Raw genomic sequence first — 72,089 nt, forward strand, 5'->3', positions numbered from 1 at the left:
GTATTTCCCCTTTTGAGACTTAACAAAATCTTAGATACAGTTCTATTTCTATACAACTTTCAAAATTCAAATTCATTAAGCTAATCAACTTTTAAAATTTAATTTCATGTTTTCTCCACTAAACTAATTTTTAAGTACTAGTTTAAGATTTTCCTCCACAGGAGTATACAATTAGTGATAACATATACCAAATACGATTACGAACCTTCCATTGCCTAGCTTTCTCATGCTCAATGATGTCGGCGATCTCTGGATCGATATCCTCAAGTGGCGCATTCAGCTGCTTTATCCACTGATAACCAAATAACCATGAGCAAACATGAAAAGCACAACATATTTATTGAAGACACAGATTGTTACTGCATTTGAAACTTATAAAAATCAAAGATCCACAACAACAAAAAAGCGCATTTGAAAATGAAAAGGCGGATATGTATTATGATTCGATTTACTAACAGTAACACGCGGATCCTCCCTTTCACGAATTGCTTGATTAGGCAGAGACGACTGTTGTTGACAAAAATAAAAAAAAAAAATAAGCAAAATGAATATCGCAGCTTTGGAAATCAATAACAAAATATTAATGGATGACTATACTCTACCATGTAATAGAGGGAAGAGCCATTGGAAAAAGGACGAGGAAGCTTAATGGAGGAACCACAAGAGAGTTTACGAAGAGCCATAGCCATAGCCATTGCCATTTTTTTTACTCTGTAATTTGGCCCTTTCCGCTCTACGAGAGATGCGAGCTTTTTCGTTTTGGTTTTTGGGTTGGTGTGTTAGGACCCTGGCCGGGGGATTTTTTTTTGGGGGGGGGGGGGGGGGGGTTATGTGGGTGGTTGAAGATCGTGACACTGCTTAGTGGTTTGGTGAGTTTGCTTTGCTTTTTGAACAAAGGTGTCACTTCAATTTTTTGTTGTAATAATAACAATAAAGTTAGTAAAAAATTAATTTTTTCTAAATATAGGAATCTTTTCTATTAAATAAAATAAAAACTGAGAGATGGAACAGAGTTGTTCTGAGGAAACGTCAGCAGTTAATCATCTCAAGGTGCATGGAAGTTGGTGAACTGATCCGATCGTCATTGGAAATTATATTTAAAGAAAATAAAAAAGAAAGGCGAGCCTTCATATATTTCTTTTTCTTTTTCTGCTATATATTTTTTAAAGGCAAACAAAGAAAAGAAAAACTTCAAGTTGTGTTCACTCTAATAAAAACAATTCTAAATTTTTTATTTCTATTATTATGATGGATTTACCTCTTTCGTATTAGACCAAGGCAGTCCTATTGAGTATACAAATAAATAAAGTAGAAATACAAAGCTAAAGTTGTGGATATCCACTCTCTGGCCTCTGCCAAACGAAGGATTAATAAAGAGCAAGTTCCACATTTAGCTGTTCGATTAAAATAATTATATTCTCTAGTCAATAAATATACATTATGTATTAATTGTACACGATATATGTATTTATCAGCTATTATTTTTTAGAGTGGCTATACAGTGTAGTTTTTTCATAATAAAACTATAAATTACTCCGGTGAGCTTCAAGGGAAAATGACATTATATAGCCGCTCTCAAGATAATAGTCAAATATATATATATATATATATATATATATATATATATATATATATATATATATATATTTTTCTGCAGGTTATATATAAAAATATATAAATTTTATACACTTTTATCGTTACAAAATGTAAATATTTTCGGCCGCAAGCTAAAAGTAATATTTGCCCGATATTCAAATCATTCAATTTGGGCCCAATGATTATCCTCGTATTCGAGGCCCAGAGTTTGGTTTGTCTTGTTTGCGGGGTAGCCCAATAGTTTTTTTGGACCTCATATACGGCTCGTAAGAGTTGGCCTGCAGAAAAGTGTAGAAGTAATAGAAATAGAGTGCAGTTTCCTTTTTGTTCTTTTTATTTCTGCGAAAGTCAAACTAAAATTCTGTAAAATGTAATACTACACCAAAACATAATCCTCGTTTGGTTTCATTGGAAATCAAGTTATTTCTTGCAGATTGTTATTTAGCTTTGAGCATCACCAAATTCTCTCCAAAATCATAATATGATTATTAATCTTGTATTTATCCATTCTTTTTATTTCTTTCTAATTTTGGGAGTAGGGTGGTTCGATGAGTAGAGGCCATGAGAGAAAGGTCTTTGATTGGATTCAAATTCTGTATCTAATTTCATACGGATATAAAAGTTCCAATCACTATATTTTAATTACAACCCTCATATATTTTAACTCGGTCGATATACAGCTTGAATTCTGTTCATAACACTAAAGAAGGATAAAATAAACCAAACCACCTACAATGGAATTTGCATCAGCCTCTTCTTCTCAAGAAAATTTTATTTTGTGTCTCACATGCCAGTTCATACTTATATGAGGCTCTCTTATTACTTGACAATTGGATTCATGGGTCCTTTTTAAGATGCTTAAACTAAGGACCAAAATAAGTAATATAATAATAATAATAATAATAATAATAATAACAATAATGGTAATAAAATATTTGCAAATGAGAAGTTTAACGTCTACAGCAGGTTGCTTTTTTTCCCCTCGATCGGCACTTGAAATCAATTCACTTGTGTTGAAGCAAAAGAATAGCAAAATAAACTTTTTACTCAAGGAACGATTTGAACTTTGAGCAGTATTGAGGTAAGACTTTAATGTTTTAGAGTTGTATTTAATCAACTACGTAATTTTTAAGTGTACACTAAATTTGGAGAATGACAATACTTTTTATATATTTATTATTATTTATGTGTAAATAAACTTTCTCAGTCAAATAGACTCTAAACTAGTCACATTCCAAAGAAAAAATAAAAGGAACCTGCTGTAAACATTTAGCTTCTCATTCCATAAATTTATTATTATTATTATTATTATTATTATTACTTATTCTGATCTTTAGTTTAAGTATCTTAAATAGGAAAAATATGGACTTTTAAGTTGCCTTCTTTAGTTTTATCTATTAAAGTAAGCAAATGGAACCCATAAGTTTACTCGTCAAGTAGTAAGAGATCTTCACATAAGTATGACATGTCACATGAGACACAAAATAAAATTTCTCGATTTGAAGTTAAATAAATTGTTCTAGTCTTCGAGATGTAGGGCCGATTGAAGGCTATTATCTCCCAAGTCGTGCAGTAACAACCACTTCAATTCAATGTGAACCAAATTGTGGTGCAGGAAGAGAAAACAAAAGACACTATTTTCATTTTCCAAGTAGTTGCGAAATCATTATCGTTTTAGTAGTCCATATTGGTTACTTGTGGTTAAGATTTCTTCATATATATATTTATTTTTTCAAAAAAGATGTCATTTTAATCATTCTAGGAATCATCTTTCTCAAAAACACTTTGCTCATAAATGCATCATCGAATTGTCTACTTATTGGGTGCAAAAAAAAAAAGAAAAAGAACTTGATGAAATGGTTTTTATGACACATGAAATTTTCCGCCAAACGTTAACCGTATTCACACTCTTACAACTTTCAACATCAATATATTGCATTGAGTACGAATACATCAAGTATGATACGATTTGCTGTCTCTTGAAATTAGTATTTGTTTACCCGTAAAACGGTACAGTTGAATTTATACGTAATTTCTAGATAAGTAAATTAATTTAATCCTGAAATAAATAAATAATTGAGGAATTACGCAATACTTAGCCTTAAGATATAGACGAAACAGCGAAGAAACAATTCCGGGAACAAGGTTTCTGAACACAACAACAAAAGAATCGAGAAATAAGATAATAAGATTAGATTGTGCTTTGTATAAAATATAGTGTAAGTTTGCTAGAAAATTCGTGTCATTTACAATGACAACTGAGCTCACTATTTATAACTATGAAGAAGGTCCTAGGGTCGTGCCCTTCTTTAATGTCAATTATAAGGGGCATTGATGAAGATATAACGGTGAACATAAATATCAAATTCCTTATAACGGGTATCTGCTCTTAATGTTATGAATATTCTCTATTGAATGCTGCCGGGAGAAGAGCATTTATCATATCTTTATGAGCATTAATCTTCCCGGTGATAAATGAAACAGTTGTCTTCAGTCTTCAGTCATCCCCCTCTCTTGGGTTCCACGTGTCCCTTTCTCGGACGACCACGTGTCATAACATATTTTACTCAATACAGATAGTCTCCCTGCTTTCCGGTGACATAATTTTGTGTTACCGAAAAGTTGGTAGAAACATTCTTTTGGCGAAAATTACTATAATTCCCTCTAAAGGCTTCTGACGATTGATTAGACGCATGTCTCTCCGCATTTAATGCCCCGAACACGCGTCTTCCCATGATTCAGCACATCTTTTGCCGATTATCGAGGTAATCCTGGACATGAATTTAGCCGCCAAAACTTTTAATTATACGTATCAATTTCTACCCTTATACTTCATAACTTTTCAAACTTCATTCATCTAACTTGCATATTGTTTCTTCGTCTTTTTTCTAATTCTCTTCAAACGAAAGACCCTTTATTTCCTACAATGGCTTCTTCCTCAAAATGTCTGGTTCCTCAAAAAGCAAAAATAAATATGAGGACTTTGCTCCTCCAACAGTGAACTTCAACATCCCTAGAAGTCTTATTACCACAAAAGACTTCGAAGAGAAATTCCCTATTGCTAATTATCGTACATGGACCGTTAGCAGGTATCCTTCTTCCATACGTCCTTCGAATCTTACTGTGAAGGAAGACTGTCGCTGCCATGACTTAGAAATTATCACTCCTGATCTATAGGAGCGAGTCACCCTTTCCAAGGAGGGTCTTACATATGTTTACATGTATCCCTTTACTTTGGGTGCATTTTCTTGAGCGGAGAGCTTGACTCCGTAATTGCGAAGTTTTGCCTCCGTTATAAGATGTTTTAGGCACAAGTAAGTCCTTCTGTGTGGAGGACGGTTGCTTTCCTTTGGCGTTTGTGCCAGAAAACTGGAGAGGAGCTAACCTTAGCTCACATGATGAATCTTTATTCTCCCAAAATCTTCTGCGGGGGAATGATAAACCTCTGCAAGTGTGGCCGCCATGCTTTATTGTCTAGCATGGATGATGATAACGACCGTAAGTGGATGGAATGGTTCGTGGCAATTGCCACCGACGATATCATTCCGGCAACGGCTTTATCCTTTCCGGCCGCTTAGAACTGCACTCGTAAGCTCTTTGTTTAATATTTCCTTTTACTAAAAAAAAATTAATGGTTGTATTGATCCGCCATACTTCTTTTATTTTAGCAACTCGATGGGTCCCACCGGTGATTGAAGGTTTGGACCGGTGGGTACAAAAACTCTTGGACGTTACGGCACCCGAGACTCGCTTGTGGAAAGAACTGGCCCCTAAATACAGGTGGAAGGCCAAGAATCATGGTAATTCAAACTCATTTTGTTTCAATTTTTCATGAAAAGAACTTGATTGATCTCTTCTAACCTGTCTATGAAATTAGGTCTACCTGTAGGCTCTGCTACTGTTCTCGAGGAGGATGTCTTGGCTGATCCTGCTGATACAGCGAGGCTGCTTCAGGAGGCGCTTACTCGAACAAGTGGCTCTGGGCCTACTTCGAGAGCAAATGCTTCTTTTCGGAGTCCCCGATTGGAAGACAAACAACCAAAGAGAAGACGCTCCTCTGTAGTAGGGGAAAAGAATAAGAGGGCGAGGAATGATGCCCCCGAGTCATCTCCGGTAGAGATGGTGATTGGCCCTCCTTCCGGGCCGATCATAGACATCGTGATAATCGATGATGATGAAGAAGCTAGTGATGAGGGAGCTTCTCTACATAGAAGATGACGATCCTCATCATCTCAACAGGATGCTCAACCTGTTGAGAGAGTTAACCAACCGAGGACGATGCCTTGGCACTTTGGGATGAACTTGATTTAGTAGATAATGTCAACCCCCATTTTCGGGCCCCAATTGTTGTGTCCAGTACTGCGGAGCTGAGTACCGGACCCTTGCCGTCTTTGGTTGGCGAGCATCCAACAACTAACACTGCATTTGTCGCAGCTGCTTCTCACTCTTCAACTCCATCAGCTACATCTCCAACTTCACCAACACCAGCAACTTCTACATCACTTCTATCTTCATCCATTCTTCTACCAGCAATTGCTACACCACCTCCGCCGGCCGCGTCTGACCACGAAGAAGGTGTTCCTCTTCCACAGTCCCCAGTTCATGGAAATTTGGGGCAAAATTATGCTGCCCCTTCTGAAGATCCACAAAGGAAAAGGAACGTTACTCTTTAGGTCTCTACCGGATGTAACTTGCTATCCAGGCCGATGAGGCTTACTAATTATCTGATGCCTTTGGCTTCAGAGAAAGACTGGGAAAAGATTCAAGCACTCTCGGAAGAGAGTTTGTTGAACAATGTTATGCATAACGCCGCAGCGGTATGTTCCTTTCTTCCTTTATTACCTCTTCTATTTTTGGGTGTGAACATCTCCTGAATTTTTCCCTTATTACTTTGTAGGCCAACTTTCTTGCTTTCGAGGGCCTTCAGAGGTTGATACGTGAAAAATAGGAGATTATCTCCGCACGGGATCAGCTTTTGGCAGAGCAAGAGCAACATGTTGCTCACCTTTCGGAACTGGAAGCCAAAGTCGCTGAGGTTGTTGTATTGGAAGCTCGTTTGCGATAGAGTGAACAAGAAGTAGTAACCCTTAGCCAAGAAATTGGCCCTATGAGGGTTAGATTTGACGAAGCCAGGGCCAAATGGGTTGAAGTCCATAACGTCGTTCTTACTACAACCGAACGTGAGGCTGCCTCATTTGAAAGAGTGATTAACTTAGAGGTAGCCTTAAACTCCAAAATTGAAGAGTTTGCTGCTGTGAGAGCGAAATACGCCTAGCTAGAAGAGAAGTACATAAAAACTATCGAGCATAATAGGCTCTTTAGTTCAACTGTCCGCGACCTTGATGTCAGCCTCAAATCTGCTAGGTCCGCCCGGGAAAACCTTTCTACCGAGGTAACCCAACTCAAAGAAGAACTCAAGCGTCGAGCGACTTCCCTCGTTATTGAAAACAACTTACGCCATGTACAACATGAGGAGAAAAACCTTGGAAGAGACCAGAGATGGTGTCATTGATTTTGATGCTAAAATTTCTAAGGCCCGCGATCTTGAGTTAGCTGCTAAAAGTGGACTCCCATCGAGGCCCGATGCACCTGGTCCTTCTGGTTTTGGTTTCGAGTTTTCGGGAACTGAAGAAGAATTAGAGGATGATGATGTCGAAGGCCAAACTGGTGAAAATATTGAGCCATCAGTGGATCCGTCTACTTCTTCCAGGGGCGCGGACACTTCTCTTCCTCCTGGTTCCGGAGACAATGCAGTTTAGCTTTTCTTTTCTTTTTCCAGTTCTCGTATCTATGCCATTTTGTCATATTTTTGTAAATAAAAACATCTTTTGCTCAAGTATTATTTGAGTCTTCTCATCATTAGAATATTCATTCAAGCCTTTAATCTTCGCATTTTCTTTAAGAATTTTGTGCAGACTTTTTTACGTCTTATTATGTGAAACTTTTGGGTGTATTCTCCCCGAAAGTATTTTTGGCTCCAGGCATCAGCCCGTTTTCGTGAGGGCTTTGATAAGTATTTGCACAAGTTTACTTTTTGAGTCCTTTTCCTATGCAGCTTCGGGTGTTTTTTCCCCGATGGTATTTTTTAATTCTAGGCATAAATGCTTCCGAAACCAACCCTTTAACGTAAGAGTTTTTATAAGAGAGGGCCCTCTTATGTTTACGATGCTCTTGAAGAGGATGTCTCTTGTTCATTACGATACTACCATTTGAAGTACTTGTTTAACTTTCATATGACAAAGGTAATTCATCGTTCAGACAAGAAAGAAGATAAAAATAAAAGGATTTCATTGTATTCCTTCTATTTTAAAAAAAATACATGAGCATTTGCTATGCTGAAAAGAAATTGCCATTACTTGTAGCTAACTTGTAAATTTGTTTCTACGGGGCTGTTCGCGCAGTTCCCGATCCCGATGATGTAATTATATTTCCAGTTTTTCATTTTCGGTCGACGTGACAATCATTGTTGTCGTATCCTCATATCATTCCCCCCCAGTGTTCGAATGCGAATTGGAGCACTCGAAGTCTTGTATCTTCGAAGATTCCACTAATGCATTTCTAGATAATACTTAACTTGGTAATACACTTTACTTCCCCTTAGGAATTTATGCTATCGAGCGAAGGACTATCTAACAACCCTCTAGTGGTTTGTGCTCGTGAGCGATCAGGTAAACTTTGCTTAATAGCAAACTTAACTTCCCGGTGGGAATTTGCTATAGAGCAAAAGATTATCTAACCATCCCCAATTAGATTGTGTGCATTGCTATTAAAGGTCTTATTGCTGCTGCCTTTGTAGTATGCTTTATGTTGCTGCCACATTAAAACCTTACCAGAAAAACCCAATTGGGACAAAAACTGAACGAAGAAAAAAAGAGTGCAGCACATATTTTCTGATCGGATAATGTTTATCAGCAATAATAACTTTTGAGGTGTGCCACGTTCCAATTGCTGGGCAACTTCTCTCTATTTCCGTTTTCCAACTCGTATGAATCTTTTTCGGTGTTAGCTGAAACCCGGTAGGGGCTTTCCCACATTGGACCTAGCTTCCCCGCGTTGAGCTCCTGGGTATTGTAAGTTACTTTCCTTAGTACCAAGTCACCTACTATGAAATAACGGAGGTTGGTTCTTTGATTATAATACCGCTCCATTCTTTGCTTTTGAGCTACCATTCTTAATATTTCAATTTTCTGCGTTCGTCGAGTAGTTCCAAGTTGAAAAGCATTTCTTCGTTGTTCGATTCTTCTTCTGCCTGGAAGTATCTCAAGGTCGGTTCCCCTACTTCCACCAGGATTAAAGCTTCTACACCGTACACGAGGAAAAAAGGGTTTTCCCTTGTGCTCGACTTGGTAGTAGTTCGGAATGCCCATAGAACTCCGGGTAATTCCTCGGGCCAATTTCCTTTAGTCGCTTCCAACCTTTTCTTGAGGCTTTGAATAATTACTTTGTTCGTCGACTCCACTTGACCATTTGCGCTCGGATGATAAGGGGAAGATGTGATCCTCTTTATTTTCAAATCTTGGATTAACTTTGTAACTTTTGCGCCAATAAATTATAGCACATTGTTGCATGCTATCTCTTTTGGTATTCTGAACCTGCAAATTATATTTTTCCACAAGAAATCCACCACTTCGCGTTCTCTGATTTTCTGATAAGGACGTACTTTCACCCACTTAGAAAAATAGTTAGTTAAAAATTAAAAGAAATCTTACCTTTCCGGGAGCCGGTGGTAATGGTTCGACGATGTCCATTCCCCATTTCATGAATGACCACAAAGTTAAGACCGAATGTAAGGGTTCTGCCGGTTGATGTACCAGTGGCGCGTAACGTTAACACTTATCACATTTCCGCACGAAGTCCTTGGCATCTTGTTCTATGTGGGGTCAGTAATATCCTGCCCTTGCCAACTTCAACACCAAGGAATCTGCACCTGAGTGGTTGTCGCATATCCCTTTGTGAACCTCTCTCATGACATATTTAGCTTCGGACGCTCCTAAGCATCGGGCCTTGAAAAGATTTTCTATAAATTGGTCTCCCTTGAAGCTATATCGCGCTGCTTTGGCACGCAGCGCCCGGGATATTTTGGGGTCTTCAGGTAGCTTCCCATGTTCGAGATAATCGATAATTTCATTCCTCAAATCCCATATTAGACTAGTTGAATTTTCCTCGTAGTAACCATATGTATCCAGGACTAAGTTCATCAGTGGTACTATCGACCTGGACTCCGATCCCTTTATTTATGTTGATGATCTTAGGTTTTCCAATGCACCTGCTTCTGTGTTTTCTTCCCTTGGGATATGAGTAATTGACCACTCTCAGAATTGCGCCAGCAGAGTTTGAACCTTTACCACGTATTGTTGCATGATCTCCTCTTTGGTCTCGAAGATCCCATAGACCTGATTTACCACCATCTATAAGTCGCATTTGATTTCGATAACCTCGGAGTCAAGTCCCCAGGCCAACTCAAGTCCTGTAATCAAAGCTTCGTACTCTGCTTCATTGTTAGTTAAATAGACCGTCCTGATGGCTTGCCTCAGGATTTCCCCCGAAGACGTGATTAAGACTATACCGAGCTCGGACCCTTTCACATTGGAAGATCCGCCCGTAAATAAGTTCCAAACCCCTGATGTCGAATCTGACATCATCATTGCTTCCTTGATTGCCTGATGCAATAATCCTGAACTGAAATCGGTCATGAAGTCAGCCAAGACTTGCGACTTAATTGCAGTCCTCGGCTTATATTCTATGTCGAACTCACTCATTTCAACGGCCCATTTGGCCAATATACCCGAGAGATCATGTTTATAGAGGATGTCCCAAAAAGGGAAAGTAGACACCACGACTATCGGGTGGCATTGGAAATAGGGCCTCAACTTTCGAGCGGCGGCTACGAGAGCTAAGGACAATTTTTCCAAATGTACGAGTTTCTGCTACCGTTAAAACTTTACTAACATAATAAATGGGAGATTGTGTACCTTCGTCTTCTCGGACAAAAACCGCACTTACCGCAACTTCCGAGACCACGAGGTAAACCAGCAACGTTTCCCATTCTTCTGGTTTGAGCAATGGAGGGCTTGACAAGTACTTCTTTAAATCCTCAAAGCCTGCTGGTACTCCGGGTCCATTTGAAATTATTTTTCTTTTTGAGCAGTGCGAAAAATGATGACACTTTTCTGACGATTGGGAAATAAATCTGCTCAAAGCTGCCAATCTCCCCGTAAGCCTTTGGACTTACTTCACGCTTGTCAGTTGGTCCGGGATATCCTCTATGGCCTTGATCTTATCGGGGTTTACTTCAATCCCCCTTTTTGATATCAGAAATCCTAGAAATTTACCAGAGCTGACCCCCGAACGCGCATTTCTCGGGATTAAGCTTCACATTATACTTCCTTAGGATGTCGAAAGTCTCTTGCAGATGTTTAAGATGATCACCTGCATTTGAAGACTTAACGAGCATATCGTTTATATAAAATTCCATAGTTTTTCCTATTTGACTTTCAAACATCTTGTTCACGAGCCGTTGATAAGTGGCTCCTGTGTTTTTCAACCCGAAGGGCATCACATTATAACAATATATACCGAAATTTATTATAAAAGAAGTTTTTTCCTGATCTTCTGGGTTCATCTTAATTATGTTGTACCCGGAATAAGCATAGAGGAAACTCATTAACTCGTGCCCGACCATGGCATCAATTATTTGCTTGATATTTGGCAGTGGGAACGAGTCTTTCGGGCACGCCTTATTAATATCTTTATAATCTACGCACATGCGAAACTTATTGTTCTTTTTAGAAATTACTACTACATTAGCTAGCCAGTCTGGATATCTTACCTCTCGGATAGAACCGATATTAAATAAGCGGGTTACCTCTTCTTTGACGAATTTATTCCTGGCTTCGGCGATCGGGCGCTTCTTTTGTCTTACCGGAGGTATGTTAGGATCCAAGCTTAACTTGTGTATGGCTATCTCTGTCGGGATACCTGTCATATCCTCATGCGACCATGCAAACCAATCAATGTTATATTTAAGGAATTTAATGAAGTCGAACCTGAGTTCCAGGTGTAGTCCTATCCCCAGGTGGAATTTCTTTTCTAGGAATTCCTTGAACAATGCCACTTGCTCCAGCTCTTCCGTTGTGGAATCGTCGCATCGGTCTCTTCTGGAACTTAAAAATATCTCGGCACCTGATTATCTTTTGACGCTTGGCTAACTTCATCTAGTTCAGGAGTAGGTGAAGGGTTTTGTAATTGCTATGCCACGTGTTTCTTTCCTTTGCATTTGGAGACCGAAATTACATTCATCTCCCTTGCCGCCGGTTGGTCAAGCCTTATCTGTTTAATTCCCTCGGGTGTTGGAAACTTCAGCAATTGATGGTATGTTAATGGTACAACTTTCATCTCGTGCAACTATGGCCATCCCAGAATGATGTTGTATCTCATATCACCATCTACCACTTCGAAAAGAGTTGTTTACATTACTCCTTCAACATTTGTGAGTAATAAAATTTCTCCCTGAGTTGTTTCACTTGCGAGGTTGAATCCGGCGAGGAGCTTTGTGGACGGAATAATGCTTCCGGTGAGTTTAGATTTCTCCAATACTCTCCATTATATGATATTAGCCGACCACCCTGGATCCATTAAAACACGTTTAATCTTAAAATCTAGCACATTTAAAGAAATTACCAATGTGTCATTGTGTGGTAGCAGTAATCTGTCTGCGTCTTCCTCCGTAAAAGTGATATCATCTTCGCGTAGCCTTTTGCTATGCGTTATTGATACTTTCGTCTTCTTTACTGCTGAAAAGGTGACCCCATTAATACCGTACCCTCCGAAGATCATGTTGATTGTTTGACGCGGGGGATCTTCTCCCGCTTTCAAGGGTTCCGCATTGTGTCGGTTACGACCATAATTGTTCTTAGCTCGGTTACTCAAGAATTCTCTGAGGTGACCATTCTTTAGTAATATTGCCACTTCTTCCCGGAGATGTCGATAGTCCCCTATCCGATGACCATTCGTCCTGTGGTATTCACACCACAAGTTGGGATCCCTCTGGTTAGAATAAAATTTCATTGGTCTTGGGAACCGTGCTTCTTTGATGTTTCTCATGGCCGATACCAATTCCACTATATTGATGTTGAAGTTGTATTCTGATAATTTGGGGTAGGAAGGATCCCGCGATCCTGCCACTTCTTTATCCTGCAGTGATCGATTATTCCGACCTCGATCGGTCCTCCTATCAATTGTGAACTTGTCCGCTATCCAGAAACCTCTGCTGCGGCCTTCGGTTCGTTCATAAGGCAAAAGCTGGCCCCTCGAAGTCCGCCTGTCCGCGTCTTAATCATCCTTTAATTTTTCCTTATTCTTTTCTCGTCCTTTGGTCGATGATAGAAAACCAACCTGATCATCTTCGATCCTTATTTTTGATTCATACCGGTTGTGGACATCCGCCCAGGTTGTTGCTTGAAACTCGAGTAGGCTCTCTTTCAATTTTTGGGAAGCGTCTGAACTCCACGGATTCAATCCTTTGGTGAACGCCTCAGCCACCCATTCATACGGGATGACCAGGAGCAACATTCTCTCCTTCTGGAATCGGGTAACGAACTTTCATATCAGCTCGGACTCTCCCTGTACTATCCTGAATATGTTGGCCTTTCGGGCCTGTACTTTCTTGCCCCGGCATGAGCCTTGATAAAAGAATCTGCAAGCATTTCGAATGAATTTATGAAATGCTCGGGTAACAGCGAATACCACGTCAAGGCCCCCCTCATGAGGGTTTCTCCAAATTCCTTCAGCAGCACAGATTCAATTTCGTGAGGAGCTAAATCATTCTCCTTTATCGCTGTTGTGTAGGTGATAATATACTTCTGGGGGTCTGAAGTTCCGTCATACTTTGGCATTTCATGCATTTTGAACCGCTTCGGGATTAACTCTGGTGCCACACTTGGTTTGTACGATAATTGAGTATACTTCTTCGAGTCCGGGCCTTTCAGCAATGGTGGCGCGCCTGGGACCTGGTCCATGCAGGCGTTTACTTTTCTCATGAACTGTAAAAGTTCATTCTTGAAAGAATCATTCTTGTTGTTGAGACCGGATCCGTTCCCTCTGCCCCATCGGGGCCAATTTCACCCCTAGGAGTGTTGTTGTCGATCCTCCGTATTGTTTGATTCGTGGGAATCCCGGGAGGGATCAAATCTCGTCTGTTTGCATTATTTGAAGCTCCCGACATCGCTTGCTTCAACTCTGTCATAACTTTATCCTGTCGCGTGAGGTGGCCTAGAAAGATCGCTTGTTGCTCTTGCAAGACCCTTACCGCGTCGAGACATGCTCCTTATCAGCGTCATCGGGAGTGGTCGAATATGTCAAGGATACTGCCTGTCATGCACTGGTGTAGCATTACTCCCTTCGTTATGGGTGTCACTGATTGAGTCCTCGGAATGAGGCTGATCCCCTTGAATCTCAGGGTTGTGCATATCGTTAACAGTGTTATCTGCCATTTCTTATAATTTTTCTAAGACAAAAACGATCAAAACACGTTAGTAAAAAAGGGCAAGGATCAATTCAATTGCATGGCTATCTAGGCCCCATGGTGGGTGCCAAACTGTTTACCCGTAAAACGATATAGTTGAATTTATACGTGATTTATAGATAAGTGAATTAATTTTATCCTGAAATAAATAAATAATTGAAGAATTACGCAATACTTAGCCTTAAGATATAGAAACAGCAGAAGCAACAATTCTGGGAACAAGGTTTCTGGGCACAACAACAAAAGAATCGAGAAATAAGACGATAAGATTGGATTGAGCTTTGTATAAAATATAGTGTAAGTTTGCCAGAAAATTCTTGTCCTTTACAATGACAATTGAGCTCACTATTTATAGCTATGACGAAGGTCCTAGGGCCGTGCCTTTCTTTAATGTCAATTATGAGGGGCATTGATGAAGATGTAACGGTGAACATAAATGTCAAATTCCTTGTAACGGGTAACTGCTCTTAATGCTATGAATATTCTCTATCGAATGCTACCGGAAGAAGGGCATTTACCACATCTTTATGAGCATTATTCTTCTCGGTGACAAACAAAACAGTTGTCTTCAGTCATCCCCGTCTTGGGTTCTACGTGTCCCTTTCTCGGACGACCACATGTCATAACATATTTTACCCAATACAGTATTATTATGTCCTAAAAGAATTATAATATTGTTAGTCAACATCATTGATTATTCAACTAAGGAAATTCACGATAAGATGATAAATTGACGACACAAGAATACGTGTGTAGCAAATTGCAATGAAAACAATTCACTAGTCAAAAGTTCATTTTTAAGCTGTAAAAGCTAGTGCGAATTTGCATATAATTGATTATGACGTACGTTACTCGATAGGCCTTATTCTCCTTTTAATTATGTGGGGAAAAAACATGAGAAGCTAGTCGGGGTAATGTGAAAAGAATTTACTCACACTCAATGGTATACTTAATTAATAAGCACATGATAGCATTTTTTCATATGCATCGTTACGGCTAATTAATCTGCAATGTCACCTCAATCTACCACTTTATTATAGTAAATTAATGTTATTTAATGTAAACATCGGGTTCAGACAAATTTTTTCTTAGGCAATAAGTGGATGATGGAAGTCTCAAATTATCTCTAACTGAGCAATGTGCGTATAAACGATGGAGCAGTAGGGTTTGAAAGGAAAATGTGGAAAATTGGAAACGAATAAAGTTGGATTAATTGGCAGAATTGAATAATGTTAGAATTATTGTATTAGCAGTCTATTGAAACTAGAAAGTTAAGTTTTGCATAACAATTCGAAGAAAATTAGCGTGTTAAGATTTTTTCTTCTAACAGCGTTTAGATAAACCTATGGAGAAAGCCGTTTTTAGAGAAAATTATAGTATTATTTTGTAAGAATCTGCTTTGAGCTCTTTCTGGTTTTCTAAAGCATTTTAATTTTGATTTTCATATAACAAAATCAAATTTATGACTTAAACAATAAAAAAACTACTCCTATGCATGGTGTTTGCACAAGTCTCAGTAACTTATTTAAATGATATATTGAGGTAAAACAACATAGTAGTATTACATAAGCTATATAGTATTAATAAATTCACACAAAAATAAGTATGTCATGTATTTCTTGATTTAATATAATCAATAACCTCGAGAAAATTATTTCTAAAAGAATATCCACTTTAAAATAGTTTTACTCTATGAAACAATTAATTTTATCGGGTTTAATTTTCAAGATATAAATTTCTCTTATTGATGAATGCTTGTCATTATTTTTGAAAAGTAATCTCATTGTATATTAAAGTTAAACTATTTTCTTGTGGTGGGATGTATATGCTTCTTCCACCTTTAACCAGATGTATCAGGTTCGAGCTATGTGTTTGGAAAAAATTCTATTAGGGAGTACTTTCCCCTTAAATGAAACTAACGCAGCACAAATCAAATATAATCGGACTCCAATGCGAATATCGAACATCGAGTGAGTAAACCCAATCAATAAAAAAGTTAAACTATTTTCTAAATTAGACTAGTTCTTCTTGAATCTGGACGTTGTGTCTTAGAATATTTCACCTAAAGATTTGATAAGGGAAAATAGGGAGTAGACATCGAATTTTAAGGGCAAACCCAAGTCAGATTACAACAATTTGCAGGTTTCATAGGTCAAACAAATAGATTCTGAAAACACACATCTCAAGGGAAACACAACAGTCAAAGAAGATTGAGCTCGTGTCAAAATGTGTACCCGTGAAAACCAGATCAAGTTATAAATAACTGGGGGCTTTTTTCTCCATATATAGCTGTAATTGCATTCAGATATTTACGTTTCATTGCCCAGATTCCTGAACCTTAATGTCAGAGAGATAAATATTCCAATGACGTACGTGATACATTGGACGTTCATTTGGTCAAGAAACGGGACAAAAGAAAAGACGTTGGCCTCTTTTGGGAATTGACATAACACAAGTTGGCTCCAATCATTCATTCTAATTCTATTACTCCCTCCATCCAAATTATCATTTTAAAATGTACTTTTATTATTATATCGACATGAGAAGCATTGTAATATACACTACTAGTTTTTCAATATATATAAATTTTATTTGAAAAATATTGATAGCTGATATTATCCAATTTAGCTGAATATTAATCACATTAACTCTCGAAAAATAAAATTTGACAGATAATTTGGGACAAAGAGTAATTTATTATTTCGGCATCAATTAAGCAATTGATAGCAGTTCCGCGATTAAACACAACTACATAGTAATTGAAGCTCCCCAACTCTAAAATCCATATCATTAGGTTTTGTTGGAGTATGTGCATATCAATTCCGTGATTTATTACTAATTACCTATTACTAAAGCTTAAATTTTATAATCATCAACCCATGTTCTACAATTTTATTATGGCACTAACTTATTAATTATTTTATGGAAGGGATTCTACAGTTATAAAAGTGGTGCTTTTCCTTGTGTTTAGGTATGGGAAAGTATTATTGTGTGCATGGAAAAAGTGTGGTTGGTGTTGTAAAAAAGAGAGTTGTGAGAAAGAAATTTACTTCAAAAGATAGTTTTATTTTTGTTGAAGGAAGGTGTTTTTTGAGGTGGAGTTTTGGACTCTAACAACTAGCCCAAAGTTTATTTTGAGTCACACGACGTTGTCGCGGTGTTATATCTTGGAGATCACAAATCAAGAGTGTTACTGCTGGACCGGTAAAGATTCTATTGTAATAAGCTTAAATCTTCTTGAAAAAAGCGAGATATTCGTGTTTCAGCATGAAGAGCATTTATTTTAATTTTCTTTATTTTTTCCCCAACTATACTTGCATTTTTGCCAAAGATTTAGAATTTTAAGGTTTGAGTATTCAGTTTTCTTTAACATAGAGTGAAGAATTAAAAAGAAAAATAGCAGTGGCAACCTAAAAGAAAAAGTCAGCAAGTGATGAAATGGATAAACTAAACAGATAATATATTCCACATATTTTGTCGGAGGAACTGTTCATTTGATATTGAGATATAAACCAGTAACAGTAGTATAATGGATGTACGCAAGTGGTTGATGAACAAAAGGCTTAGATTAACTAATAATTACATTGCAAAATTTGGCATTTTCAAGAACATTGCCATCTTACACGAAGCCAAACAATTATGTGAAAGCCAATATTACACGGTATACTTACCAAATGCTACATCGATAATATACTTAGGAGGTTTGTGATTTCTGTAATAAATTCTCGATGTTTTAATTCATGACTGAAAATCATAAGTATTGGATTTTTAAAAAATATCTACTATCTTTTGTCAAATTATAAGTCCTGCATAATAGCCACAAAAAGCTAATAATAGTCACAATATTCACAAAAAGCTCCTTGGAGGTACTTGAATATAAAAACTCACATGAATTGAGGTTCAAATGACAATCGGATTTTGTGAGAAATTATTATATTGCAAACCCTGCAATGAATTTTACAGGTCGAGAGGTGAATTAACACTTTCAAATTTAAGTAAAATGTGGAGGATTGTCAAAGAATTCAATTCTTACATTCAATTCTTACCTTCTTTTAAGTTACTACTCGGCACTTCCTTCTTATCCCCGGCCATTTTTCTTTTCTTTAATCTAATCTTTAGTATTTGTCTTTAATAAGAAAATAATTCTTTTTGTTGTTTGTTTTAGTATTGGGGTCTAATTAAATTCGGATTCGCTCCGGAAAGTTTCACATGGAAGATAATATTGGGATCTTAAGCTTGTGTAGCTTAAAGAGGGTGAATGAGAAATGGAAAGAAAATGAAATATTTGCGTTTCCCTTGGCAAAGGGACATTATCCCATATCGGAGGAAGAAAAGGTTTTTGATGGGTATATATATAATTGCTCTTCTTCTAGCTCTTAAAGAGTTAAGAAAAAGGCAAGCCTCGTGCCATCGTCGTCGTCGCTCGCTCGGCTTCGGTCAACGATTGATTGATTAATCTTTTTGGATTAATTAAATAATTAACAAAAAATTCAATCCGGAATAACCCATGACCCGCGACCCGGTTCGGTCAGGCCCGTTTTCTTTCCCGAATTATTTTAAATACATTTTCCCGCAATATTATTCCAACACAAAACAACCATGGTTGTTTCTGAAAGGTTGCAAACCTTTTCAGAAACAATGCCACCAATTCTATAAATAGAGTTTGAATCCCAAAATCTTTCCTTACGAAATTTTCTGAGCTTCTTCTTCTTCTTCTGCACAATATTTTCTAGTGTGTTTGACGACCATTGAGTGGTTCGCAGTTCATCAGAGTTTTTGGTACCAATACACTGGTGAGTTAAATCGTTCTATCCTGGGAGGATATATTCCAGCACCTCGGGTACTTGAGGGGAATAATTTTCTTAAAGACACACTGTATATTTAGTGGGCTCGATTTATTCCTATTCTGTTTTTTTATTTTTCAGAATCTATTTCGTTAAATAAGTATTACTAACTTTCTCTTTTATTTTTTCAGAAAGTTTAATTGTTTATTACAGCAATACAGAGTTATAACATTCTTAAGGAATTTTTTTTTTTATATTCTGTATTTTGTTTGTGGAGATTAAAACCTGTGTGGTTTTTTACTCCTTCTGAATTTTACTATTCTGATTTGAAGATATAAAAATTTTATTAGAGTATTGAAATTCGTAAAACGATTTGAAGAACATAAAAACTTCATCGTTTTTCTGTGAAACAGTATATAAAAACTTCGGTTTTATTTATTATACATATTGTTTTTATTAATAACAGTATTGTTTACTGTTCTGATTTTTCCATTAATTGAACTCTTCTATTGTTTACAGTGAGAAATGGCAATTGATAACGAAAATTCTTCTGCGACTATTGCGGCAACAACGATAGCCTCGTCAAGCCGGACAGCTGTTCCACCGGCAGAGAAATCGGGAAAATTTTTCGGAGCCAACTTCAAAGGATGGCAGCAAAGGGTGTTCTTCTGGCTTACCACACTTGGTATACAGAAATTCACTAGTGAAGAACCTCCAGTGCTTGCTGCAGACATGCCGGACAACAAAAAATTCATGATTGTTGAGGCGTAGTAGCAAACAGATTTTCTTTGCAAAGGCTATATCTTAAGCACTTTAGAGGATGACTTGTACAATGTGTACAATGCGATGAATACTTTGAAAGAATTATGGGACGCACTTGAGAAGAAGTACAAGACTGAAGATGCATACTTGAAGAAGTTCGTGGTTGCCAAGTTTCTAGACTATAAAATGATAGACAGTAAAACTGTTGGAACCCAAGTTCAGGAGTTTCAACTTATTTTTCATGACCTTATTGCTGAAGGTATGGTCGTGAATGAAGCGTTTCAAGTGGTTACAATGATTGAAAAATTGCCTCCTTCGTGGAGAGATTTCAAGAACTATCTTAAGCACAAGCGCAAAGAAATGAAGTTGGAAGATCTTGTGATTCGTCTCAAGATTGAGGAAGATAACAAAACAGCCGAGAAGAAGTCTCGTGGAGATTCAACGATCATGTGAGCTAATATCGTTGAGGAGACTGCTCAAAAAAGTAAGAAGAGAAAGAGGTCTTCTAGACAGACTAAGGAGCAGAACAAAAAGAAATTCAAGGGCAGCTGCTACAATTGTGAAAAAACCGGTCACAAAGTCCCTGATTGTCGTCTCCCGAAAAAGTATAAGAAGAAGGGACAGGCCAACATAGTGGAGAAGAATGATGACATTGATGATCTGTGTGCAATGCTTTCAGAATGCAACCTAGTTGGAAATCCGAAGGAGTGGTGGATTGACTCTGGAGCCACTCGACATGTTTGTGCTGTCAAGGAAGCATTTGCGACTTACTCTACTGCTGGTCCCGAAGAAGAGCTTTCCATGGGAAATACTGCAACAGCCAAGATTGAAGGTTATGGGAAGATATTCCTGAAGATGACTTCCGGCAAGGTGTTAACGCTCAACAACGTTCTTCATGTTCCTACTATTAGGAAGAATTTAGTTTCTACTTCTTTGCTTGTTAAGAACGGATTCAAATGTGTATTTGTTTCTGATAAAGTTGTTGTAAGCAAGAATGAAATATATGTTGGAAAGGGCTACCTCACAGAGGGCCTCTTCAAACTAAATGTAATGGTTGTTGACAGTATGAATAAAATTGCAGCTTCTTTTTATTTATTGGAGTCAAATGATTTATGGCATATTCGTTTAGGACATGCCAATTACAAAACCTTGCGGAGGTTAATTAATTTAGAAGTGTTGCCTAAATTCGAGTGTAATAAATCAAAATGTCAAATATGTATTGAGTCTAAGTTTGTAAAACATCCTTATAAGTCTATTGAAAGGAATTCAAATCCTTTAGACTTAATTCATACTGACATTTGTGATATGAAGTCGACACCATCTCGGGGTGGGAAAAAGTATTTTATTACTTTTATTGACGACTGCACTCGATATTGTTATGTTTATTTGCTTAATAGTAAGGATGAAGCAATTGAAGCATTTAAGCAATACAAGAATGAAGTGGAGAATCAATTGAATAAAAAGATCAAAATGATTAGAAGTGATAGGGGTGGAGAATATGAATTTCCATTTGCAGAAATATGTTCGGAATATGGAATTATCCATCAAACTACTGCACCTTACATACCTCAATCCAATGGAATTGCGGAAAGAAAAAACCGGACATTAAAGGAAATAATGCATTCTTTATTAATAAGTTCCGGATTACCGCAGAGTTTGTGGGGCGAAGCTATCCTTACAGCTAACCGAATACTCAACAGAGTACCCCACAGCAAAATACAATCTATTCCATATGAAAAATGAAAAGGAAGAAAACCTAACTTGAAATATTTCAAAGTGTGGAGGTGTCTAGAAAATGTACAAGTTCCTTTACCTAAAAAGGTTAAAATCGGACAAAAAAACTGTTGATTGCGTTTTCATTGGATATGCTACAAATAGTAAAGCATGTCGGTTTTTAGTTCATAAATCCGATAATCCCGAAATTCACATTAATACGGTAATGGAATCAGATAATGCTGAATTCTTTGAAAGCATCTATCCGTATAAAACTGAATGAGTCGTTAAGTGAAAGACCTAAACGACCTCGGGAAGAACCAAAGGAAAATACTCCAAGTATAGAAGATCCAAGGCGTAGCAAACGTCAAAGAACATCTACTTCCTTTGGACCAGATTTTGTGACATTCTTGCTTGAAAATGAGCCTCAAACTTTTAAAGCAGCTATGTCATCTTCTTATTCAGCGTTTTGGAAAGAGGCAGTCAATAGTGAGATTCAATCAATTTTGGATAACCATACATGGGAATTGGTAGATCTTCCTCCAGGAAATAAACCTTTAGGTTCGAAATGGATCTTGAAACGGGAAGTGAAAGCTGATGACACTATTGACAAATATAAAGCAAGACTTGTTGTCAAAGGTTATAGACAAAAGGAAGGCCTTGATTACTTTGACACTTACTAGCCAGTAATGAGGATAACATCTATTAGGGTGTTAGTGGCACTAGCGGCCGTGTATGGTCTTGAAATCCATCAAATGGATGTTAAAACAACTCTCTTAAATGGAGAATTAGAGGAAGAGATTTACATGGACAATCTGAGGGTTTGTGGTAACTGGTAAAGAAACGAAAGTGTGCAAACTTGTTAAGTCGCTTTATGGACTTAAACAAGCACCCAAATAATGGCATGCCAAATTTGACCAAACAATGTTGGCAGGGTTTAAAATCAACGAGTGCGACAAATGTGTTTACATTAAAAACACTCCAGGTCATGAAGTCATTGTTTGTTTATATGTTGATGACATGTTGATAATGAGCAAAAACATGGCAGATATAAATGCTACTAAGTACATGTTGGCTAGCAAATTCGATATGAAAGATTTAGGAGTTGCTGATGTGATCTTAGGAATCAGAATTCACAAGACTCCACAAGGTCTAGCATTATCACAGTCTCACTACATTGAAAAGGTACTTGACAAGTTCAAGTATTTGGATTTCAAAATTGCCAAGACTCCAATTGACGTGAGTTATGCAGTTCAAAAGAATGAAGGTGAAAGTGACTCATAATTGGATTATGCAAAAGTATTGAGAAGTTTGATGTATATCATGAATTGTACACGACCAGATATAGCATGTGCTATTAGTAAACTGAGTCGGTTTACAAGTAATCCCAATCACATACATTGGATGGCAATGAAACGAGTTTTGGGGTATCTCAAACATACCCAAAATTACGCTTTGCATTATAACAAATATCCCTCCGTGATCGAGGGATATAGTGATGCAAATTAGATCACTGGATCATCTGAAGTTAAATCCATGAGTGGATATATTTTCACAATTGGGGGTGGAGCAGTGTCTTGAAAATCATCTAAACAAACGTGCATCGCCCGTTCTACAATGAAATCTGAATTCATAGCTTTAGATAAGGTCGGTGAAGAAGCTGAATGGCTCTGGAATTTCTTGAAAGATATCCCATTTTGGCCCAAACCTTTGGCACCTATTTGTATACATTATGATAGTCAAGCGCCAATAGGCAGTGCAGGGAGCGTTATGTATAACAGAAAATCTCTTCATATACGACGGAGACACAATACCATTAGACAACTACTCTCTAGTGGTGTTATCACAATTGACTACATAAAGTCAAGAGATAACGTGTCAGATCCACTTACAAAAGGCCTATCTAGAGAGGCAGTTGAAAGATCATCAAAGGGAATGGGGTTAAGGTCTAAGACAAGTCATCATGACGGTAACTCTACCTAGCATACTGGAGATCCCACGAGCTAGGTTCAAAGAGATCAAACAAAGTTATGAATGACGGTTCAACATTGTCAAATAACTCAACCCATTCTCGTGATGAAGACAATGTTCAGAAATCGAGGTAAAGCATTAAGGCTTTTTGATGAGTCAACAAAGCTTAAAGGTTTTTTTAATAATTTGCTAAGTCTGGCAGGATATGACCAGATAGTGTGTCTATAGGATTACACGTTTAGAAATCACCTATGTGAGTGTGAAGTGTAAGCCACTTTAAGGAGAATGAAAGTAAAGGCCCATTCTCTAAGCACTCATGAAACCAGGCGGTGTTCATGACTGAAACGAACACAATCGTGAGAACCATAGATGGTTAAGGATTGATTGTGTGACTTATGTTGTCTAGGTATACAACAAAGCTCGACGGTTCAAAGATATCAAATCTACCGATTGACCGAGTATATCCGATATAAGTTCACTACGAAAAGTTCAAAGGGAAACTTAGTTATCCAGATGCAATTCATTCTTGCATGTAAAACATACACGCATCCGTGCATTCCTTTATTTTATAGCCATTCCCCATTCATGTGGGGGATTGTTGGGATTTTAAGCTTGTGTAGGTTAAAGAGGGTGAATGAGAAATGGAGGAAAAATAAAATATTTGTGTTTCCCTTGGCAAAGGGACATTGTCCCATATCGGAGGAAGAAAAAGTTTTTGATGGGTATATATATAATTGCTCTTCTTCTAGCTCTTAAAGAGTTAAGAAGAAGGCAAGCCTCGCGCCGCCGTCGTCGTCGCTCGCTCGACTCGGCTTCGGTTTCGGCTTCGACTTCGACTTCGGTCAAAGATTGATTGATTAATCTTTTTAGATTAATTAAATAATTAATGAAAAATTCAATCCGGAATAACCCGCGATCCGGTTCGATCAGGTTCGGTCAGGCCCGTTTACACAAAGCCAAACAATTATGTGAAAGCCAATATTACACGGTATACTTACCAAATGCTACATCGATAATATACTTAGGAGGTTTGTGATTTCTGAAATAAATTCTCGATGTTTTAATTCATGACTGAAAATCATAAGTATTGGATTTTTAAAAAATATCTATTATCTTTTGTCAAATTATAAGTCCTGCATAATAGCCACAAAAAGCTAATAATAGTCACAATATTCACAAAAAGCTCCTTGGAGGTACTTGAATATAAAAACTCACATTAATTGAGGTTCAAATGACAATCGGATTTTGTGAGAAATTATTATATTACAAACCCTGCAATGAATTTTACAGGTCGAGAGGTGAATTAACACTTTCAAATTTAAGTAAAATGTGGAGGATTGTCAAAGAATTCAATTCTTACATTCAATTCTTACCTTCTTTTAAGTTACTACTCGGCACTTCCTTCTTATCCCCGGCCATTTTTCTTTTCTTTAATCTAATCTTTATTGTTTGTCTTTGATAAGAAAATAATTCTTTTTTTTTTGTTTGTTTTAGTATTGGGGTCTAATTAAATTCGGATTCGCACCGGAAAGTTTCACGTGGAAGATAATGTTGAGATCTTAAGCTTGTGTAGCTTAAAGAGGGTGAATGAGAAATGGAGGGAAAATGAAATATTTGCGTTTCCCTTGGAAAAGGGACATTATCCCATATCGGAGGAAGAAAAGGCTTTTGATGGGTATATATATAATTGCTCTTCTTCTAGCTCTTAAAGAGTTAAGAAGAAGGCAAGTCTCGCGCCGTCGTCGTCGCTCGCTCGGCTTCGGTCAACGATTGATTGATTAATCTTTTTGGATTAATTAAATAATTAACGAAAAATTCAATCCGGAATAACCCATGACCCGCGATCCGGTTCGGTCAGGCCCCTTTTCTTTCCCGAATTATTTAAATATATTTTTTCGCAATATTTTAAACAACCCTATTCCAACAGCCATGGCTGTTTCTGAAAGGTTGCAAACCTTTTCAGAAACAATGCCAGCAACTCTATAAATAGAGTTTGAATCCCAAAATTTTTCCTTACGAAATTTTCTGAGCTTCTTCTTCTTCTTCTTCTTCAAAATATTTTCCAGTGTGTTTTACGACCATTGAGTGGTTCGCAGTTCATCAGAGTTTTTGGTACCAATACACTGGTGTGTTAAATCGTTCTATCCTGTGAGGATATATTCCAGCACTTCGGATACTTGAGGAAAATAATTTTCTTAAGGACACACTGTGTATTCAGTGGGCTCGATTTATTCCTATACTGTTTTTTTTTTTGTTTTTCAAAATCTATTTCGTTAAACAAGTATTACTAACTTTCTGTTTTGTTTTTTCAGAAAGTTTAATTATTTATTACAGCAATACAGAGTTATAACAGATAAAACGCTCCCTAACGAAAGTGACTTTATATTTAGTGTTTAAACTCGACACATCGGGTTAAGGATGGAGAAGTATTTGCTATTCCACCGGAATATTGGTGATATTCCCTCTAAATCTAAGCCTACTTTAGATATTTCACTACCTTTGCAGGAGGCTATCAATAAATTAGTTTCTCTCATTTCATTTCCTTATTTTTTTTTTAAACTTTATTTTCGGTCACAAGAAGCCTGGAGCAATTCAGTGTTTACTAAGTTTAATAATCATAATTGATAACTTTCACGCAAATTAAATACGTGAAACAGACTATGAAGAAATACTTTTCTTTTATTGACATAAAGCCGTAGAAAATAATGCACAAACTCAGTATCAAAGTTTTTCCCTTTTAAATTGGAAGTGAAATATCCATTCTTTGTGAGGGGGTTCAATATTAAGGAACTCAATTGAATTCTGCTCCTTTAAATAATTAAATCCAACTTCAAATAATATCACTGTTCAGATTAACTTATTCATTCCGGATCGGAATGACAAGTATATTACTACCAAAAATATCAAATAGTACTCGATAACACAAATTCATGTTTTGATGTATTTCAACTTGTCTAAATCGTAACTATTAGGCTAAGTTCTCATCACAGTACGAGTAAATGCGCGATCTGGCTATCTTGCAGCACAAAAATAGAAAGGGAACTCATATCAAAGTGAGCTTCAATTTTATGGTTTACTAATAACTTATTGAACAAATTGATAATACCAATAATAATAATAAAGAGAAAATCTATTTAGAAAATGATTTGAAAATGTTCTTTGAGAGCTTTCTGCAAGAAAAATATATGTTCGCATAAATATAACTGTATTATTAAGTAGAGTTTGTGTTGTTTCAAGTAGAGTGTTTAAAGGCACTTTTAGTAAAAATGATTCCAAAAAGGGAGTCAACTGTCGAACATATTGTCACCATCATACATTCTTTTTATTACTCCTATAAACTTCATTACAAAAAAAAAAAAAAAAATTAGTTACAAATTTTGTTGCTAATTTATCGCTAAATTACTAGTAACTTCTTGATAATCGTCGATAATCTATCATTAAATAGGATTAGCGATAGATTTTTCTATTTAGCTATAAAATTTATGAGTAGCTAATTCTTTTTTTTAATTATTTTTTTATATTTTTTAAATAATGAATGAACTTTCAATTGCGGTTGCTTTTGGATTCTTGACCAATAAATTGACTTCAAGATTTTAATATAGTAATATTGTAACTTTTCCTAAAAGCTCTAAAAAGAAATATTACTATATACATACAATAACCCAATAAGTTGTTATAAGTTTTCACTCTTTGGATTATGCACCCAACGTAATATGTTACAGCTGAAATATCACCAGTCAACTAGCACCAATCAAATCATTACCCAATGCTGCAAGTTGCAATTGCAAATAACCAAATTTTTTATATTATCAACTTACATACATTCATAATGTAAAAAAAAATTATATCATTAAGTCACCAAAAATATCTTCACCTATCTCTTCATTAAAAATATAATTTATAATTTTAAAAATAAGGCAGGTTACATATAAAAATACATAAAAATAACCTGATAGAATAAAAAAAATTACACTGTTATTTTATATCAGTTTAATTTAATTTGTGTGTACTCTCTATAAAATAACACCCTATTTCCCTCCTTCTTGCCTACTTCCATCTATAATTCCCTCCCTACACTCTTTTCTTTTAGTTTCTTTCACTTTCTGTACCATTCTTTTCCATTTTACTCAAAATGGGAACAGTGGAAATAGAAGCCCCCATAACCAAACAAGAAGAAGAAGATGTAAACGAAGATGAGCTCTCCTCTATAGAAGAAGTCCGTTTAACCGTACCCAACACCGATGACCCGACCCTACCGGTATGGACTTTCCGAATGTGGATCCTGGGTTTACTCTCTTGCATTCTCCTTTCTTTTCTCAACCAATTCTTCTCTTACAGAAAAGAACCACTCATTATTACTCAAATCACAGTTCAAGTAGCTACTCTCCCCATTGGACGGTTCATGGCAGCTGTATTACCCACAACCAAGTTTCGGATCCTCGGGTTCGGGTCAAAAGAGTTCTCACTTAACCCGGGTCCATTTAACATGAAGGAGCATGTGCTTATCACTATTTTTGCAAATGCTGGCTCTGCTTTTGGGAATGGGTCTGCTTATGCTGTTGGAATTGTTAATATTATTAAGGCTTTTTATGGCAGGAGCATTTCTTTTGGTGCTAGTTGGCTTCTCATCATTACTACACAGGTTTTATTTTCTTTCTTTCTGTATTATATACTTTAACTTCATCCTCTGCACTCTGTTTAATTTGGCTGCTGGATAAATGGAAAACCAAAGGTAAAAAATAGACGAAGAAGAATATAAAAATATGAAAATTTTAAAAAGGGCAGCGGTATATGAAGCATTCCGGATTCACGCATGATCCGAAAAAAATGACATACCAAAGGTGTGATGTAATTAGTCTAACCTCATGCAAGAATCTGATTTCACAGCTGGAACTGATGACTTCCGTTGCTCCTAAGCTCCCCTTCTTAAAATATAAGAAAAATTAATAGGTAATTTAGCTCATGACAGCTAAAATGAACTTTGTTGAGGAGACAGTGCTGGGGCGGCTCTAAAGTCTTGAGCACTGAGTCCCCTTAGGCCACCAAAATTTGAAAGGCCCCAAATTTATTTTAAATTCTTCTTCTTCTTATTATTATTATTACTATATATTAGATAAATAATTAGTATAAAGAAAAGTGTTACAGTATATTTTTTGTTATTTGATTGAGGTTATTTTATATCAATAAGTTCATAAATTATGATAATTTTTTTTACTGATTAATTAGTATATTTGCTTCATTCTTCAATTTTAATTTTATCCTTTTTATATGGGAATTAAGTTATATATATCGACAACATAATGAGTTTCTTTTACAATGTTCTCTCAAACTGCATGAACACAAAAGCATTCACGTACCGATTTTGTCTTAGTGTAATTCGACATATTATATTAGGTTATTTATAATTTATTTTAGATATTCACCAATAAGTGTTACTTAAAAGAATGAACTACAATTATCGTTTAAATTGATCATAAGGAGTAAATATTTTTGACACCGTTAACGCTCAAAACTTAAGCTATTACTTTATGTACGTTTATTTCCTTTTCTTATTTGTAATGATAGTAGAATCAAAATTTGTGGACCTCAACATCTCATAGTCCACCACTTTATTTTTTGTCTTCTTCCTTTTTTTTTTTGAATTTTGCTTATTTTTGTATTAAATGATTAATTTATTATTTAGAAAGTAAATTTTGTTGTTAGTGTAAATATTTTATAAAATAAATTTAAGGGTCTTTCAATATGGTTTCGCCTTAGACCACAAGATACATTGAGCTGCCCCTTGCATGTGTAATTGTCTTTTCTGGTTTTGAGATGCATACAAGGGATTATTATTGAGCATATATAACTTAATTAGATTTTCATTGGTTTTATCTTGTAAAGTATGATTAAGTATAGTGGAGTAGCATTTTTGTTAACGCACGTAACTGATACTGTAAAAATCTTTTGCTAATGTACTCTTAGCAATTGTAACAGACTATTTGTACTTTTTTTCTCATGTTACTAATTTACACTTACTAAAATCAGTTATCGCTTTCGGTGTACATTCGTGAAATGTTAATTTTCTATGTGGTGATTTTTGTAATTATTATTACTATTACTACTTTAATACCTCAAACTGCTGATGAATAGATATTGGACAAGTTGGTACAAGTGTCCAAAGCATGACTAGGCTTTGTTCTTCCTCTACTAGATTTTTCAGATAACATAAGTTTGTGGATTTTGGCAGGTTTTGGGATACGGATGGGCTGGGCTTTTAAGGAAATACGTAGTTGAGCCGGCACATATGTGGTGGCCCAGTACACTTGTTCAGATCTCCCTATTCCGGTGCATTTCCTTTCTCTGGATGCTTTACTGATAATTATACCTCATTAATAAGTTATTTTAATCGGCATATATTGCAATATAATATTGTCACAGCTTTGTTTCTGTTTGGTTGACAATTATTGCGGATTGAGATATTTTATTTCAAAGCTTATCAGGTTATGTAGTTTATTGTTGTGTTCAATTGTATTTTCTTAAATGGGGTTGTGAAAAAAAGAGAGGGAAAAAGCATGATATAAAAATGCAAAACTTAGTTTTCAATGCTGTCTCTGTCTTTATGGTGAACCATCTCTTTACAATTATTAGATATTGACAATCACTGATCTTTTGTTTCCACTAACTGGTACGTATATGATAACTGATAAGTTTTCACTTGATTAATTCTTATGTCTACTTCACTTTTATATGTAATCCAAACAAAGCTATAATCAAACTATACATGACCAGTGGACAATCACATAATGTCATCTAAAATTTCTTTTGGTTTCTACAGTTTCTCGTATTAGTTGTTTTATTCAAGAAAAAGAAAAATGTGAGGACACATCAAATATTATTAATGTAGTGGTGCACATATATATACACGTACGTACATACAAGACAATAGTGATTTAGTTTCTATATCAAGTTTACATTATTAAGGACCAGACTAGAAAAGTAAATGGTACTTACTAACTCATGTTACCACCATGTCCATTCATAGATAAATGAATTTCTTGCTGGTTATGTATCACCTTTCAACATATGGTTGAAATCTCTGTTATGAATTTGGAAAAATTTGGAAAATCAAAATAATAAGCAAGTTGATCAATGTATCAAAGAGTGTGCAGTTATGTGTCATATTTCTGGAGTAGTTACATAGGTAAAAAAGCACTCTTACAAATGCATTAATTTTATAGGGCACTCCATGAAAAAGAAGATGAAGATGACAATGAAATTGTGAATGGCAAAGGAAACAAGCGGCCAATGTCTCGTGCAAAGTTCTTTGTGATAGCATTAGTATGCAGTTTTTCATGGTACTTATTCCCTGGTTATTTCTTCCAAGCTCTATCAAGTATTTCATGGGTGTGTTGGGCATATCCAAACTCAGTCACAGCTCAACAGATTGGATCAGGTCTAAATGGCCTAGGAGTCGGGGCGTTCACGTTAGACTGGGCTACTGTAGCTTCATTCTTGTTCAGTCCTCTTATTTGTCCATTCTTTGCAATAGCCAATGTCTTTGTTGGCTATGCCTTGATAATGTATGTAGTGATTCCTATTTCCTACTGGGGGTTCAATGTCTACAATGCCAAAAACTTCCCTTTATACTCGTCTGATTTGTTCACTGCACAAGGTCAAGAGTACAACATATCACTAATTGTGAATAAGCAATTTAATCTGGATTTAGCCGAGTATGAGAAGCAAGGGAGAATAAACCTGAGCCTTTTCTTTACTCTTACTTATGGATTTGGATTTGCCACCATCGCTTCTACGCTCACTCATGTTGCTTTATTTTATGGAAGGTAATATTCTCCTCATTTTTCCTTTCCATAAGCAATTTTAGTTCGTTTTAATTTATATGGTCCAAGCCTGAGTTCTCACATTTACTGGTCCTTCATGAAGAGAAATTTACCAACGTTATCAAGCTTCTTCAGAGGGAAAGGTTGATGTCCACACGAGGCTGATGAGAAGATACAAAGACATACCTTCGTGGTGGTTTTACTTGCTTCTATTCGTGACAATTCTGGTATCGCTTGCCCTTTGCATCTTCCTGAAGAATCAGATTCAGATGCCTTATTGGGGACTCCTCCTTGCCGCTGTCCTTGCTTTCACATTCACCCTTCCCATCAGCATCATTACTGCAACCACAAATCAGGTAATTGAAATGCCGTTCTATCCTTCTCGTCAATTTTCTAATATGACTGAACCAGTAGACCTATTATATTTTTTTTAATTTTTTTTTTTTTGGTTTCGGACATAGTAGGAGACCAGGACTAATTGCTTTGTGTATTTGTTTGTTTCGTTAGACTCCAGGACTGAACATAATCACCGAGTACATTATGGGGGTGCTGTATCCTGGAAGCCCTATTGCTAATGTGTGTTTCAAGACCTATGGCTTTATGAGCATGACTCAAGCAATCTCCTTTCTAAGTGATTTCAAGCTTGGTCATTATATGAAGATACCTCCGCGGTCAATGTTTTTAGTTCAGGTACGATTTTATCCCATAGTAAGTTATGCAGAGTTCAATACATGCTAAATACTTCAATAACTCAAATTTGTGAAAGTTAAATCAGGTGATGCAAACTTTTGGGAAAACAAAAATACAATCAGAATTGAAACATGTCATTGGATGTACTGTACAATAACCTCCAAATTCAAGAGTTTTAGTGTTACACTCTTGAACACTAACCTAGCTAGGTTCCTTTCTCTTAGAATCACTGCTTGACGTTCTCTCTGTTCCAGTTCCTTGGAACCATAATTGCAGGAACAGTTAACCTGAGTGTAGCATGGTGGCTTTTGGATTCTATAGACAACATATGTCATCAGGATAAATTTTCTAACAGCCCTTGGACTTGCCCCGGTGATCATGTCTTCTTTGATGCATCAGTTATTTGGGGTCTCGTGAGTCCTAAGCGGATATTTGGTCATCTTGGCAATTACTCAGCACTAAACTGGTTCTTTCTTGGAGGAATGATTGGACCTGTTGTAGTGTGGTTACTACATAAGTTGTTCCCGAAGCAAACGTGGATACCCCTTATTAACCTTCCAGTACTTCTTGGAGCAACAGCTTGGATGCCACCAGCAACTGCACTCAACTACAATTCTTGGATTTTGGTCGGGACGGTTTTCAACTTTTTTGTTTTCAGGTATAGGAAGAAATGGTGGCAGAGGTATAACTATATCCTATCAGCAGCTTTAGATGCTGGAGTTGCCTTTATGGCAGTGTTGCTCTACTTTAGTGTGGGAATGGAGAATAGAAGCATAAATTGGTGGGGAAATAATGACCCTGAGCATTGTGATTTAGCATATTGTCCTACAGCCAAGGGCATATCTGTAGACGGTTGTCCAACTTTTTAAGTTTCTCCGATGGTTTTTCTCTATCGGAAACAGTCTCTCTACCTCCACAAGGTAAGGGTAATGTCTGCGTACATCCCGTCCTCCACAGATCCCACGTATGGGATCACAATTGCTGTTGTTATAATGGTTTTTCTTTAACACATATTTGGTTTGTACACATTGTAGGGAAAATACCCACGACAAGGAAATGCGAAACCACTAGCTTATAAATTGTTCTATATTCACATATGAAATTGTATATAGTTTTTCATTCTTGTGTGGTTTAGGTTATGTCTTGTTCCTTTGTATTTTATTGAACAAGTACCGATTTGATATAAGTTCAAACTTAATGCAATTGATTTTCAGTATCAATTTAAACCCAATACTGGTACCCTAAAGAAGTAATGCCATTGTTCACAAGGCAATATACATACCCAAAGATCAAAGAAAACCACCAAAATAAAACTATGAGCAGAAACCTACCAATATTAGTAAGTACTAGAAATCATTGATCAAAGCAATGGACAGCCATCAACTTGAATTCCTTTAGCAGTTGGACACTTAGCCAAATCGCAGTAGTCTTCAACATTTCCCCACCAATTGATGTTCTCATGATTCGTAAGACCGAAAAATAGATAAATGAAAACCCCCATAAAAGCCAATCCAGCATCCAACGCTGCAGAAAGTACGTAATTGTACCTCTGCCACCATTTCTTTCTGTATCGGAAAATGATGAAATTGAACAAAGTTCCAATCACAAACCAGCTATTGAAATTCAAAGTTGAAGCTGGAGGCATCGCTGCTGTTGCTCCAAGTAATACTGGGATATTTATAAGTTTAATCCAACTCTGTTTTGGGAATGATTTGTGTAGTAGCCACACTAAGATTGGTGCTATAGCACCTCCTAAGAAGAACCAGTTCAATGCACCATAATTTCCTAGAGGTCCGAAAAATCGCTTTGGTCCTACTAAACCCCAGATCACTGATGCATCATAGAAAACATGGTCACCTCTACAAGTCCATGGACTGCCTTTAGGTAGTGAATCCAATTGACATATGAACGGAACGTGTGTCAGCATATACCACGCCGATGCCATGTTAATTGTTGCAGCAATGAAAGTTCCAACTAACTGCAAATGGATAGCAAAAAAATGAAATCAAATAATATGCTAAGAGCTAAATTTGAATTTATCTATAGAAAAGAAAAGGGGTCATTAAGTTGGTTATAGAAGTAAAAAAGAAGTCAAGAAATGGTTACTTTTACAAGAGTGATACCTGAACTACAAACATTGATCTAGGAGGAATCTTCATATAATGGCCAAGCTTAAAATCTTGTAGAAAAGACACTGCCTGAGCCATGCTAATATAACCATATGTTTTGAAGCAAACATTGGCTATTGGTTTCCCTGGAATTATTAGTCCAATAATATACTCCGTGATCACGTTTAGACCTGGTGACTGTCACACGAAAAAACAACACACTATATATGATTGAGATATACTGAGAAAAAACAACACACTATATATTGAGTTTTTTTCGACTTACATTGTTTGTTGTGGCTTGAATAATACTAATAGGGAGGGTGAAAATAAGGGCAATACCACAAGCGAAAATGAGTCCCCACCACGGTAGCTGAATCTCCGATTTCAAGACTGTGCAGAGTACAAGAGAGAGCGCAAATGAGAGAACAAGGATTGTGTGGAACCACCACGAAGGAATGTCATTGTATTTCCTCATAAGCCTTGTATGTATATCTGTTTTTCCTTTGTATGAAGCTCGAAATCGGCCATATATTTCCCTGCTCAATAATAAACTCAGTGTTCAGCTATTTCACATACATAATTGCACAAAAATGTACTAGTAGTCTCTTCTATTTGTAAGAATTGAAGAATCAATGTTGCTTGGATCCTAAAAAATGCATTTTCGACAACATTTTAAAGGATCCGAGCAACATAACTTGTAACCACACATCTTATAGTTTGATACAACCAGGTAAGTGCAACCGGGAAAGTTATTGTCATGTGGCCAGGAGGTCACAAGCTTGAGCCACAGAAACAGCATCTTGCATAAATAAAGGGTAAAACTAAGTACTATGACGCTTGTGGTCCGGCCCTTCCCCGGACCCCGCGCATAGCGGGAGCTTAGTGTACCGCGCTGCCCTTTGCCGGTTAAGTGCAACCAATATAGGATAATAGCAAAGGTTATTTTCACTTACCTCCCATTGAATAAGATGACATGTGTAAGGGTAGCCACAATTGTTGCAAAACTGAGTCCATATGAAAGAGCAAACATGATGCTAAGATTTATTCGTCCTTGCTTTTCATATGTAGGCATGTCTATCTCAAACTTGTCATTGACAATAGCTGAAACATTATACTTCTGGCCATTGGCATCAAATAAATTAGTGGAGAAAAGGGGAAATTTGTTGGCATTGTAGAGATTAAAACCCCAATAGGCTGCAGGTATCATGATGTAGACTATTATAACATAGCCAACCAAAATGTTGAGGATGGCAAAGAATGGAGTGACCAATGGACTGGTTAGATATGCAACGACTGACCAATCAAAAGTGAAAGATAAAATGCCAAGTCCATTTTGGCCTGATCCAAGTTGGTGGGCTAATACTGATTTTCGAAATGCCAAACAGAGAACAGAAACGGTTGACAAAGTTTTGAAGAGATAACCAGGGACAATGTACCAAGTGAAACTGCAAGTCATAACTATTAAAAAGAACTTTCCTCTAGAGTAGTTGCCACTATTGTCTTTCTCATGTAATGCCCTGCAAAATTTCATAAAAACCAGAACTTATCAGCTAAGTAATTCGACCAAATGACCAAAAACAAAATATAGAAGCAAACTAATGGTAAATACAGGTAATAATACGCTTAAGTAAGAAGGTTCACTCTTGTACATTATTGACAAATTGAACAATCTCTAGCATTTGTTACATTAATTATAAAACCATTACTTAAGACTAGCTAAAATCATAATTACTAAAACATTTTTGTTATTTTCCTTTCCTTTTAAAGATTATGTGATGTACTACTTCATCAAGATAAGAATGTTAGGAACTTGAATTTCTTTGACCTTAAAATTGTTATTTCTTTGAAAAGTGAAATAACAGAATGTCCTAAGTATTTGTTTTAAATTCTTACCTGAAAATAGAGACTTGAACAAGGGTAGATGGCCACCACATTTCTGCAGGCTCTACTACATACTTCCTCATAATACCAGCCCAACCATATCCTAAAACCTGAAACCATTGAAAATTGCCATTAATACAAACAAAATAAAGATATTGCTCAGAAATAGAAATAGAGTGCTTCTCCAATTGCCACTCATGTGTAATTTAAAATATTGTCTCTTCCAATCTATACTTTGAAGGAAAACTTGCAAACAAAATAATATTTTTTCTTACGGAATACTGTTTCAATTTATTTTGTACTAGTGCCAGAGGCGTATTCAGAATTTTAAGGGCATGGCCCCACCAATATCTTTAGATAAATATATGATTTGACAATATAATTTTTTTACGATAATCCAAGTTGACGAGCAAATTCTAATTAATATTATTAACATTATTTTTTCTCGACGAGTTTTTGAAAACTATCAATAATAAAATCATTACTTACCGTTTTAAATATCTTACATTATATATATATATATATATATATATATATATATATATAGAGCAAGCGGAAAATCATTAAAAATTTCTCATCCATCCTATTACGTAAATCTTTTTATGTACTTCTATTTCCCTGTAGATACATGATTTGCATTATTAGTGAAAGCTTTCTTTTTAAAGAATAACTTTGCCAAGTAATTAAAAAGTTAAAGGAAACAATAAAGAAAACAGAAGCATATTTAATTAATTATCTCTAAGGGAGCAAGTGGGAATTGAACCCCTAAACTTTGGGCCAAAGGTGCACTCATTGACCACCCAAACTGCCCACTTGAACATGGATTCACATATGCTTATTTAAGAATTAAAAAAAAAAATACAAGTGTTATACGGAGGGGAGCATGGGTTCACATGAACTCACCCCTCCCATATATACAGTGGCAGACTCAAGATTTTGTACAAACGAGTTCAATCAAAAATCACGGTAATCGATTGTATAAGTGCAGCGGTAAACGAAATTTGTGCACTGCTCTTTTTTGTTCATCAAATCACTTCAAAATGAAGTCATTTTTTTGAAGGTAGGAGGGATTTCTTTTTTTAAAAAAAGAAAATTTCGTCCATTAATTTTTTTAAACATTTATCTATATAAATTAACAAATTCTATTTCAGAAAATTTAGCAATTTAACCAAAAAGTATTTAACCTACTTAAAAATTATACTATAAATTTAAGAAATTTAACATAGAAAATTGTTATAAACAAAAGACATGAAAAAAGAGAGTAATAAACTAAACTAATTTATACAAATTATTAAAGAAAAAGACATTTTACACCAAACTCAAGCTTTGAATATAACACAAATTAATAATTTCAATACAAACTAAACTAAACTAAATTAAAAGATTACAAGTAATTTCGATAACGTTCTAGAACAAAAATTCATTTTGTAGAAAGGATTAAATTTTTCTAAAGTAAAATGGAGGATTTTAATAAAAATAGCTTTTATTGGGTTTAAATAAAAAAAAGAATCATAAAGTGATGTAAGAAAACAAAGACAAAACAGGAAACAATAAGCAAAATAATATATACGTTCAGCAAAAAGGCCATAGGTAGTTCATTCCATTAGCAGCAGTTCGAAATTGGGACATTGGCCTTACTTTGAACCCATTTTGCCACAGCTCTACAGCTTTTGTTAGTATCAAGTGGGTTCAGGTATTATAATATTTATCAGTTTCATCATAATTTTACGTTGAAATTCCAAGGTAATTAAAAATAATTAATTTTTCTAACGAAACGGTTCAACTGAAACCCCCCTCATACAAGGTGGGTCCACCCCTATATATATATATATATAGATCCGTCCAAGCGCACCTTCCTACATTAAAATATTAAAGATTGCTACATACATTCATATTTTGCCACATGACACAAGTCGTGTCCAACTACATAAGACTAAGAGAGTAATAATAGCATTTCATAATCTAGCAGTAACTCTTTTAAATTCTGTGTCAACTGTCAAGTCTAATTGCGCCAAACAAACTAAGACAAATGGATTAAGAAATGAACCTGTGTAGTAATGACAAGGATCCAACCAGCCAAGAAGGATATTTTCCTGTGATAAAAGACCTTAATAATATCCACAATACTAATAGCATAAGCAGTTCCACCACCAAATCCAGCACCAGCATTAGCAAATATAGAAATCAAAACATGTTCTTTCATACTAAAAGGACCTGGATTAAGCGAAAATTCCCTCGAACCAAATCCAGGCAAATGAAACTTCCTCGTCGGTAGAACTTTTGCCATTAGTCTACCTAATGGTAACGACGCAACTTGTGCAGTAATCATAGAAATAATAAGTGGATTTTGCCTGTAACTAAAGAAAATGTTGATAAAAGACAATAATGCACAAGAAATTATCCCTAAAAACCACATTCGAAATGTCCATACTGGAACTGAAGGATCATCATCTGTTGGTACAGTTATACGAACTTCTTCTACAGGGGATTGTTCGTCTTCATTTTCTAATTTCTTCCAGTTTTGTCCTTCTTCCATGTAGAAAGATTACTGTGAAATTGGAGAAGAAAATTTTGAGGGTGGTGTATTTGTATTTTTTTCCTTTGGAATTTGAATGGTTATATGGTGTTATATTATGACAAGATACTTTATATATAGACAGTGTTATTTAATTAATGGTTGCCTCAAAATGGTTTGATTCTGTTTCTCGACGTGAAAATGGCGTGGATTCATAGTTTCGTAAGCTTAATTCCTGCAATTTATTATTTGCAACTCATTGCCAGCTAGCTGACTAAGGAAACATAGTAAAATCTGCATACAGAAATAAATTTATTTCTTTCCTTGAATCTTTTTGTTTCCTTTTAGGAACATTTACGACGTGAAACATTTTCTTACATTCTTTTATTTTATTTTTTAGGAAAAAAAATCCTAAAGAATGACGATGTTGAGCAGGATAATTTCATTAATTTCTAAATTATACCCGTTGAAGATTCTGGTATCTCTTGTAGCTTTTAGTCTTGATGTATATTTGAATTAGCTTCTATATTTGTAGAGCTGAAACTGAAGTAATTGTTACAGGGTTACACCACCAATAAATGCATGCAATATACATGTATTTTTTAAGTTAACTTTATTTACTTACTTAACTATAGTTAAGAAATATACATTTTTACTTTAATTTGTAACTTTTAATTTAATTAACTTACTTGATTTGGTACAAATGGGTGATTATAATTAGTCCTCCCCCCCCCCCCCAACACACACACCCACGCAAGTATTTTTCCGAAGTGATCGTGTTTGCTATATGCTACGTATATTCTTTATCAGCAAGTTTTTATTGGTAATTGATTTTTTTCTTATGAGATGAAACAACCAAAAGGCAGGTACTCTATTGGTAGTTTATATATTTAAATAGTTAGATGTATAAACCCACACTTGTGGAAATTTTGTTTCTAAATATTTGAATCAAAAGAGGGCAGGCGTGGCAGAAACTAATATTGAATCCCATTACTAATTTCCTTATTAATGTTATTTGCTGTTATTTACCAATTTCCTCACCTAAAAAATAACACATATCATATTCTTTTCCTTTAATGATCGATGTGGATTCCGATCGGACTCGTCGTGATTTTTTGCAACAAGGACAACAACGAATAAGGTATAAAAGAAGTCAACAATTTTCACGGTCACAACCACAATAATCTTCGGCCCCATTCACTCAATACTATAATGATTTTGGTGTATCTGAAAACGATATAGGTCCCTAATAAGTTATTATGCTATTTACCGTAGTTTTAAATTTCATGTATTTCCATTTAATGTATTTTCAATTATAGCAACATCTAATATTTTATATTCGCACCTTTCAATTGTAGCAACATCTAATATTTTATATTTGTACTATTCATTTTTTGAGATGATTATATATTTTTTGTATAATTATAACTTATAATAAAATTAACTTACAATTTTACATAAAAATAATAAATGCAAGAAAATTAATTTATCAAAATTATACACCAAAGTTAAAATGTAAAATTAATATTATAAGGATATAACATAAACATAATTAGATATATATAAAGAGATAAATTAAAAGAGTTAAATAATAAAATAATAGAGAACAGTAATAAAAGAGATGAATAGTTTGAAGTGACACTATTCATCACCATTTTGCAGCCAAAAATGGGAAGCATTGGAGCCAAATTTCTAAAAAAACTGACTGCATTTATGACAAAATGCAACAGCGTTGGAGATGACTTTAACACTTTTTCCCTTCAATTTCTACCGAGCTAATTGTTAACTATTTATAGTTTGGAGACATCTCAGTATATACCAATTGTGTTACCGAAATGAGAATCCGCAGTATTAGAATGGCCAAAGGGTCAACTATTGTCATAAAAGGTTGATTTTTATATTTGCATTTATTATTATTTTCAGTGTTTATATACCAATTAGATCCAATATCCTATAAATGAATAACTCTTCTTATTGTTATTTTCACTATTTAGGTACCTTTTCCGGTCAACATCTCATAAATGAATAGGTCCGACTTCATTTTAATTACCTTTCCCATAGTAATTTACGGTTCAGCATGTGCTAAAAGTTCCTCTTTTTCTGTTATTTTTATTCCAATGAACCAAATGGAGCAGCAAAGCAAAATTGAGGAATAATTGCCAAGAATATAAGAAGTGGATTAATTTACTTCCGTAACAATTACTGATTCTTGATTATGTCACGACCCAAACCGCGACGGGTACCCAGTACCTTACTCAACCGAGTACCAATATTACATATCATTCTTATCGTACTGTCATTGGCAAATGGGCCAAACAAGCCGTCATGGGTTAACCAGAATAAACATAAGGGAATACTCAATATAAGACGACCCAATCTGATACAAAAACTTATACATGTGACATAGGGCCTATAAGACCAAAATTACACTGAACATAGGCCGACAAGGCCATACAATCTTTCACGTATACGACATATGTCTACAAGCCTCTAAGGGTACATAAATGTCATAAAAGTCGGGACAGAGCCCCGCCAAACCAATCGACTCATGTCCTAATCATACTGACCAATAGCAACTCCGGAGCAAATGGAGCACACCAACATCTTCCGCTGAACTGATAGCCTACTTGGAGGACTCTCGACCTGTCTATCGGGACCTGCAGGCATGAAACGCAGCATCCCCAGGCAAAAGGGACGTCAGTACAAATAATGTACCGAGTATGTAAGGAATAAAAATCAGTAAACAATAGACATAAGAAAAATATGGAGTAAAAGACTCGACATGTATGTCTGATTAACTCTGTGAATCATTAATATTATAATGTCATGCATATGCATATAAATATCATACCATATTTAGGTATATGTGTTCATAATATCATCAAGCCTTTGAGGGCATCCCATCATATCATCTCGGCCACTGTGGGCAAATTATCAACGTATACCAGCCGATCAGGTAGTGGTGCGTATATAACGCCGTAACCTTTTCCTATATCCCATATACATATTATGTACATATATACGCGTATATAATGCCATCTGGTCATGGGTCAATGTACATGTATAAATGAATGCAATGCATGAGAAGTACGTCAATAAAATCTCTCGGAACGTCATAAGACCATTATGCCTCTGATTAATATCATGAAATAAACTTTATCAACTTACGTATTTTCTGAGACCCATGAACGGACGATGGAATAATAAGACATATGGGAATCAAGAACATAGGCATCTCTAGTATTTCTATCTCTTTCATAACCTCCCTTCCCCATAGTTATGATTCACATCCACAACTTGAAGCTCTATTATAATACTTGCACCTCTGGTGCATATACAATCCGGTGGGAACTTCATACTGACTTTTTATAAGGTTGGTACTCTTCTAATTGGCTTTATCGTAGAGTTGTTATAGAATATGGTTGTTGTACTGTATCTCTTGTACCTCTGGTATTAAGAGTGATCCTACAATGTTCTCAATCACAATTTCTATTATTTTCTGGGTTCAATAATCAGACTCCTGATTTACTTCGTTGTTGTAACTCTTTAGTTTCCTTTTTCTTCTGATCAATCTTTATGTAGGCTTAAGCTATCTTCCGATCTGTGGCTCACAGTATTGTTCATTGCTTTAGCCTTACATGGATGCTATGTAATATCCATGATACAATCTTCTAACAATTCAATCCTTTGTCTATAACCTTGGCTCAATTCTTTCTTTTAACTTATACCGAAATCTTCTACGGCTGTATGATTGTCAATATATATGCTGCATGGATAATACTCTGAAATATTAAGTGCGTTCATAACGTAACTAACTCTGGATCATTGATTGAATAATTCCTTTAGTTCCTTCTCAACTTTCTTTAATTGTAGGCAATTACTTTTTCTGGTCTTATGTTCCCTTGTTGCGTGCATACTTAGCTTATCTTAGTTCCCACGCATGGCGGAGTTTTTCGCTCAATTCATATGATCTCGAATATTACTTTTGATTTTTCTTCCCATTCCTTAGCCACGGTAAGTGCCACTTTCTCATGGAGTGCATACAATGTTGTAGTGAGACTGCTTTTTTTTTTACATGAACATTTCCTCTTTAGGTCACTGTGCTTAGCTTGAAGCCTTCTTCCTTATTTCCTCAGCTAGTCTTTCGTTGTAGTACTTAGGGAAGACCTTCTGACTCTTGTAAAGTTGTGAGCTTATTACATTATATACTTGACGGAAGTTTTTGATGTTCTTCCCCGTGAGACTATCTTTTAGAATATTTCTCAAGGGTCACAATATCGTATCTGCGAGACTGAATTCCCATGTTGGGGTTCACTATGTTTATCTTGCACGATCTGTTGATTTGTCTGTAACCTCTTGTCTAGCCATAACTAGACTCTTTCCGAATCAACTACTAACTGCTCGTTGATGCATTCCCATACTTGTATTCCGCGTAATCCCTCTTGGGTTATTCCCTTTGTCTTAACTTACCTCTCGCACTGGCTCCTTATTTATCAATAACATCTCAGGTAGGAACCCTTACTTCCTTTCCTTGACATCATGTTTGTATAATGTTCTAGAATCGTAGCATATCAATAGGATTTGAATCAGTGCAATCTCATCCTTTTTCTCATTTTTTATCGCATTCTTCCTTTATCATTCCATAGTTACTACAACCGCTTAATTCTGACTTCATGCCACATCATACCATATTCCCCCCCCCTTAGGGGTGTACTAAGAGTTGGAGCTACGTCGATCTACCTATAAATGTTTTATCTCTTAATCTTTGGAGTCTTTCCATATCATCGATGATCCTTACTCGCCTCGCGGTAATCCTTCTGTACCAAGGATAACGAAATTCCTTACTCGCGAGGGTGACGCTTAGTGTAACTGGAACATACAGTCCCTAAAGCTTAACTTTGCTCACCTTGATTGCTTTAGGGAAGCGTCTTCCTGAATGACCTTTAAAGGGTATTCTTCTGTCGTCCATTCTTGTTATCGCCGGGACGCAATCTCTGAAATTCTCATGATGCCGACTATTACTCAGTCCCTAGTTCATGTTTAGTTTATCTTGTTCATCAGTCTATGCTGATTTCTTATTACTCTGGGGTCAATGTTTTTTTCCTTTTGGTAATCACATTGGAGTCATGAACTTATTTCTCGAAATGAGGATATTACTTTATGGCCTATACTCTTTTGTTGTCTCAAGGCCTGTCACCTCTCGTCTTTTCCTTCACTTGACTATAGACTCTGTAATACTGTTATCTTTTTGATCTGTCGTTTCCATCCATGTATCATATCTTACGCATAATGCTTCATTAACTCTCTTCTTATTTCCCGCTAACATTTATGTCTATCACTTTATTCTGAAAACTTCAACAAGACATTCTTTTGCTTTTAGCTCCCCTTGCTCCATCCACTGGCTCTTCAGTTTGCCTAACATTCTCTCTCTACTAGGGACGAGAGCCACACTAAGGTAATATTTATCCCTTCAAGGCTTCCAGTGCTTGTCTTTGCAGTACTCATATCTAGCTGTACTATTTTAGAGTGCACCATCTGGGTGTCTCACAAGGAGATCTATTAGCACATTTGCAATATCCTTCGGAATGTCAGCTAACGCTAATAATCCATCCAACATTTTGGGTTACGTTAACCCTAGTTGGATCCTGATATCCCGTCCTTCTCTTAAACTATATCTATTGGCTCCCATGGAACATAACTGAGATGGGTGTGACTAATTGTACATACCTCTGTTAGAATTGAAGGCAACTCAAAAATGCTTATATTCCTCTTCCTGAATTATAAATAATGATCATCTTTACTAACTGGGTACCTCGTACCTTTCTTCACCTTGCTTCTTTTACTTGTTGAAACTTGTACCTACCTTCTGAATTTCTCATTGCTTTTCACCATATGGGTAGATAGATATTCATGCCTTATGGCTCCTTTTCCAGAAGCTCACACATCTTAGTACACTCATGATCTGCTGAATATCTCATATTTATCCATCATAAGCATGATGCAAAAATCGAGTTCCTCTGACTCAACTCTTCCACAGCTATATCTCTTACCAACCGTCTTCCTGGATGCAGGCATCGTTGTATTATGAATAAGACAGAGTTTAGGAAATTGAGTTCTTATAACTGAGCTCTACCACACGATCTAGAGTAAGAAGAAAGAGTGACAATCCTAAATGCCCTGTAGCCTCCTGCTTATAAGTGTGGTGCACGACACACCCATAAACAAGACTCTACTAGACACGGCTTGTAGACTCCCTAGGACAGAACTGCTCTGATACCACTTTTGTCATGACCCAAACCGATGGGCCACGATGGGTACCCGGTACCTTACTCAACCGAGTACCAATGTTACATATCATTCTTATCGTACTGTCATTGGAAAATGGACCAAACGGGCCGTCATGGGTTAACCAGAATAAACATAAGGGAATACTCAATATAAGACGACCCAATCTGATATAAAAACTTATACATGTGACATAGGGCCTATAAGAACAAAATTACACTGAACATAGGCCAACAAGGCCGTACAATCTTTCATGTACACGACATATGTCTACAAGCCTCTAAGGGTACATAAATGTCATACAAGTCGGGACAGAGCCCCGCCAAACTAATCAACACATGTCCTAATCATACTGACCAAGATCAACTCTTGAGCAAATGGAGCGCACCAACATCTTCCGCTGAGTTGATAGCCTACTTAGAGGACTCTCGACTTGTCTATCAGGACCTGCAGGCATGAAACGCAGCATCCCTAGGCAAAAAGGACGTCAGTACAAATAATGTATCGAGTATGTAAGGAATGACAATCAGTAAACAATAGACATAAGAAAAACATGGAGTAAAAGACTCGACATATATGTTTGATTAACTCTGTGAATCATTAATATTATAATGTCATGCATATGCGTAAAAATATCATACCATGTTTAGGTATATGCGTTCATAACATCATCAAGCCTCTGAGGGCATCCCATCATATCATCTCGGCCACTGTGGGCAAATCATCAACGTATACCAGCTGATCAGGTGGTGGTGAGTATATAACGCCGTAACCATTTTCCATATCTCATATACATATATATACATATATATATACGCGTATGTAACACCATCTGGTCATGGGTCAATGTACATGTATAAATGAATGCAATGTATGAGAAGTACGTCAATAAAATCTCTCGGAACGTCATAAGACCATTATGCATCTGATTAATATCATAAAATAAACTTATCAACTTACGTATTTTCTGAGACCCATGAACAAACGATGGAATAATAAGACATATGGGAATTAAGAACATAGGCATCTCTAGTATTTCTATGAATAGAGTCATTTATGGAAATTGTGCATTTGCTCGTTTCGTTTGTATCGTATGGGTCATGCTAAAAGAAAGAAGGAATAGCCTTAACATACCTGAGTCGATTCTCTTGAAAATTCCACTAACATACATCAATTGTGACAACACATAATGGCAAGATCGGAGTAGGAAAAAATCCGTATGATATTCTTGAGAAAGATTGCACCGTACTCCGTTATAATTGCAAAATCTCACTTTGATTTGAATTGTTGAAGGTCTTGCGTTGCTTATATGCTATATGCAGATTCATATTAAATGACCCAAATAACGTGATGAGATTCTTTAAGAGTCATAAGACTCTTAAGTTATAGATAATAACGTGATGTGAACGTGGATAATAACGTGAGTCATAAGACTCTTAAGTTATAGATTTCTTATACATGAATGTGGGCCCCACTTTATGTGGTGGCTTAACCACATATCCTTCATCTTTGCCACATAATCCACAAGATTTAAGAGTCATAGGTCTTGGGTGGCTTGCTGCCATGTTAAGGATCTTATCCATTAATTAGCAATCAATTATCTTAATTAATTATTAATCTCCCACTAAAATTAATAATTACTCGATTATTCACATAATTAAGAATTATCTCAAATTACTTATAATATTACTCACTTTTAACACACCTTATACACCTTACTATCATGGTCATGTGGTACTTTGTATGGCACTAGTCCATAAATACCGGATATTTTAGCTCGGGCTGTATTTTATCCCAACATGTCAAACTTTGACGAAAATTCATTTTCTTTGATTTGCTTACCCTCTCACCTTCCCGAATTTACTCATTACTTATTTAAAATAGTATAATGCTCATAATCTCAAAATAATCTCATTCCCGAACTTATGTCGATTAGCTTACGATGAAACTTTAACGTACGAAAATGCGGAATGTAACATCTTATTTGCGAGCTTATCTCAATTTACTTATGGTGTACTTTCATATACGGAAACATTGGGTGTAACAGATTACACATATTTCAATTATATTTCTCAACGGGAAATTTTCAATATATGTGTTTATTAATAAGTAATAACAGCTGTATAGGGTAAAATATGCTATGTCACGTGGCAGTCCAAAAAAGGGACACGTGGAACCCAAGACGGGGGATGGTCAAAGACCGAAGAAAACTGTTTCGTTTGTCACTGGAAAGAATAACGCTTATAAAAATATGATAAAAGCTCTTCGCCCGGTAGCATTTAATAGAGAATATTCCATGGCAATAAAAGCAATTACCCGTTATAGGGAATTTGACATTTATGTTCACTGTTACATCTTCATCAATGCCCTCATAATTGACATTAAAGAAGGGCACGATCCTAGGACCCCCTCCATAGCTATAAATAGTGAGCTCAGTTGTCATTGTAAGGGACACGAAATTTCTGGCAAACTTATGCTATATTCTATACAAAGCTCAATACAATCTTATCTTCTTACTTTTTGATTTTGTTGTTGTTGTGCCCGGAAACTCTGTTCCTAGAACTGCTGCTTCTGCTGTTTCGTCTATATCCTAAGGCTAAGTATTGCATATTTCTATAATTATTTTATTATTTCAGGATCAAATTAATCTACTTGTCTAGAAACAACGTATAAATTCAACTGTATCATTTTACGGGTAAACAGTTTGGCGCCCACCGTGGGGCCTAGATAGCCCTGTAATTTAATTGATCCTTGCTTTTTTTACTAACGTGTTTTGATTATTTTGTCTTAGAAAAGATCATAAGAAATAGTAGATAACACTGTTAAAGACATGCACAACCCCGAGATTTGAGGGGATCAGCCTCATTCCGAGGAGTCAATCACTGACACCCATAATGAGGGGAATGATGCTACACCGGTGCATGACAGGCAATATCCTCGACATGTTCGGGAGACCACTCCCGATGATGCTGATGAGGAACATGTCGTTGACGCGGAAAGGGTCTTGCAAGAGCAACATGCGATCATTCTAGGCCACCTAACGCGACATAATAAAGTTATGATTGAGTTGAAGCAGGCGCTGTCGGGAGCTTCAAATAATACAAACATACGAGATCCGATTCCTCCCGGGGTTCCTACGAATCAAACAACACGGAGGGTCGACAACAACACTCCCAAGGGTGAAAGTGGCCCCGATGGGGCAGGGGGAACAAATCCGGCCTCAACAACGAGAATGATCCTTTCAAGAATGAACTTTTACGGTTCATGAGGGAAGTGAACTCCCGCATGGACTAGATCCCGGGCGCGCCACCAGTGCTGAAAGGTCCATACTCAAAAAAATATACTCAATTTCCATACAAGCCATGTGCGGAACCAGAGTTAATCCCAAAGCGGTTCAAAATGCCTGAAGTGCCAAAGAGTATGACAGATCTTCAGACCCCAGGAGCATATTACCACCTACACAACGATGGTAAAGGGAAATGATTTAGCTTCTCACGAAATTGAATCTGTGTTGCTAAAGAAATTTGGGGAAACCCTCACGAGGGGAGCCTTGACGTGGTATTCGCTGTTACCCGAGCATTCCATAGACTCCTTTGAAATGCTCGCGGATTATTTCATCAAGGCTCATACCGGGGCCAGGAAAGTACATGCCCGAAAGGCCGACATATTTAGGATTGCACAAGGAGAGTCTGAGCTGCTACGAGAGTTCGTTACCATATTCCAGAAGGAGAGAATGTTGCTCCCGGCTATCCAGGATGAATGGCCAGCTGAAGCATTCACCAAGGGATTGAATCTGAGGAGTTCAGACGCTTCCCAAAAATTAAAGGAAAGCCTACTCGAGTTTCAAGCAACGACCTGGGCGGATGTCCACAACCGATACAAATCAAAAATAAGGATCGAAGATGATCAAGTTGGTTTTCCATCGTTGACCAAAGGATGAGAAAAGAATAGAGAAAAATCAAAGGATGATTATGACGCAGACATACGAACTTCGAGGGGCCGGTTTTTGCCCTACGAATGGACCGAAGGCCGCAACAGAGGTTTTCGGACATCAGACAGGTTCGCCGTTAATAGGAGGACTGATCGCGGTTGGAACAATCGATCATTGCAGGATAAATAAGAGTCAGGATCGTGGCATCCTTCTTACCCCAAGTTATGGGAATACAACTTCAACGTCAGTATAGCGGAGTTGGTATCGACCATGAGAAATATCAAAGAAGCACGATTCCCGAAACTGATAAGATCTGATCCCAGCCAGAGGGATCCCAACTTGTGGTGTGAATACCACGGGACAAATGGCCACCGGACAAGGGACTGTTGACACCTCCGGGAAAAAAGTGGCAACATTATTGAAGAGTGGTCACCTTAGAGAATTCTTGAGTGACCGAGCAAAGAACAATTATGGTCGTAACCAGGACAACACGGAACCCTCGAAAGCAGGAGAAGATCTCTCGCGTCAAACAATCAACATGATCTTCAGAGGGAACGAGATTAACGGGCTCACCTTTTCAGCAGCAAAGAAGACGAAAGTATCAATAACTGTTGATACCTAATTTTCCCCTCATATTTTCCAAAATATATACAAAATAGCATTTTATGCATCATTATTCAGTTTACAAATCTATACAAGCATTTTCTATAATTTTTCATATTTTTAGAGCTCTTAAATTAATTTTCTTTCATTTAAATTATATAAATATTATTAATTATTCCTTCAAATTATTTTGTGATGAATCAATTACCTAAATCATTATTTTACATCTATAATATTTGCTTCAGGTATTTTACTCTATTGTTTATAATTATATTAGTATTTTCAGGCTATTTGCACAATCTCGCAATAATAACTTATATTTTACAATTGTATTGCATTTGTCATTTTATTCAGGGTTAAAATAATATCTTATATTTTTATAATCTTATAGTATTGTTTTAAGGTATTAATTTGCATAAACAACATTTTTATAATTTATTTAATTATTTTATTAAAATATGTTTTCCCTTAATTTCTTATTTAAAGGCTGGCCCAAATTTTGAGCCAATTTTCGGACCAAAAAAGCCCCAAATATCTAGCCCACCCCTCGAAAGCCCAATCCAAACGACCCCTGAAATTAACCCGGCCGCGACCCGCCTAATAACCCGCCCGCTGCCCCGTTCAATCTTGTCCGTTGATCTTAAACGATCAACGCCCCATAATTAACCTACCCTTTCCTTATATCCCCAATACCCCAAACCCTAGAGAGAAATCCTCACCCCACCGCCTCTGTATCCTCACACACTTTCATCTCTCAAACCTAAACCCTAGCCGTCCTCACTCAAATCTCAGTCCCAATCCAACATTATATGGAAACCATCTATGATTCCTTTCCTTTCTTGCATACGCGAAGTTACTTACCATCTTTTGAACGCTACAAGTACTGGTTACTTGATTATTTATGGAAGCTGAGTTGTTGTGTTTGTTTGATCCGATTCTGTATCATCTTCATGTTTTTGACCTGATACATTAACTATCAGACTCCTTGGCTTCGATTCAGCGAGATTTTGACCATTTTTTGTTCCTCGTCTAAACTAGGGTTTACCCGTTTTCCCTCCTAAATTGATCTGAATCGATTTTGCATGTTTTCTTTCCTTATTTTAGGTTTTATTTACTTTGTTTTCTTGTTTATTCGTCTAATTTTGCTACTATATAAACCCCTTCCCATTCCCCATTGAGGGACAAAAAAAGAAAATCGATATACTTTCACTAAAGATTGGAGCTTTGTTCTGTGATTCCCTCATTCTCTTGTTCTGTACTTCATTTTGGCCGGCTGAAAGCCAAGGCCACTGAGATTCTGTTATTCAAACTTTCTCTTGGTGCGAGCATTGCCCAGAGTTCATCTGAAGCTTTTGGGAACTTTGACGCATTGAGATTCTGGGTTCTTGTGGAATTTTTGTTCTTTGTTGTTGTCCGTTTAACTGGTAAGTCACTTGATCTTTTGCAATTTCATTTTTATGTGTCTCTGATTTGCATGTGCTCTCGCTTCTGAAATCTATGGCTTAATGTGTTTTTGGGCTACTTTTATGCACAACTCTATTAGCTTTGCACTCATTTCAAATCTCTCTAGCATTTAACTCCTCCTAATGCCGCTAGGTCTGAGAATATCTATGTCTAACTTGGATAATCTGAAACCTCCTAAGCTCATTTAGCTAGTGTATTGATGTTTGAATGTTCATGAATATGCTTACCTGCTTTGTCCTGAATCTCTGTAGTGAATGCCTCATATTTGTAATAACCTTTGTTAAGACCTTCATTGTTAACTATGACTTGTTTCTCTGCTATTGTGTCACTCAACATGCTCACTTGATCTCATACCCCTTTAATGACGACTTTAAATTATAGAACAGTTATCTCCACTTGTTTTCCTTACAATGTTTGAACTGTTTCGATATTAAGATGAATCACTGGCATAACTTAGACCTTCCCTAGTTAATTAGTCTACTGGTCAATACTTGAATGCCTACGTTTGCCATTTGACATGAGTTTATTTTCACTCTGTTCTGAATCTCTGCAATGATTATCTTGCATATGTAATGTGTTCTAATCTGTGTTAAGATTTTTTCTATCAACTATGACCTTGCTTCCCTGCCAATATGTCCCCAGCATTTCTTTGGCTCACTTAATTCCTTGTTCCTTCAGTGATTACTTGACTTGTCACAATGTGTGTTCCCCTATCATGTCTAAATGTTGTCTTGTTCCCTGATGAGAGTTAACATGTCTGTTTCATAACATCAAGACCTATACTTAGCACAATCTAGACCTTCTTTAGGTAAATAGTCTACTGGGTCGATGCTAGGATACCTACATGTGCTATTTAACATGAGCTTACTATTCACTCTGTATTGAATCTCTATGATGCTTGTCTTGCATACATAATGTGTTTTAATGTTATAAGACCTTTTCCCTCAACTGTGATTTTGCTTCCCTGCTAATATGCCCCCCCAGATATCTTAATCCCCTGTTCCTTCAGTGATTGCTTGGTCTGTCATAATGTGTGCTCCCCATCATGTTCCAATGCAATCTTGCCTCCTGATGAGAATTAACATGTTTGGTCTTATGATACTAAGATGCATGCTTAGCTTAATCTGAACCTCTTAGGTCTCAATTGGTTTAATGTCATGAATGATAATCTATGTATATCTTGCAAACTTGTTTCTTCCCCAATTTCTATCAATATAAGGCTATCTATGTGGTGCTTTGCTGTCCTGCTGAATCTACTGGCCTATTTGATTAATTACTCTATATGCTCAATTTGGCTATGTCCACTTTAGGATATGAATGTATCTCCTAACTTCTGTCCATTTTCCTCACTAACAACTTATTATATTCTTAACTCTTCATTCTTAGCCGGCTGAAAGCCAAGTCTACCTAGGTTCTATTATTGGCCTCCCTAGTGTGAGCACTACTCGGGGTCCAATTGAGACCCTTGTGAACTCTAACACACCAGGGCTTGGTCCTTAGCCACTCCCCCAATCTCAAAATTGTTCCTATTCACTCTACTTCCCCCTGTTATGTGTCGTGTACCTGAATTGGTTGGTTCAAGTGATGCAACACTTAGTGCCATGGTTGAGTACACTGGTTCTGGACTCCCCTATGGATCCCTGAGTCGTGTATTGATTATAGATCTTTGTTGAATACCTGGGTATGCTTTGTAAGAGCTATTGAAGGCCTAGGCAATACTTGGTATTTATTTTATTTGGGGCCTGCTGTGGGCCTCTTATCGCTGTTATGTAATACTTTTACTCATTATTGGGCCTGTAATAACCTTTGTATAAATAATTGGGGTGTTAGTGAAAAGGGAGTGTGTATAATTCAATATCTATTTGCAAAGTGGGTAGATGACTTGGCTATAGGACTTGATAATATGTTTGCTTTATGTTGTTCAATTACATAAGCACTATAGAAGTCATAACATTAGGAAAAGCACACACACACGCTGCCTGTTTACCATTAGACATAAGTTCAAGTGCTATGTCTACTGCTATGTGTTTATAGACAGCATGCCTATAGGAAGTGAGAATTCTTTTAATTTGCATGACTGCCTTCAATCGCATTAGAAATCTGCCTATAGGAACACATGAATTTTCCGTCCATTCACTTCAGTTATTCACTAGAAATCATGCCTATAGGATTTTGACTACTTCATTCGTTATTGTATCGCACTGATCACTAGAAATCCTGTTTATAGGAAACGAGTTCTAATCATTAATCATAGAGATCCTACCTATAGGAAATAATTGCTTGTTAATTGGTTAATGCTAGACCATTCAAGAACTGCTTCAAGAACGTCGTATGAATAATTCTGGGACTCTTCCCAGCAGATTTTGTTATACCCAACTGCGTAGATCACCTAGGCATCATACATATAGGATTGGTAACTTAAAACTCTTAATAATTAGCTTATAATACCCGCATGGTTCTGTCTATAGGCTATATCCTGTATCTGAAATTACCTGCATACTTTGATCGCCTAGAAAGCATGTCTATAGGATTCTGCAGATTCATGACTGGTATATGTGTTTGTGTGCATTTATTGCTTAAGTGCGGAGGCCAACTTGAGCCCCCTTTATTGCCATATTTGAAGTCCAATGTGTTTTGTATGTCGCCTAGTTTTATCATTTTGAGCAGCCTAAGTTTAAGTCTAGAACCACCCTAAATAGAGGTCCAATACCTCTTGGACCATATGTATGGGACAGGTAATGCATGCATAGGGTACGACCTATAATTGAATTAGAACGCTTTTAGGTAATAACTTTAAGATAGTAATCGGGTAGCAGGAGATGATAGTTTGTGCCCGCTAAATAATATGAGTAACACCCCATCTTGATGGAGTTATGAAGTATTATTTATTTTGCACGGGGTGATCCTTTAGGCTAAAAAACTTAGGACCCCCTTTCTTCTTTATATGTTGTTATTAGATCCAAATAGTTGTATCCCTATATTCGCACCAAGATCTGTATTAATCATGTTGTAATAAAGTTCTGTAACTTCTGAACTCCCTTTGTTTATTTGATAACCTAGCTTAATCGTAATCCACATAATCTTAAGTTCAGTCGGGACCCATAATTGTGGATCTCGAGGAGTGCCTAACACCTTCTCTTTGAGGTAACTTGAGCCCTTACCCGATCTTTGGTGGCGTTGACTAGTCAAACATAGTCATTTGCATAATAGGTGCCCTAACGCACCTTAAACCATTAGGTGGCAACTCTCCTCTTTTAATTACCCTCCTTAAAAGAGTTGTCACATGTTGAAGCCCGATTTCGCGAGAAAAAAGGGTCGCGACAGCATGACGACTCTGCTAGGGATACTTAGGCTCTTACCGTAATAAACTTGTCTTATGTGGATTAGTTTTCTTTGTTATAAACGCACATTCCTTTTCCATATTTATTTGTTAGATTTGCTATTACATGCACATCCCTTTCCCGTTCACCTTTACTTGTCTAAAAACCGTTATAACATGTACATCCTTTCCTTCCTCCACCTTTATTTGCTTAAATTTGTCATAACATGCACATCCCTTTCCCTATTCGCCCTTAGTCGCTCTAACTGCTATTTATTAGCTATATCATGCCTCTCCCACCCCTACTCCCTTGCTTACTTTATTATATTCCCTATATTCCATGAACTAACTTCTTCTTTTGTCTTTCTTTTTACGTCCTTTATGTTTTATCTTAATACCGTGTTTATTACTTTCACATATTTATCATGCAAATACTTGACAACATGTTATTATTGCTGCATAAAGCATGCTCCACATTATATTTCACTCGTGCCCAACTAATACTATAGCGGCACTTGATGAGTGTCCGCGCTTTTCCAAAATTACCCTTTAAATTGAAAAGGCTTGATTGCGGTAAACTAGTCGATCAGCATTGCAGTTGACGATTCTGTGCCTCTCCCTCTCAAGTTGTCTACTTGAGAGTACCAGTCTAGACCCTTCTAGAAACCTCGCTCTAATATCAACTGTGCATGCATTATGTCAAACCTAGTATGGGTTAGAATGTTGTCCGCGTGACAATCTACTAAGATAAGCCTTGTCCAAATCCCGACGGGATTTCCATAATCCCAATGGACACCATCATGTTATGTGCATTACTTGGGGAAAACATGCCGATATTTTGATCATTAATGTGTAAATAGTCAGACCCGGAGGGGGAAAGGGCTAACTCTATTTGTTTTGCAAAAAATGAGGCACGAAGTTCCCAGGTTCAGCATGGTTTAAAACATCCCACCTTTGCTGCTTGATTGGTGGAACAACCTCTCACCTAGTGACAAGAATCATGTGAAAAGGGTCCTCGAAAATTTACATTCTTTATTGGACATTCGGCCAAATAACGCATTGATTGAGGCCACCACTATATTTTGGGATGAGAAAAGAGTTGTCTTCTGCTTTGGTGATATAGAAATGACCCCTGTCTTAGAGGAAATAGGAGGCTTCGCTAGGCTGCCATGTGATATTCCGGGTTTATTGGTACCAGAAAATTGCACTCCCCGCAGTTTTTTGAAAATGATGGGTTTCAAGAAAAATGATGAATTACTCTGTTTGAAGGAGTCATACATACCATTTGAATTCCTTTATGAACGTTATGGGCATAGCAAGTCATATCGTCTTCACCGTGATGAACTTGCCATTACTTCTTTGGGTTGGACACACCGCCGAGTTTTTGTGTTCATTGTCTGTTTCTTGGGGTTGCTGATATTTCCAATGAAAGGGGGGAGGATCCACACATGCTTAGCCATGGCCACTAGGACTCTAATGGAAGGAATTGAAGGGCAAACTTACACTATCATCCCCATGATCTTGTCCGAAATGTACCGAGCTCTAGATCGGTGCAAGCAGGGGTACAAACATTTCGAGGGCTATAATCTATTGCTGCAGGTTTGGTTATTAGAACATTTCTAGAGAGGTGAATATCATCAGGAGCTTCTACGACGACCATTGAATGACTACATAGCCTACCATCATCCAAAAAAATGACATTTATCCCAGATAGGTTCGCGCAACCTGGAAATGCTGTGAGCTGGGTGTGTTTCTTCAGCAATTTGACTGACGAAAAGGTACATTAGATGTTCAAATGGTTCCCTAGCAATGAGTTCATCATCAGGTCACCACTCATTTAGTGCTGATCGGGTTAAGAGGAATCTATCCTTATGCTCCTATAAGAGTAATGAGGCAAGCGGGAAGAAAGCAGGTTATACCTTAGGTTTCTAACATGGTCCAGTACAAAGCAGACTTTAAAGGGAGCATCATTCCATTCAAGTTCGAGGCACAATATATGTGGAATCAAAAGGTCATTGTAGAGAAAGACACTATCGAGCCAGACAGGTACCATGCCGACCATGTATACTTCTACCCATCATGGTTGGTAGATGATATAGCGGGAGATGTCAAGCAGGGATTAATATGAAAAATAGGGTTATAGATGACGCTTCTGAAGCATAAATCAAGTATAGAATGCTGCGCAAGAGGGTTTTCGAGTCTGAAGCTAGACATTTGGAACAACACAAAGTGGATATGGAAGCCATCATCGAATGGAAAGAAATTGCTACTAAATCAATATAAAGATTGGAATATTTGGAGCAAGGGTTAATGGAACTTGAGGGGAAGATGAGGAAGAGGCTCTCGGATTGTCAGAATACGGAAGGCAGTGAGGGAGGGCACCTAGCAAGGGCTTACCTACTGTTGGACATGCGCGACCTGGGGAACTTGATTGATGGATCCAAGAAGGCCAAGCACGGAGAAGGTCCCTCCGGGGCCAAGTAGATTAGGAAATGATGTTCTTTACTACTTTTTAGCTTAGTTTTAGATTTCGATTGTAATAAGGCGAATGCCATTAGTAATTATCTTATTGTTGTCGTTTTAGTATGGATCTGATTCATTTTCGCATTAATGAAATGACACAATTATTGGCATCAATTTTATCCAAGTCTATGTGTCGCTTAGGCCTACCTCGGCACAACGAGGTCCCCCCAAATTAGGACGCGAGTTTGTTACATGATTTTGCAATGAATGTTCAATATTGCAAGCATTCTTTCAATATCCCTTACTGACTTGGTTATCTTTTGTTTTTCTTTTCTTTTGTTTATTCCCATTCCCCAAAGGTTGGTTCGTGCATACTGGCATCATCCGTATATCACACTAGATCCAGAGGTCCTCTACCTCCTCCTCCACCAAGTGATCTTAAAGGCAGAAGCAAAGGGAAAGAAAAATGGATGATTTAAGCGGTATCAGAAAGGACAATGCAGAGAACGTTGAAACCTCGGACGGTCGGAATACTCCAGCACAGAACGAATTGGTCCTACGCTTGGAACAGAAAATATTGGATCTACAAGGGGAACTGGAGCAGGTCCGGAACTTGGAAAACCTTTCCCTCACCCTAAACGTCCCCGACCTTAACCAACAAAACACAAACGCCCAAAACCCGGTACCTCCCCGAAACACACAAAATCCGCCAAATCCTCCCGCATCACATCAATACGCCACACCTCCTCATAACCAAAACCCTCCACCGATACATACTCCTTAACAACACCATCACCACCCAATTCAATACCCACAAAAAACCACATATCACACCCCTTAGAATGCACCACAGCCTACTCCTGACCCGCAAAACTCAACCAATGACCACTATTACGCCCAGATTCCCGAAGTCCACCAAAGCAATCACATATATATGGAAACCTTACCCCACACCCCACAACAGATCCTATACATACCTGAATCCGCCGAGAAGGTCCTGCTCATCAAGAACATAGCGGAGGAACTCAAGAAACTTACTGGCAGAGTTCAAAGTATCAAAGGGGGCAAAGGCATTGAGGGTTTGAATTATGAATATTTATGTATTCAGCCAGATGTAGAACTGCCAGAGGGTTACAAACCTCCTAAGTTTGAAATGTTCGACGGGACTGGTGTTTCGAAGGTGCATTTGAGAACGTATTGTGACAAACTTGTAGGGGTTGGCAAGGATGAAAGAATCTGCATGAAGCTGTTTATGAGAAGCCTCACTGGAGACGCCCTGTCTTGGTACATCTATCAGAACCCAAAGAAATGGGTTAATTGGATGAGCATGGCATCAGATTTCATGGATAGGTTCAGGTTTAACATAGAAAATGCACCAGACATTTTCTACATTCAGAATCTCAAGAAGAAGCCAACGGAAACTTTTCGCGAGTATGCTACCTAGTGGAGGTCTGAAGCCGCAAAGGTAAAGCCAGCACTGGAAGAAGAACAGATGAATAAATTCTTCGTCAGAGCTCAGGATCCGCAATACTATGAAAGACTGATGGTTATTGAAAATCATAAATTTTCTAACATCATCAAATTGGGAGAAAGAATAGAAGAAGGGATCAAAAGCAGAATGGTGACAAATTTTGAAGCACTTCAAGACACAAATAAAGCCTTACAGTCAGGAGGTATCTCCAAGAAGAAATAAGTAGGTGCGATGATGGTAGCCCAAGGTCTAAAGTCTCCTCTTACATACCAAACACCTCCACCCACATATCAGCCTTCACCTCCCAGATACCAACAACCTACCGCTACTTACTATACTTATAACACCAACCAGCATACTACCACTCACCACCAGCCTGCCAAAACTACCAAAAACCTAGACCAAATTTCAATCGCAGACCACCCAGACAATACACCACAATTGCTGAACCTATAGACCAGCTGTACGAGAGACTGAAGGTTTTCGGTTATATCACTCCCATTCCCGCTGTTGTTATGGAAAGCTCTTCCCAGTGGATTAACCCAAATAAGATATGTGCCTATCACTCAGGCATGAAAGGTCATACTATTGATAAGTGTCGTACTTTGAAGGATAAGATTCAGACACTAATTGACACCAAAGTCATACAGGCAAAGGAAGCTGCACCAAATGTCCGTAACAATCCTCTCCCATATCACAGGGGTGGAGGAGTAAATGTGATAGAGACCGATGAAGAATGGGACTTAAGGGGGAAGGGGGTCAATTGGACGCATTCGAGAAGGGGATAATTCTGAAACATCTCCAGTCACTCTCACACCTATCATGGTACAGACTTAGGCATCGATTGAAATTAAGGTAGCTGCACCAACTTCTTTTGAGGTTGAAGTAACAACGCCCTTCACCATGATGGAAGCACCCACGCCATCTTATAAGTCTAATGCTATACCATGGGATTATGTTGCGGAAGCAAGAAGGAAAGGAAAGGCAAAAATGGAAGAAACAGGCGCAGTGCAAGGCATGATTAGAACTGGTAGGATTTATACACCCGAGCATTTGGGAGGAACGAGCAAAGAAGCGGCATCTAAATCACCTGTCATTGAACTGGCCCATATGACCTTTGGAGAAAGGTGAAGGCGAGAGAGTATTCTACGGTTGATCATCTGAGCAAAACCCCTGCTCAAATATCCATTTTATCACTGTTGCAAAATTCCGAGGTGCATAGGAATGCCTTGATGAAGGTGTTGAATGAAGCTTATGTACCCAGTAACATCACCAGTGGAGAGATGTCCAATATGGTGGGGCAAGTGTTGGAAAGCCACAAGATCACTTTTTATGAAGACGAGCTACCACCGGAAGGACTAAGTCACAACAGGGCACTACATATCACAGTGCAGTTTGAGGACAAATTCATTGCCAGGGTCCTGATAGATGGGGGTTCGAGTCTCAGCACCTGTCCACTAACTACTTTGAAAAGGTTGGGTAAAGGTCTGCACGAGATACGAGTAGGGAGTATGAATGTGAAAGCATTTGATGGGTCTCAAAGGTCCATAATTAGGGAGACCAACCTCAGCCTACAGATAGGCCCGACCTGGTTTGATGTTGAGTTTCAAGTATTGGATATATCTGCTACATACAATCTGTTGTTGGGACGACCGTGGATACATGCCGCTGGGGCCGTGGCTTCTACACTACATCGGGCCGTGAAGCTTGAGTGGATCCATCAGGAAGTGATCATCCATGGGGATGGAAGTAATCCCATTTACACCAATCAAACTGTTTCGGTCATCGAGAATAGAAGGAAGTTGGGTGGAGAAACATACCATCGCATCGAGCGCGTCAACGCAATTGAAAAGGACAAATGGTGGAGCAATAAGATAGAAGGCATATTGGCATGGACATGGTATGAACCTGGAAAGGGTCTCGGTAAGAATCTCCAGGGGATCACCAAACCGATATAGCTAAAGCATCACGACACAACTTTTGGGCTTGGGTATGAATACACCTTGCACGAGTATCAGAATTGGTCGCCACTATGGCGTGGTCCTTATTACCCTCTAGAGCAACTAGTACCACATTTGAGCCAGTCATTTCATCAAGCTGACATGATGTGGGAGTCCGAAGAAGATGAAGTTCTAACTGGCATAAGGAATCTGTTTCTGGATGATGAAGACATGGATTGCAGTGCGATAGTTGAGGAGGAGGAGGAGGAGGAAGGCCTTATTATTCAGACCGTGGAGAAGGGAGCTATTCTCAAGAACTGGACTGCTGCACCATCAAGGGCCCGTCGAGTTCCTGGGTAGCCTGGAAATTAGCACCATTTATTTTGAAAGCAATTTTATGAGCATCTAAGACATTTTCAGTATTTTGTTTTAAGCATATTTCGTTTTAAAATAATTGCTCGAGTCATCGAGCCGTACTTGTTTGACGTTTTCAAGATTTATCTAATGCATTGTTATTTTAGTATTTATTATTATTCTTTACATTTTTTCTCTACAACATTATTATTACCTATCCCGATGAACCTACGACTGTGACATATAATGAGACAACGCAACATAAGGATAATGATTCAGAGGATCTGGAAGAGGATATAATACCCGAGGAAATTGTCAGAGAAGTGGAAAACTTTGAAAACAAGCCTAAGTCCAATTTGGATGAAATCGAAACAGTTAGTTTGGGAGACTCCGCAACAGTCAAGGAAATGCGTGTAAGCATTCACCTATCACCGTCAGAGAAGGAAGAGTACATCCGGTTCTTGGAGGAGTATGAGGATATTTTTGCATGGTCCTATGATGATATGACCGGTTTGAGCATGTCCATAGTGGCTCATAAACTACCTACCAACCCTATGTGTCCGAATGTAAAGAAAAAGCTCAGAAAGTTCAAGCCATATATGAGCCTGAAAATAAAAGAAGAAGTCACCAAGAAGATCAAAGCTAAGGTTCTCAGAGTGGTTGAATATCCGACCTGGTTGGCTAACATTGTGCCGGTTTTAAAGAAAGATGGGAAGGTCAGAGTGTGTGTCGACTATCGGTATTTAAACAGAGTAAGTCCCAAAGATGATTTTCCTTTGCCCAATATACACATACTGATTGATAACTATGCCAAGCATGAACTCCAATCCTTTGTGGATTGCTTTGCGGGATATCATCAGATCTGGATGGATGAAGAGGATGCCGAAAAGATAGCCTTTGTTATACCATGGGGAATATATTATTACAAAATGATGTCGTTTGGCCTAAAGAATGCTGGAGCCACCTATATGAGGGCCATGACAACCATTTTTCACTACATGATACATAAGGAGATAGAGGTGTACGTGGATGATGTCATCATCAAATCCAAGAGAAGCACAAATCATATAGCAGATTTAAGGAAATTCTTCGATCGACTTCGAAGATACAACCTGAAACTAAATCCCCCAAAATGTGCCTTCAGAGTCCCTGATGGAAAGTTGTTAGGGTTCATCGCCAGCCACCGAGGAATTGAGCTAGATCCGTCAAAGGTCAAGGCTATCCAAGATTTGCCACCTCCGAAGAACAAGTACGATGTGATGAGTTTCTTGGGGCGTCTCAATTACATCAACCGTTTCATAGCACAATCAACCGTGATTTGTGAATCGATTTTCAAAATGTTAAAGAAAGATGCTGAAACAAGTTGGACTAAAGAATGCTAGAAAGCCTTTGACAAGTTTAAGGAATATTTATCCAAACCACCTGTTCTGGTCCCACCAGAACCTGGGAGACCTCTGCTACTCTATTTATCTGTACTGGATGGGGCTTTCGGCTGTGTCTTGGGACAACAAGACGAGATGGGAAGAAAGGAACATGTCATATACTATCTGAGTGCGATATTCTTTGCTGGAGCGCACTTGCTGCGCTTTGACGTGGATAGCTCAGAAGTTGAGGCACTACTTCTGTGCCTACACCACATATCTCATATCAAGAATGGATCCGTTAAAATACATCTTCCAGAAACCCATGCCTACGGGAAAGTTGGCAAAATGGCAGATACTACTGAGTGAGTTCGACATCATCTATGTAACTCAGAAAGTGGTCAAGGGGCAAGCATTGGCAGATCACTTGGTAGAAAATCCTGTGGGTGGAGAATACGAATCACTGAAAATGTATTTTCCTGATGAAGAGGTATCATTCGTAGGAGAAGATATCACCGAAACCTATGACGGTTGGAGAATATTTTTCGATGGAGCTGCAAACTTCAAAGGAGTAGGTATTGGAGCAGTTTTAATGTCAGAAACAGGTCAACACTATCCAGTATCCACAAAGCTCAGGTTTCCATGTACCAACAATATGGCAGAATATGAGGCCTGCATCTTGGGGCTCAAGTTGGCCATTGCCATGAATGTTCAGGAATTGCTGGTAATTGGAGATTTAGACCTTTTGGTACATCAGGTTCTAGGAGAATTGGCTACAAAGAATACCAAAATATTGCCATATTTGTACTACGTACAAGAGTTGATGAAGAGATTCACATAAATAGAGTTCAAACATGTTCCGAGAATCCAGAATGAGTTTGCAGATGCGTTGGCCACTCTATCTTCCATGATACAACACCCAGACAAGAATTTCATCGATCCTATTCCAGTAGGGATCCATAATCAGCCAGCTTATTATGCTCATGTTGAAGAAGAAACTGATGGGAATCCGTGGTTTCATGACATCAAAGAATACTTGGCAAAGGTAGAGTACCCGGAGCACGCAAACCATACTTAGAAACGCACATTCCGAAGATTATCTAACCACATCTTCCAAAGCGGAGGAATTCTGTACAGAAGGACTCCAGATCTGGGGTTATTACGGTGTGTCGACGCCAATAAAGCATCCAAATTGCTTGAAGAGATACATGGCGGAACTTGCGGACCACACATGAATGGCTTCGTCTTAGCTAAAGAAGATATTAAGAGCATGATATTTTTGGATGACTATGGAAACAAACTGCATAAGGTATGTCCAAAAGTATCATCAATGCCAAGTACATGCTGATATGATATGAGTGCCACCCAATGAACTCAATGCAACAAGTGCACCTTGGCCTTTCTCCGCTCGGGGGATGGATGCCATCGGTCCAATCGAACCCACCGCTTCAAATGGGAACTGGTTCATTCTAGTGGCCATAGATTATTTCACAAAATGGGTTGAAGCCGCTTCTTACAAGGCTGTAACTAAAAGGTCATCGCAAATTTTGTTAGGGATCGTATTGTTTGTCGATTCGGGGCACCGGAATCAATCATCACCGACAACGCCGCCAACCTTAACAATGATTTGATGAAATCCATGTGTGAAACCTTCAAGATCAAGCATAAGAATTCCACAACATACAAGCCACAAATGAGTGGAGCTATGGAAGCTGCCAATAAGAACATCAAGAAGATATTAAGAATGATGGTAGATAATCACAAACAATGGCACGAGAAGTTACCATTTGCCCTACTTGGATATCGTACCACGGTTCGCACATCAACCAGGGCAACTCTTTATTTGCTGGTTTATGGCACTGAAGCCGTCATTCCCGCCGAAGTAGAAATTCCTTCTTTGAGAATCATACAGGAGGCTGAACTCAGTGATGCAGAATAGATATGATATCGTTATGAGTAACTGGCTCTCATTGACGAAAAAGGAATGAACGCAATATGTCACGGTCAACTTTACAAGAACAGAATGTCCAGAGCTTTTAACAAAAGGGTCAGGCCTAGATAATTCACACCGGGGCAGCTGGTGCTGAAGCGGATCTTCCCGTATCAAGATGAAGCCAAAGGGAAATTTTCACCCAATTAGCAAGGCCCCTACATGGTTCACAGAGTACTAACAGGAGGAATGCTCATACTCGCAGAGATGGACGGAGAAGTTTGACCAAAACCTATCAACTCAGACGCAATCAAGAGATACTATGTTTAGATTATTTACATTTCTTCATCTGATGTAACTGAACTTCGCTTGACCTGATTCCCGTTTAAGAGGGGATACGTAGGCAGCCCTGTGAGTTCATTCACATCTCAATAAAATCTTTATTTTTTCCATGGTCAGAAACTGGGGCAGACTTTTGAGGAGGACCCTCAAAATTCTAAAGCAAGTCCAACCAACTTCGTCATACACAGAACAGTCAATGAATTACTTTTAAACTGGGGCAACCCTCAAAATTCTAGAGCAAGGAAGCCGCAATGTCTCTAAAATATGTCACAGTCATTGGTTTATCTAACTTATTCGATATTGCATACTACTATATTTTAAATAACTACGTTTATCAAATGCACGTATTTCTTTCAAAAAACTTTATTTCTATAAACAACCAGATGTTACCCAGGGTGACTCAAACAAGATCTCAAGACAGGAGCACAGGCAAAGCAAAAGACAAAAGTACTAACCAACCTTCCCCTACAAAACTCACAATTTTTCTTTGGATGCAGGCATAGTAAGACAATAATATCTGCAGACACGCCAGGTCACAACCTTCAAGATAGCAGATTATCTATCCCAAGCATCTCCAGTTAAGAAACACTCTACTAACACTCATCGTTTTCTTTGCATAAGGCTAAGCCCTGCCTCCCTAATTGCATAAGACTAAGCATTGTCTCCTTTCTTTGCATGAGACTAAGAATTGTCTCCTATTTGTATGAGGCTAAGCATTGCCTCCTTAACTGTATAAGGCTAAGCACCTCCTTTCCTTAGATCGAGACTAAGTATTGTCTCCTATTTTGCATGAGGCTAAGACCCGCCTCCTTAACTGCACAAGGCTAAGCACTGCCTTTTCTTACATGGAGACTAAGCATTGTCTCCTATTGTGCATGAGGCTAAGCCCTGCCTCCCTAATTGAATAAGGCTAAGCACTGTCTTTCCTTGCATGAGACTAAGCATTGTCTCCTTTATTTTCAAGAGACTAAGCATTGTCTCCTATTTTGCATGAGGCTAAGCCCTGCCTCCTTAACTGCATAAGGCTAAGTACTGCCTTTCTTTGCATGAGACTAAGCATTGTCTCCTATTTTGCATGAGGTTAAGCCCTGCCTTCCTAATTGCATAAGGCTAAGCACTGCCTTTCCTTGTATGAGACTAAGCATTGTTTCCTTTCTTTGCATGAGACTAAGCATTGTTTCCTATTTTGCATGAGGCTAAGCCCTGCCTCCTTAACTGCATAAGGCTAAGCACTGCCTTTCCTTACATCGAGACTAAGCATTGTCTCCTATTTTGCATAAGGCTAAGCCTTGCCTCCCTAATTGCATAAGGCTAAGCACTGCCTTTCCTTGCATGAGACTAAGCATTGTCTCATTTCTTTGCATGATACTAATCATTATCTCCTATTTTCACGAGGCTAAGCATCGCCTCCTTAACTGCATAAGGCTAAGCATTGCCTCCTTAACTGCACAAGGCTAAGCACTGCCTTCTTTGCATGAGACTAAGCATTGTCTCCTATTTTGCATGAACCTAAGCACCGCTTCCCCTTCTTTGCATGAGACTAAGAACTGTCTCCTATTTTTGCATGAGGCTAAGCCCTGCCTCCCCTTCTTGCATACAGCTAAGCACTACTTTTTCCTCAAGATTAAATACAATCTCCACTATGCCATCCAAGACCTAGCACTATCCTCTGTTCACCTAGGGCTAAGCACTGCCCTCATCTTACACAAGACTAAGCCGTGTCTTGTCTCATCTTCGCATGTGACCAAGCATCACATCTTTGCACTTCATAGGCTGAAATATCGCCATTTTGTCCGAAGACATCATAGTCCGAAGGCATCATCCTCATAGCCGGGAGACACTATTCCATGGCCTGAGGATCTCTCGAAATTGTACATCATTATTCAAAGGCGTCATAGTCCAAAGGCACTATCCTCATGGCCCGAGGACATCATTTCATAGCCTGCAAATCCCTTATCATACACTTCATAGCCCAGGACACCATGGTCTAAGGATATCATTCTCACCGTCCGAAGACGATCTTCATGGTCCAAAGGGAATTTGCATCAAGTTTGAATTTTTGCAATAACCCATATATATTTGCATGCATCATGTTTTAAGTTTTACAGGTAATCCAGGAAGTAACCATTCTCCTAATGGGAGCAATCTTCGTCCCGGTTTCCATTTAATGTTCACATCCTACAATTACTTCAAACACAACCAATCACCATCAGTTACCCACTCTTACTTGATAACCGTTCATATACTCATTTTGAGACACATCCATAATGTTTCAGATTCGCATTCATGATTCCGTATAAATGCATCCGATATTGTCCTACCCAAAGTAACCCTTTCCGAAGCATACGACCGTTCCTATGACAACTCCATCGATTCAGTTCACCGTTGGATCCAGAACTACACACGACCTGATTTCCATAACACCAGGGATATGTAGGCAAATCAGGAACCAGGGTTCAGCCCCATTTTTCAAATCACACCATCCCTCACTCAATTCGGCCAAAATTGGCCATCATATTCTTTACCCGACAACTCTTTCATCATTTCCGGGTAAAGAGGGGCAGCTATTGATACCCAATTTTGCCGTCATATTTTTCAAAATATATACAAAATAGCATTTTATGCATCATTATTTAGTTTACAAATCTATATAAGCATTTCCTATAATTTTTCAGATTTTTAGAGCTCTTAAATTAATTTTCTTGCATTTAAATTATATAAATATTATTAATTATTCCTTCAAATTATTTTGTGATGACTCAATTACCTAAATCCTTATTGTGCATCTATAATTTTTGATTTAGGTATTTTACTATATTTTTTATAATTATATTAGTATTTTCAGGATATTTGCACAATCTCGCAATAATAGCCTATATTTTACAATTGTATTGCATTTGTCATTTTATTCAAGGTCAAAATAATATCTTACATTTTTATAATCTTATACTATTGTTTTAAGGTATTAATTTGCATAAACAACATTTTTATAATTTATTTAATTATTTTATTAAAATATTTTTTCCCTTAATTGCTTATTTAAAGGTTGGCCCAAATTTTGAGCCAATTTTCTTATTTCGATTCAGCGAGACCTGAAATTAACCCGATCGCGACCCGCTTAATAACCCGCCCGCTGCCCCGTTCAATCTAGGCCGTTGATTTTAAATGATCAACGCCCCATAATTAACCTACCCTTTCGTTATATCCCCAATACCCCAAACCCTAGAGACAAATCCCCACCCCACCGCCTCTGTATCCTCACATGCTCTCATCTCTCAAACCTATACCCTAGCCGTCCTCACTCAAATCTTTGTCCCAATCTGACATTACATGGAAACCATCCATGATTCCTTTCCTTTCTTGCATACGCGGAGTTACTTACCATCTTTTGAACGCTACAAGTACTAGTTACTTGATTATTTATCGAAACTAAGTTGTTGTGTTCATTTGATTCCGATTCTGTATTATCTTCATGTTTCTGACATGATACATTAACTATCAGACTCCTTGGCTTCGATTCAGCAAGATTTTGGCCATTTGTTATTCCTCGTCTAAACTAGGGTTTACCTGTTTTCTCTCCTAAATTGATCTGAATCAATTTTGCATGCTTTCTTTCCTCATTTTAGGTTTTATTTTCTTTGTTTCCTTGTTTATTCATCTAATTTTGCTATTATATAACCCCCCCATTCCCCTTTGAGGGACAAAAAAAGAAAAATCGATATACTTTCACTAAAAATTGGAGCTTTGTTCTGTGATTCCCTCATTCTCTTGTTCTGTACTTCATTTTGTCCAGCTGAAAGCCAAGGCCACTGAGATTCTATTATTCGAACTTTCTCTTGGTGCAAGCATTGCCCAGAGTTCTTCTGAAGCTCTTGGGAACTTTGACGCATTGAGATTCTGGGTTCTTGTGGAATTTTTGTTCTTTGTTGTTATCCGTTTAACTCGTAAGTCGCTTGATCTTTTGCAATTTCATTTTTATGTGTCTCTGATTTGCATGTGCTCTCACTTCTGAAATCTATGGCTTAATGTGTTTCTGGGCTACTTTTATGCACAACTCTGTTAGCTTTGCACTTGTTTTAAATCTCTCTAGCATTTAATTCCTCCTAATACTGCTAGTTCTGAGATTGTCTATGTGTAACTTGGATAATCTGAACCCTCCTAAGCTCGTTTAACTAGTGTATTGGTGTCTGAATGTTCATGAATATTCTTACCTACTTTGTCCTGAATCTCTGTAATGAATGCCTCACATCTGTAATAATCTGTGTTAAGACCTTCACTGTTAACTATGACTTGTTTCTCTGCTATTGTCTCACTCAGCATGCTCACTTGATCTCATACCCCTTTAATGATGGCTTTAAATTATAGAACAATTATCTCAACTTGTTTTCCCTACCATGTTTGAATTGTTTCGATATTAAGATGAATCCCTGGCATAACTTAGACCTTCCCCAGTTAATTCGTCTACTGGTCAATACTTGAATGCCTACGTTTGCCATTTGACATGAGTTTATTTTCACTATGTTCTGAATCTTTGCAATGATTATCTTGCATATGTAATGTGTTCTAATCTGTGTTAAGATTTTTTCTATCAACTATGACCTTGCTTCACTGCCAATATGTCCCCAGCATGTCTTTGGCTCACTTAATTCCTTGTTCCTTCAGTGATTATTTGACTTGTCACAACGTGTGTTACCCTATCATGTCTAAATGTTGTCTTGTTCCCTGATGAGAGTTATCATGTTTGTTTTATAACATCAAGACCTATACTTAGCACAATCTGGACCTTCTTTAGGTAAACAAACTACTGGGTCGATGCTAGGATACCTACATGTGCTATTTAACATGAGCTTACTCTTCACTCTGTACTGAATCTCTATGATGCTTGTCTTGCATACATAATGTGTTGTAATGTTATAAGACCTTTCCATTAACTGTGATCTTGCTTCCCTGCAAATATGCCCCCCAATATATCTTAATCCCCCGTTCCTTCAGTGATTGCTTGGACTGTCATAATGTGTGCTCCCCATCATATTCCAATGCAATCTTGCCTCCTGATAAGAATTAACATGTTTGTCTTATGATACTAAGATGCATGCTTAGCTTAATCCGAACCTCTTAGGTCTCAATTGGTTTAATGTCATGAATGATAATCTATGTATATCTTGCAAACCTGTTTCTTCCCCAATTTATTTCAATATTAGATTATCTATGTGGTGCTTTGCTGTCCTGCTGAACCTACTGGCCTATTTGATTAATTACTCTATATGCTCAATTTGGCTATGTCTACTTAGGATATGAATGTATCTCCTAACTTCTGTCCATTTTCCTCACTGGCAACTTATGCTATTCTGAACTCTTCATTCTTAACCGGCTGAAAGCCAAGGCTACCTAGGTTCTATTATTGGCCTCCCTAGTATGAGCACTGCTCGGGGTCCAATTGAGACCCTGTGAACTCTGACACACCAGGGCTTGGTCCTTAGCCACTCCCCAAATCTCAAAATTATTCATATTCACTTGGTTGGTTCAAGTGATGTAACACTTGGTGCCATGGTTGAGTAAACTGGTTCTGGACTCCCCTATGGATCCCTGAGTCATGTATTGAATGTAGATCTTTGTTGAAGGCCTGGGTATGTTGTGTAAGAGCTATTGAAGGCCCATGCAATACTGGGTATTTATTTTATTTGGGCGTGCTATGGGCCTCTTATCGCTGTTATGTAATACTTTTACTCATTATTGGGATTGTAATAACCTTTGTATAAACAATTGGGGTGTTAGTAAAAAGGGAGTGGGTAGAATTCAATATCTATGTGCAAAATGGGTAGATGTCATACCTATAGGACTTGATAATGTGTTTGCTATATGTTGTTCAATTACATGAGCACTATAGAAGTCATGACATTCTGTTATGGTATCGCACTTCATTCATTATTGTATCGCACTGATCATTAGAAATCCTGTTTATAGGACTAAGTATAAGTGAAACGAGTTCTAATCATCAATCATAGAGATCCTGCCTATAGGAAATAATTGCTTGTTAATTGGTTAATGCTAGACCATTCAAGAACTGCTTCAAGAACGTCGTATGAATAATTCTGGGACTCTTCCCAGCAGATTTTGTTATACCCAACTGCGTAGATCACCTAGGCATCATACATATAGGATTGGTAACTTAAAACTCTGAAAAATTATCTTATAATACCCGCATGGTTCTGTCTATAGGCTATATCCTGTATCTAAAATTACCTGCATACTTTGATCGCCTAGAAAGCATGTCTATAGGATTCTGCAGATTCATGACTGGTATATGTGTTTGCGTGCATTTATTGCTTAAGCGCGGAGGCAAACTTGAGCCCCCTTTATTGCTATATTTGAAGTCCAATGTGTTTTGTATGTCGCCTAGTTTTATTATTATGAGCAGCCTAAGTTAAAGTCTAAAACCACCCTAAATAGAGGTTCCAATACCTCCTGGACCATAGGTATGAGATGGGTAATGCACGCATAGGGTACGACCTATAATTGAATTAGAACGCTTTTTGGTAACAACTTTAACATAGTAATCGGGTAGCAGGAGATGATAGTCTGTGCCCGATGAATAATATGAGTAACACCCCATATTGATGGAGTTACTAAGTATTATTTATGTTGCACATGGTGATCCTTTAGGCTAAAAAACTTAGGACCCCCCTTTCTTCTTTATATGTTGTTATTAGATCCAAATAGTTGCATCCCTATATTCGCACCAAGATCTATATTAATCATGTTGTAATAAAATTCTGTAACTTCTGAACTCCCTTTGTTTATTTGATCACCTAGCTTAATCGTAATCCACATAATCTTAAGTTCAGCCGGGACCCACACAAAAGCCAAAAGAGAGATTTTCTGACAAGAAAAAAGTTGGTTGAGACACGGGATGATAGGGCGGGATTATGGACCTCGAGGAGTGCCTAACACCTTCTCTTTGAGGTAACTTGAGCCCTTACCAGATCTTTGGTGGCGTTGACTAGTCAAACAGAGTCATTTGCATAATAGGTGCCCTAACGCACCTTAAACCGTCAGGTGGCGACTCCCCTCTTTTAATTACCCTCCTTAAAAGAGTTGTCACATGCCGAAACCCGATTTTGCGAGAAAAATGGAGCGCGATAATAACGCATAGCAAAAGGCTTTGTTCGGGAAGACGATATCACTTTTACGGAGGAGGACGCATACGGATTGCTGCTACCACACAACGACGCACTGGTAATTTCTTTAAATATGCTAGATTTGAAGATTAAACGTGTTCTAGTAGATCCAGGGAGTTCAGCTTATATCATACAATGGAGAGTACTGGAGCAAGCTAAACTCACCGGAAGCATTATTCCGGCCACAAAGCTCCTCGCTGGATTCAACCTCGCAAGTGTGACAACTCGGGGAAATTTTTAATTTCATGAACACTGAAGGAGTAATGAAAATCACTCTTTTCGAAGAAGTAGATGATAATATGGTATACAACATCATTCTGGGAAGGCCATGGTTGCACGAGATGAAAGTTGTACCATCAACGTATCATTAGTTGCTGAAGCTTCCTACACCGGAAGGAATTAAGCAGATAAGGGGTGATCAACCGGAGGCAAGGGAGATGAATGCAATTTCGGTCTCCAGTAGCGAAGGAAATGAACACGTGGCATAGCAATTACAGGGACTGGCACCTACTCCCAAACTAGATGAAGTTAGCCAGACATTAGAATGTTATCAGGTGACGAGATATTTCCATGTTCCAAAACAGACCGATGCAACAAATTCCACAGTAGAAGAGCTGGAGAAAGTGGCATTATTCGAAGAATTCCTAGAAAGGAAATTCCACTTGGGAATAGGACTGCACCCAGAACTCAGGTCTGACTTCATTAAATTCCTTAAATCTAACGCCGCTTGTTTTGCATAGTCGCATGAAGATATAACAGGCATCCCAACAGAGGTAGCCGTACACAAGTTAAGCTTGGATCCCAACATACCTCCGGTAAGATAAAAGAAACTCCCGATTGCCGAAGCCAGGAATAAATTCGTCAAAGAAGAGGTAACCCACTTACTTAATATCAGTTCAATCCGAGAGGTAAAATATCCAGACTGGCTAGCCAATGTAGTAGTAGTTCCTAAGAAAGACAATAAGTTTTGCATGTGTGTAGATTATAAAGATCTTAACAAGGCGTGACCAAAAGACTCGTTCCCACTGCCAAACATCGATCAAATGATTGATGCCATGGACGGACACGAGTTAATGAGTTTC

The 72,089-nt window shown here is 37.6% G+C and overlaps 3 protein-coding genes across 3 annotated transcripts in view; 1 reads left to right on the plus strand and 2 right to left on the minus strand.

The window, feature by feature from the left end:
• LOC107771579 (serine hydroxymethyltransferase, mitochondrial) overlaps positions 1–788 on the minus strand; it is a 5,567-nt gene extending 4,779 nt beyond the window's left edge. Inside the window, exons 1-3 of the mRNA XM_016590985.2 lie at positions 603–788; positions 457–507; positions 206–292 (exon numbers count right to left, since the gene is read on the minus strand). Of these exons, the coding sequence (XP_016446471.1) occupies positions 206–292; positions 457–507; positions 603–701 (237 nt within the window). The 5' untranslated portion in view covers positions 702–788. The remainder of the gene's footprint in view (positions 1–205; positions 293–456; positions 508–602) is intronic.
• Positions 789–26,762: 25,974 nt separating this feature from the next.
• On the plus strand, positions 26,763–32,993 carry LOC107816009 (oligopeptide transporter 4-like). The gene is made up of 6 exons (XM_075226270.1): positions 26,763–27,991; positions 29,579–29,676; positions 30,570–31,172; positions 31,273–31,525; positions 31,677–31,859; positions 32,114–32,993. The coding sequence occupies exons 1-6, from the start codon at positions 27,482–27,484 to the stop codon at positions 32,726–32,728; spliced, it is 2,262 nt and encodes a 753-aa protein (XP_075082371.1). The 5' UTR covers positions 26,763–27,481; the 3' UTR covers positions 32,729–32,993.
• Positions 32,994–33,095: 102 nt separating this feature from the next.
• LOC107792002 (oligopeptide transporter 4-like) lies at positions 33,096–38,452 on the minus strand. The gene is made up of 6 exons (XM_016614173.2): positions 37,899–38,452; positions 35,864–35,961; positions 34,924–35,487; positions 34,254–34,506; positions 33,983–34,165; positions 33,096–33,837 (listed from the first exon to the last, which is right to left on the minus strand). Exons 1-6 carry the CDS (start codon positions 38,385–38,387, stop codon positions 33,220–33,222), a joined length of 2,205 nt encoding a protein of 734 aa, XP_016469659.1. The 5' UTR covers positions 38,388–38,452; the 3' UTR covers positions 33,096–33,219.
• Positions 38,453–72,089: the final 33,637 nt, after the last annotated feature.

Source organism: Nicotiana tabacum, chromosome 12, assembly GCF_000715075.1.
Source record: "Nicotiana tabacum cultivar K326 chromosome 12, ASM71507v2, whole genome shotgun sequence".
NCBI lineage: Eukaryota > Viridiplantae > Streptophyta > Magnoliopsida > Solanales > Solanaceae > Nicotiana > Nicotiana tabacum.

What these genes read in the sequence shown, in the direction of transcription:
- LOC107816009 (XM_075226270.1), top strand. Translation starts at nt 27,482, where the DNA reads ATGGGAACAGTGGAAATAGAAGCCCCCATAACCAAACAAGAAGAAGAA. An exon ending in GTTCAGATCTCCCTATTCCG is followed by an intron (nt 29,677 to 30,569) that starts GTGCATTTCCTT and finishes TTAATTTTATAG; the next exon opens with GGCACTCCATGAAAAAGAAG. An exon ending in GGTCAATGTTTTTAGTTCAG is followed by an intron (nt 31,860 to 32,113) that starts GTACGATTTTAT and finishes TCTCTGTTCCAG; the next exon opens with TTCCTTGGAACCATAATTGC.
- LOC107792002 (XM_016614173.2), bottom strand. Translation starts at nt 38,387, where the DNA reads ATGGAAGAAGGACAAAACTGGAAGAAATTAGAAAATGAAGACGAACAA. An exon ending in GTCATCTTATTCAATGGGAG is followed by an intron (nt 34,507 to 34,923) that starts GTAAGTGAAAAT and finishes ATTATTGAGCAG; the next exon opens with GGAAATATATGGCCGATTTC. An exon ending in GATCAATGTTTGTAGTTCAG is followed by an intron (nt 33,838 to 33,982) that starts GTATCACTCTTG and finishes ATCCATTTGCAG; the next exon opens with TTAGTTGGAACTTTCATTGC.